The sequence below is a fragment of the Moschus berezovskii genome, chromosome 13 (genome assembly GCF_049115385.1).
Source record: "Moschus berezovskii isolate FMDL1 chromosome 13, NW_MosBer_1.0, whole genome shotgun sequence".
Taxonomy (NCBI): Eukaryota; Metazoa; Chordata; class Mammalia; order Artiodactyla; family Moschidae; genus Moschus; species Moschus berezovskii.
The window spans coordinates 87,963,252-88,035,340 of record NC_142472.1 but is presented as its reverse complement, the minus strand read 5'-3'; the positions used below and the strand labels follow the sequence as shown (position 1 = coordinate 88,035,340).

Genomic DNA, 72,089 nt, shown 5'->3' with positions numbered 1-72,089 from the left:
GCGTGGGTTTCAAAGTTTCCTGCCCCATCTCGGGAAACTCTTTGGGATTACCACTTTCAATGCGAATTGAAGCCCGATTCCTCTGCATTGACTCGAGAGCAATCATGACCTTCCCCTCGCAACTTGACTTCCCTGAGGCAACAGAGTGTCAAACTCAGTTCCCCATCGTAAGTTGAAAGGAAAGCCAAAAGTCCCCCCGCAACTCACCAAAAACTGCGAGATGCCCCCAAGAAGGTCACATGAGGCCCTTAACTTCCTTCAAAGCCTGAAGAGAAATCCCGAGTCTAGTTCTCACTGACATATGATAGCAGGCTTGAATTCCTATTTACAATTCAAGAGGCTCCCAGAATCAGTTCAGTTCAGTTCAGTCGCTCAGTCGTGTCCGACTCTCCGCGACCCCATGAATCACAGCACGCCAGGCCTCCCTGTCCATCACCAACTCCCGGAGTACACTCAAACTCATGTCCACAGAGTCAGTGATGCCATCCAGCCATCTCATTCTCCGTCGTCCCCTTCTCCTCCCGCCCCCAACCTTTCCCAGCATCAGAGTCTTTTCCAGTGAGTCAGCTCGTCTCATGAGGTGGCCAAAGTATTGGAGTTTCAGCTTTAGCATCAGTCCCTCCAATGAACATCCAGGATTGATCTCCTCTAGAATGGACTGGTTGGATCTCCTTGCAGTATAAGGGACTCTCAAGAGTCTTCTCCAACACCACAGTTCAAAAGCATCGATTCTTCGGCGATCAGCTTTCTTCACAGTCCAACTCTCACATCCATACATGACCACGGGAAAAACCATTGCCTTGACTAGACGGACCTTGGTCGGCAAAGTAATGTCTCTGCTTTTTAATATACTATCAAGGTTGGTCATAACTTTCCTTCCAAGGAGTAAGCGTCTTTTAATTTCATGGCTGCAATCAGCATCTGCAGTGATTTTGGAGCCCAAAAAAACAAAGTCTGACACTGTTTCCACTGTTTTTCCATCTATTTCCCATGAAGTGATGGGACCAGATGCCATGATCTTTGTTTTCTGAATGTTGAGCTTCAAGCCAACCTTTTCACTCTCCTCTTTCACTTTCATCAAGAGGCTTTTGAGTTCTTCTTCACTTTCTGCCATAAGGGTAGTGTCATCTGCATATCTGAGGTTATTGATATTTCTCCCAGCAATCTTGATTCCAGCTTGAATTCCTATTTACAATTCAAGAGGCTCCCAGAATAGCCCTCTTCAATTGAGAGAAACTTGAATTTCTTTCCACACCTCAAGAAGCGCTGTGTATTCCCAACCTCCTCACGATATGAGCATTCAAACCCTGCTTCAACTCAAGAGGATTCCTTTACTCTTCTCCCACCGCAAGAGGAGGCCGCTTTCTCCTATGAATCTCGAATGCACTCCCGTGGATCCTGCTGCAAGTATAAAGGACTCTGTGTTCCTCCTGCAATCGACATAGCTCCTGATGATCTAGCAAAGCACAAAGGGAACACCAACTACGACATCAAAACATGACGGGATAAATGACAACAATTCTGAGCCTGTTGAAAAAGCCTTATGAACAGCCTCATCACGACAGGAGGACTGATTCCCCTTTTTAAACTGGATAGGAAAGCAGAATTGCATGAATCAAATCGAGACGAAACGTGACTCCCCAGTAGAACCTTCATAGCAACCCCGAGATCCCTGTCGCCACTGGAGAGGAACACACAGTTTACCGACTCAACGCTAGATGCGGCCCTATTACTCTGATGCGCCTAGAGAGTAATCCCGACGTTTCCCTTCCAACACGATAGGACACCAAACTTCCATGGGGCAACACGAGAGAATTCCTGTGGTCCCCGTCACAACTCGAGAAGAACCCCAAACTTCCAGCCGCAACTCGAGAAAAACCACAAGATTACCCCTTCAATGACAGATGAGGAAATTTTTCGTTGCAGAGTCTCAGGAGGAATCCCACATTCCGCTTGAAATTCGAACGGGTACTAACACCCTTTATGCCACTCAAAAACTACCATTCCCACTGGAGAGGAGCACACAATTTTCCGACTCAACAGCAAAGGAGGTCCTATTCCCATTCCACTTCTTGAGAGTAATCCCGAAGTACCCCTTGGAACATGAAAGGAGACCTGAGTTCCCTGAAGCAACCGGAGCGAGTTCCCAGTTGCCCGTGGGAACTGGAGAGAGACACCAAGCTTCCATCTGCAAATCGAGAAAAACAAAATGTTTCTGCCCTCAAGGTGAAATGAGGAGCTTTTCCATTGCAGATTCTCAAGGGAAGTCCCACATTCCTGCTGGAAATTCGAGAAGTTTCTTAACATTCTTTATGTGACTCAAAAATTACACCAACATACCCTGCCCCAAGCGAGAGGAACAGCGAGTTTCCCGCCACAACTGACAAAGTGTCCCATTTTCCAGTCCCCTTTTCCACATGATAGACGAATCCACAACTTTGTCTGGAATGGAAACGGGACATTCCCGTCGCACAGTATGAGGAGGCTGGTACCATCCTGAAACTCAGCAGAATCACCGGGATTTCAAAAGACACTTGGAAAAAGTACCGATTTCCCCACCCACTCAAGATATTGTCTAATTCCCCTGCACAGATTCAAATGTATCCTCGAGTATCAACTCACTAGACGAGAGGAGACTTGACTCACCGAGCATTCTCAATACAATCTCCAGGTACAAATCCAACTTGACTGTGGCCTGACACCCCTTTTACAAATCGAGAAGAATGCGGAGTTCCATGTCTGAACACAAGACGAGGACTGACTCCCAGGTGAATTTGAAGAGCATCCCCGAGAACCCTGTTGCTACTGGAGAGGAATCCTGAGTGAAATGGACTCAAATCTAGATTCACACCTATTTCTCTACAGCGACTCCAAAGGAATCCCGAGGTTCCCCTCGCACATGGAAAGGCATTCTGACTTCCCATAGACAACATGGTAGGCACCCTGATATTCCCGTTGTTTCTCGAGAGGATCAGCACACTTCCAGCAGCAACTCGAGGAAAACCTCGAGGTTCCCCTTTCAAAGCAAGATGAGGCCCATTTTTTCCTGCAGCACATAGACAGAAGTCCAGACTTATTTCTCCAAATTAGATATGAGTTTTGAATTCCCTGAAGCAACTTAAGTGTCGCCCAGTGATACCCGTCCCGATGAAAAAAGAAAACCGAATTTCCTGCCACAATTTAAGAGAAGCCCCGTGCTCACATTTCAGCTGAAGATAATGGACCATTCCACTTTCAACTGAAGAGGAATCCTAACTTCCCTCCGCATCACTTGTCGAGTCCTGTCACATCAATTGACACTCGATGGCAACCCCGCGGATCCTGAAGCAAGGTCTAAGGACAACGAGTTCACACTTAACTAGTGATGGGTCATGTTGCACTTAAAGCAGCTCCCGTGGAACACCGAGTATCATCTCCCAACATGATCTGAGGCATTAATCCCCAGCTGAGACTCTCGAAAATCCCCAAATTTCTCGCTTGAAAAGACAGCAGACCTGACAAACGTTTTAAACTCGCGAAGAAACCAGAGTTCCACCCTCAAGAAAGACTAGGCCTGACTCCACAAGGGCAACTTCGTGGCAACTCCAAGATCCCTGTGGCCACTGGAGAGGAAGGCTGAGTTTACCCACTCCAGTCTAAATGAGGCCCTATGCCCTGCAGCGACTCGAAACGAATCCCGAATTCCACTTTCAACAGGAAAGCCTATCTAACTTCTCGGAAGCAAAACTAGCGAGTCCCAGTGGTTCCTGTCATAACTCGAGAAGACCTCGAAGCTTCAAGAAGCAAGTCGCGAAAAACCATTAAATGCTCCACTCCACGCAACACGATGCACCTTTCCACTGCAGCGTCTTTAGAGAGATCCCACATTCGCTCTTCAAACTTGAAAGAATACTCGGCATCCTATACGAAACTGAAGAAGTTAACTGAGATACCCGGGCCAACTCGAGAGGAGCAGCGTGGTTACTGCCACAGCTCAAGAGGAGACGCATTTTCTACTTCTCATTTCCATATGAGGTTCAATTCCCCTGCTTCGTCTGGAAATTAATCTCGATGTTCCCGTCGAATCTGTAGAGGAGGCTGATCTCCACTTGAAACTCGAGAGGACCCCGGGGAGTCGTGCCACAATTCAAAAAGACAACGATATCCTCATTTGCTCGACATAAGGACTGATTCCACTGTACCAATTCAAAGAGAACCCCCGGGATCAACTAAAAACACAGAGGGAGGCCTGACTTCCCAGGTGCATCATGGAGAAAAAGCCCCAGGACAGAAATGCAACTCGACATGAGGCCTCACACCTCTTTTATAACTCCAAAAGATAGCGGAGTTCCATGCCTCAGCAAGAGATGTGGCATGAGTCCCCTGTTGAAACTTCATAGGATCACTGAGTTCCTTGTCGGAACTGGAAAGGCAACATGAGGATAGCGCCTCAACTCCAGATGAGACCCTATTCCCCTGCACTGCCTCGAAAGGCATCCCAAAGTCTCCTCACCACTCAAAGGATTCCGGTCTCCCCAGAGACAACTTGAAAGTCTCCGTGAGTCCCCTGTTGCCACGAGAGGACCCGAAAATTTCCTGCCCCATCTCGAGAAACTCTTTGGGATTACCGCTTTCTTTCCTATTCTTTTCCTGTTCTCCCACCACAAGAGGAGACTGCTTTCTCCTATGAATCTTGAATGCACTGCCATGGATACCGCTGAATGTATAAAGGATTCTGAGTTCCTACTCCAATCGAGGTAGGTCCTGATGATCTAGCAGAGCTCCAAGGGAACACCGACTATGACATCACCACATGTCGAGATACATGACAACCATGCTGAGCCTGTAGGAAAAGCCTTATGAACCCCCTTATAATGACAGGAGGACTGATTCGCCTTTTACAACTTGATAGGAAAGCAGAATTCCATGCCTCTAATCGAGACGAAACCTGTCTCCCCAGTAGAATCATCATAGCAACGTTAAGATCCCTTTTGCCACTGGAGAGCAACACTCAGTTGACCGACTCAAAGCTGGATGAGGCCGTATTCCTCTGCTGCGAATAGACAGGAATCCCGAGGTTTCACTTTCAACAGGATAGGAGACCTGAATTCCCTGGGTCAACATGAGTGAGATCCTGAGTTCACAGTTGCAACTCGAGATGTACCCCAAGCATCCAGTCTCAACTCGAGAAAAAAAAAAAAAAATTCTCCCCTCAAAGTGAGATGAGAAAATTTTCTGCTGCAGAGCCCCAAGAGAAATTCCACATTCCCGCCTAAACATCGAACAGGTACTTGACACCCTTTATGCGACTCAAAAATTTCCCGACACAGCCGTCCCCATTGGAGAAGAGCACACAATTTTCGGGCTCAACACTAGATGAAGATCTATTCAAATTCCACGTCTCAAGAGTAATCCAGAAGTACCCCTTCCAACACGAAAGGAGACCTGACTTCCCTGAAGCAGCACAAGCGAGTTCCTATGTCCCCATCGCAAGTCGAGAGAGACCCCAAGTTTCCTGCCGCAACTCGAGAAAAACAATAAGATTCTGCCCTCAACGTGAGATGCCGAAATTTCCGTTACCGATTCGAAAGAAAAGTCGCACATTCCCACGAGAAAAATGACACGTTACTTAACATCCTTTATGTGACTCAAAAATTACACCGACCTATCCTGCTCCAATCGACAGGAACAGCGAATTTCCTGCCACAACTGACAAACTGCCCCGTTTTCCAGTCTTCTTTTCCAGATGACAGACGAATGCACTTTGTCTGGAGTGGAAACCGGACGTTCCCTTCGCACAGTAGAAGGAGGCTGGTACCATCTTGAAACTCAGCAGAATCCCCAGGATTTCAAAACACACTTGGAAAAGGTCCCGATTTCCCCACCCACTCGAGATATTGTCTAAATCTACTGCACAGATTCAAATGAATCCTCGAGTATCAACTCACTAGATGAGAGGAGACCTGACTCCCCAGGCATTCTAAATACAATCTCCAGGTACAAATTCAACTCGACTGTGGCCTAACACCCGTTTTACAAATGGAAAAGAAAGCGGAGTTCCATGTCTGAACACGAGACGAGGCCTGACTCCTAGGTGAATTTGGAGAGCAACCGCAAGAACCCTGTTGCTACTAGAGAGGAATGCTGAGTGAAATGGACTCGAATCTAGATGCAAGCCTATGGCTCTGCAGCGACTCCAAAGGAATCTCAAGGTTCCCCTTGCAAATGGAAAGGCGTTCGGACTTCCCAGAGATGTCACAGGAGGCTCCCTGATATTCCAGTTGTTACTCAAGAGGATCAGCACACTTCCAGCAGCAACTCGAGAAAAACCTCGAGGTTCCTTTTTCAAACCAGGATGAGGCCCTTTTTTCCTGCAGCACATGCAGAAGTCCAGAGTTCCTTCTCCAAGTTGGATATGAGTTTTGAATTCCTTGAAGCAACTTATGGGTCGCCCAGTGATGCCCGTCCCGATGAGAGGAGAAAAACGAATTTCCTGCCACAATTTAAGAGAAGCCCCACGGTCACACCTCAGCTGAAGATAAAGGGTCATTCCTCTTTCAACTGAAGAGGAATCCCAACTTCCCCTCGCACCACGTGTCTAGTCCTGTCACATCAATTGACACTCGATGGCAACCCCTTGGATCTGACAGCAAGGTCAAAGGTCTCCGAGTTCACACTCAGCTAGAGATGAGTCATGTTGCGCTTAAAGCAGCTCCCATGGAACACCGAGTATCACCTCCCAAAATGATCTGAGGCATGAATCCCCCGCTGAGACTCTTGTAAGCCCTGTGGTCACACCTCAGCTGAAGATAATGGGCCATTCCAATTTCAACTGAAGAGGAATCCCAAATTTCCCTCACACCACATGTCGTGTCCTGTCACAACTTTTGAAACTCGAAGGCAACGCATGGATCCTGCAGTAAGGTCAAAGGACTCCGAGTTCACAAGCCCCTAGAGATGTGTCATGTTGCGCTTAAAGCAGCTCCAGTGGAACACGGAATATCACCTCCCAACATGACCTGAGGCATGAATCTCCCGCTGAGCCTCTCAGAAAAAGCCCAAATATCCCCCTTGAAAAGACAACAGATCTGACAATCGTTTTAAACTCGGTTGGAAAGCAGGGTACAATCGTCAAAAAAGACTAGGCCTGACTCCCCACTGGAACCTTCACAACAACCCCAAGGTCCCTGTGGCCACTGGAGATGATCACTGAGTTTACCCACTCAAATCAAAATGTGGCCCTTCTGCCCTGCAGCAACTCGAAAGGAATCCCGAGGTTCCACTTTCAACAGGAAAGCAGACCCGACTTCTCTGAAGCAAAATTAGAGAGTCGGGTGGTTCCTGTCATAACTCAAGAAGACTTCCAAGCGTCAAGATGCAACTCGAGAAAAACCATGTAATTCTCAACTCCACGCGACAGGCCGCCACTTTCCAATGCAGCGTCTTAAGAGAAAGCCCACAATCCCTCTTCAACCTTGAAAGGGTACCCGGCTCCCTTTACGCACTCAAGCAGTTCAACATCATACCCGGCCAAACTGGAGAGGAGCAGCGAGGTTTCTGCCACAGCTCAAGAAGAGACCCGTTTTCGACTTGTCATTTCCAGGTGAGGTTCGACTCCCCTGCTTCTTCTGGAAATTTATCCCGATGTTCCCATCGAATCTGAAGAGGAGGCCGATCTCCCCTTGAAACTAGAGAGGACCCCGGGGAGTCGTGCCACAATTAAAAAAGAAACCTATTTCCCCATCAGCTCGACTTAAGGACTGATTCCACTCTACAGATTCAAACAGAATATCAGGGATCAAGTAACACCACAGAGGGAGGTCTGACTTCCCAGGTGCATCATGGAGAAAAAGCCCCAGGACAGAAATTCAACTCCACAGGAGGCCTCCCACTCCTTTTAAAACTCGAAAAGATAGGGGAGTTCCATGCCTCATCAAGAGACATGGCATGACTCCCCTGTTGAAATTTCATAGGATCACTGAATTCTTGTCAGAACTGGAGAGGCACATTGAGTTTAGCGCCTCCACTCCAGATGAGACCCCTTTTCCCCTGCCCTGACTCGAAAGGCATCCCAAAGTCTCCTCACAACTCAAAAGGATTTCGGACTCCCAGAGATAACTTCAGAGGCTCTTGAGGCCCCTGTTGCCACGTGAGGGATCCGAAATTTTCCTGCCTTAACTCGAAAAACACTTTGGGATTACAATTTTCAATGCGAATTGAAGCCCAATTTCTCTGCATTGACTCAAGAGCAATCACGACCTTCACCTCGGAACTTGACTTCCGTGAGGCAACAGAGTGTCAACCTGAGTTCCCCGTCGTACCTCGAAATGAAAGCCAAACTTCCCTCCCCAACTCGCCAAAAACCACGATATGCCCCAGGAAATGTCATAAGAGGCCCTTCTTTTCCTGCAGTGCTTGGAGAGCAATCCTGAGTTCTCTCTCAAAATACGATAGGAGGCTTGAATCCCTATTTACTATTCAAGGGGCTCCCAGAATACCCGTCTTCAGTTGACAGAAAATGCGAGATTCAGTCCACACATCTAGAAGTTCTCCATATTCCCAATCTCCTCACGTGCCTCATGAGCGTTCACACCCTGCTTCAACTCAAGGGGAATCCTTCTTCTTCTCCCACCACAAGAGGAGCCCTCTGTCTCCTGTTGAAACTCAAGTGCACTCCCGCGGATCCTGCTGCAAGGGTAAAGGACTCTGAATTCCCACTCCAATCGAGGTAGGTCCTGATGATCTAGCAAAGCTCCAAGTGAACACCGACTATGACATCACAACATGACAGGATACCTGACACCCATGCTGAACCTATAGAAAAAGCCCTAATGATATGCCTGACCTCGACAGGAGGACTGCATCCCCTTTTACAACCGGAAAGGAAAGCAAAATTCCATTCTTCAAATTGAGACGAAACCTGACTTCCCATTAGAACCTTCATAGTAACCATGAGATCACCGTCACCACTGGAGAGGAACACACAGTTGACCGACTCAACGCTGGATGGGCCCTATTTCTCTGTTGTGCCTTGAGAGGAATCCCGAGCTTTCCCTCCAAACATGATAGGAGGCCTGACTTCCCTGGGGCGACAAGTGCGAGTTCCTGAGGTCCCTGTCCTAACTCGAGAGAGACTACAAGCTACTCCCTGCAAATCGAGAAAAACCAAAGATTCACCGATCAATGCGAGATGAGGAAAGTTTCTGCTGCAAAGTCTCAAGAGAAATCCCACATTCCCACTTGAAACTCGTAGGGGTAATTGACACTATTTATGCGACTCAAAACTTCCCCGACATAAACGGCCCCACTGTGGAAGAGCACACAATTTACCTACACAATGCTAGATTCTGCCCAATTCCTTTGCTGTGCCACAGGAAGAATTCCGTGGTTCCTGTTCCAACAGGAAAGGAGACCAGGCTTCCTTGGTACAGCACCAGCGAGTTCCTAGGTCCCTGTCGCAACTTGAGAGAGACTACAAGCTACCCGCCACAACTGGAGAAAAACCAAAAGATTCCCCATCAATGCAAGATGAGGAAATTTTCGGCTTCAAAATCTCAAGAGAAATCCCACATTCCCGCTTGAAACTCTTAGGGGTACTTGACACCCTTTATGCGACTCAAAACTTCCCCGACATAACCAGACCCACTGAGAAAGAGCACACAATTTACCTACACAACGCTAGATTCGGCCCTATTCCTCTGCTGTGCCACGGGAGGAATGCCGTGGTTCCTGTTCCAACACAAAAGGAGACCAGACTTCACTGGGACAACACCAACGAGTTCCTGAGGTCCCCATCGCAACTCGAAAGGAACCCTAAGCTTCCCGCCGTAACTAGAAAAAAACCACAAGATTCCTTATCAATGCGAGATAAAGAAGTTTTCTGAGGCAGAGTCTCAAGAGAAATCCCACAATGCCGCTGGAAACTCGTAGGGGTACTTGACATCCTTTATGCGACTCAAAAAGTTTCCAGACTTAGCTGTCCCCACTGGAGAGGAGAACACAATATACAGACTCATTCTTACATGAGGCCCTATTCCCATTCCACGTCTCGAGAGTAATCTTGAAGCTCTCCATGCAACACGAAAGAGAACTGACTTCCCTGAAGCAACACTAGTGAGTTCCTGAGGTCCCCGTCGTAACTCAAGAGAGACTACATTCTTCCCGCCACAACTCGAGAAAAACCAAAAGATTCCCTCATCAATGGGAGATGAGGAACTTTTCTCCTGCAGAGTTTCTAGAGAAATCCCACATTCCAGCTTGAAACTCGAAAGGGTACTTAACACACTTTCTGCGACATAAAAAGCTCCCTAATTAAGATGTCCCCACAGAAGAGGAGCACACGATTAACGGACTCATCTCTAGATGAGGCCCAATTCCCATTCCATGCCTCGAGAGGTATCCCGAAATTCCTCTTCCAACACGAAAGGAGACCTGACTTTCCTGTGGAAACCCGAGCGAGTTCCTAAGTTCCCTGTCGCATTTCGAGAAGGACCCAAATCTTCCCGCTGCAACTCGAGGAAAACCACAAAATTATGCCCTCAATGCATGATGAGGAACATTTCCGTTGCAGATTCTCAATAGAAATCCCACATTCCAGCTTGCAACAAAACAGGTTATTTTACATCCTTTATGTGACTCAAATATTACACTGACATACTCCGCCCCAATCGAGAGGAACACCGAGTTTCTTGCCACAACTGACAAAGTGCCCCGTTATCAAGTCCTGTTTTCCAGATGACAGTCGATTCACCTGCTTTGACTTGAATGGAAGCTGGACGTTCCCATCGCAACATGGGAGGAGGCCGGGACCACCTTGAACCTAGGGCGGATCCGCAGGGTTTCAAAACACAATTGGAAAAGGAACCGAAGTCCCCACCCACTCGAGATATTGTCTGAGTCCACGGCACAGATTCAAATGTATCCTCGAGTATCAACTCACAAGGAGAATAGAGACCTGACCCTCCGAGAATTCTCGATACAATCTCCAGTTATAAATTCAACTTGACTGTGGTCTAACACCCCTTTTACAAATCAAGAAGAAAGTGGAGTTCCATGACTGAACACGAGAAGAGGCCTGAATCCCCAGGTGAATGTTGAGAGCAACTCCAAGATCCATATTCCCACTGGAGAGGAACACACAGTTGACAAAATCAACACTAGATATGGCTCTATTCGTCTGCTGGGCTTCGAGAGGAATCACGAGGTTCCCCTTCCAACACGATAGGAGAACGTACTTCCCTGGGGCAACACGAGTGATTTCCTGAGGTCCCCGTCACAACTCGAGAAGAACCCCAAGATTCCCGTCGCAAATCGAGAAAAGCCACAAGACTCCCCCATCAATGCGAGATGAGGAACATTTCTGCTGCAGAGTCTCAGGAGAAATCCCACCTTCCCGCTTGAAACTCGAACGGGTACTTGACACCATTTATGCAACTCAAAAAGTTCCCTGACATAGCAGTCCCCAGTGCTGAGGAGCACACAATTTACAGACTCAAACTTAGATGAGGCCCTATTCCCATTCCACCGTTCCAGAGTAATACGGAAGCTCTTGCAAAACGAAAGGAGACCTGACTTAGCTGAAGCAACACGAGCCAATTCCTGAGGTCCCCAGCGCAACTTGAGAGGGAACCCAAGCTTCCCGCTACAACTCGAGAAAAAAAAAAAAACAAGATTCTCCCCTCAATGTGAGATGAGAAATTTTTCCGCTGCAGAGTCTCAAGAGAAAACCCACATTTACGCTTGAAACTCTTACTTGACACCCTTTATGCGACTCAAAAAGTCCCATGATATAGCTGTCTGCACGGAGAGAAGAACACAATTTACAGACTCATTCGTCGATGAGGCGCTATTCTCATTCCACGCCTCCAGAGTAATCTAGAAGCGCTCTTGCAACACGAAAGGAGACCTGACTTCCCTGAAGCAACACGAGCGAGTTCCTGAGGTCCCCGACATACCTCGAGAAAGACCACATGCTTCCCGCCGCAACACGAGAAAAATCAAAAGATTCCCCATCAATGTGAGATGAGGAATATTTCTGCTGCAGACTCTCAAGAGAAACCCCACATTCCTGGTTTAAATTCGAACGGATACTTGTCACCCTTTCTGCGACACAAAAAGCTCCCTGATTAAGCCATCCCCACGGGAGAGGAGCACACAATTAACGGACTCATATCTAGATGAGGCCTAATTCCCATTCCACATCTCGAGAGGAATCCCTAAGTTCTCCTTCCAACAGGAAAGGAGACCTGACATTCCAGGTTCAATGGGAGCGAGTTCCTGATGTCCCCGTCGCAATTCGAGAGGGACCCCAATGTTCTCGCCGCAACTCAAGAAAAACCACAACATTCTGCCCTCAAGGCATGATGAGGAAATTTTCTGTTGCAGAGTCTCAAGAGAAATCCCACATTTCTGCTTGAAACTCGTACGGGTACTTGACACCGTGTATGCGACCCAAAAAGCTCCCTAACATAGCTGTCCCCAGTACTGAGGAGCACACAATTTCAGGATTCAAACTTAGATCATGCCCTATTCCCATTCCACGCCTCGAGAGTAACCCTGAAGCTCTCCTTGCAAAATGAAAGGAGACATGATTTCCCTGAAGACCATGAGTGAGTTCCTGACATCCCCGTCACAACTCAAGAAAAACTCCAAACTTCCAGCAGCAACTCCAGAAAAACCACAAGATTATCCCTTCAATGTTAGATGAGGAAATTTTTCGTTGCAGAGTCTCAAGAGAAATCCCACATTCCCGCTTGAAATTCGAACAGGTACTTGACACCCTTTTTCCGATTCAGAAACTACCCAACATATCCATCCCCACTGGAGAGGAGCACACAATTTTCAGACTCAACAGCAGAGGAGGCCCTATTCCCATTCCACGTCTCGAGAGTAATCCCGAAGTACCCCTTCCAACATGAAAGGAAACCTGAATTCCCTGAAGCAACACGAGCGAGTTCCTAGGTGCCCGTCACAACTGGAGAGAGACACCAAGCTTCCATCCGCAACCCAAGAAAAGCAATAAGTTTCTGCCCTAAAGGTGAGATGAGGAGCATTTCCGTTGCAGATTCTTAAGGGAAGTACCACATTCCCGCTGGAAACAAGAGAAGTTTCTAAACATCCTTTATATGACTCAAAAATTACATCAACATACCCAGCCCCAATCGAGAAGAACACTGATTTTCCTGCCATAACTGACAAAGTGACTGTTTTCCAGTCCTCTTTTCCAGATCACAGACGAATCCACTGCTTTGTCTGGAATGGAAACCGGACGTTCGCATCGCGCAGTATGAGGAGGCTGGGACCATCTTGAAATTCAGCAGAATCCCGGTATTTCAAAACATACTTGGAAAAGGTACCGATTTCCCCACCCACTCAAGATATTGTCTAATTCCCCTGCACAGATTCAAATGAATCCTCGAGGATCAACTCACTAGACAAGAGGAGATCTGACTCACCGAGCATTCTCAATACGATCTCCAGGTACAAATTCAACTTGACTGTGGCCTAACACCCCTTTTACAAATCGAGAAGAAAGCAGAGTTCCATGTCTGAACACAAGACGAGGCCTGACTCCCAGGTGAATTTGGAGAGCAACACTGAGAACCCTGTTGCTACTGGAGAGGAATCCTGAGTGAAACAAACTCGAATCTAGATTCAGATCTATTTCTCTGAAGAGACTCCAAAGGAATCCCGAGCTTCACCCAGCACATGGAAAGGCGTTCTGACTTCGCAGACACAACACCGGAGGCTCCCTGATATTCCCATTGTTACTAAAGAGGATCAGCACACTTCCAGCAATAACTCGAGGAAAACCTCGAGGTTCCTCTTTCAAAGCAAGATGAGGCCGACTTTTTCCTGCAGCACATAGACAGAAGTCCTGAGTTCCTTCTCCAAATTGGATATGAGTTTTGAATTTCTTGAAGCAACTTAAGGGTCACCCAAGTTACCCGACCCGATGAGAGAATAAAACCGAATTTCCTGCCACAATTTAAGAGAAGCCCCGTGGTCACACCTCAGCTGTAGTTAATGGGCCATTCTACTTTCAACTGAAGAGGAATTCCAACTTCCCCTCGCACCGTGTGTGGAGTCTTGTCCCAAAAATTGACACTCGATGGCAACCCCGTGGATTCTGCAGCAAGGTTAAAGATCTCCAAGTTCACACTCAACTAGAGATGAGTCATGTTTCACTTAAAGCAGCTCCCGTAGAACACCGAGTATCACCTCCCAACATGATCTGGGGCATGAATCCACTGCTGAGACACTCGAAAAAGCCCAAGTTCCCCACTTGAAAAGACAGCAGACCTGACAATCCTTGTAAACTCGCGTGGAAAGCAGAGTTCCATCCTCAAGAAAGACTAGGCCTGGCTCCTCAGTGGCAACTTCATAGCAACCCCTAGATCCCTGTGGCCACTGGAGAGGAATGATGACTTTACCCACTCCAGTCTAAAAGATGCCCTTATGCCCTGCAGCGACTCGAAAGGAATCCCGAGGTTCCAATTTCAACAGGAAAGCAGAACTGACTTCTCTGAAGCAAAATTAGTGAGTCCCGGTAGTTCTTGTCCTAACTAGAGAAGACCTCCAAGTTTCAAGACTCAACACGCGAAAAACCATTAAATGCTTCACTCCACACGACATGACGCCCCTTTCCAGTGCAGCGTCTTCAGAGAAATCCCACATTCGCTCTTCAAACTTGAAAGGATACCCGACACCCTATACGCAACTCACGAATTTAACCGTGATACCCGGACCAACTCGAGAGGAGTGGCGAGTTTCCTGCCACAGCTCAAGAAGAGACCTGTTTTGCACTTGTCATCTTCAGGTGAGGATCAATTCCTCTCCTTCGTCTGGAAATTAATCCCAATGTTCCTGACGAATCTGAAGAGGAGGCCCCTCTCCCCTTGAAACTTGAGAGCACCCAGGGACTCGCGGCACAATTCAGAAAGACACTGAAATAACCATTCGCTCGAAATAAGGACTGATTCCACTGTACTGATTCAAAGTGAACCACCGGGATCAACTAACACCACAGAGGGAGGACTGACTTCCCAGGTGCATCATGGAGAAAAAGCACCAGGACAGAAATGCAACTCGACATGAGGGCTCGCACCTCTTTTATAACTCCAAAAGATAGCGGAGTTCCATGCCTCAGCAAGAGAAGTGGCATGACTCCCCTGTTGAAACTTCATAGGATCACTGAGATCCTTGTCGGAACTGGAGAGGCACACTGAGGATAGCGCCTCAACTTCAGATGAAACCCAATTCCCCTGCACTGGCTCCAAAGTCATCCCAAAGTCACCTCACACATGAAAAGGTTCCGTTCTTCCCAGAGAAAGCCTGAGAAGATCCGTGAGGGCCCTGTTACCAAGCGAGGGATCTGAAAGTTTCCTCCCCCATCTCGAGACACTCTTTGGGATAACCCCATTCAATGCGTATTGAAGACCGATTCTTCTGCATTGACTCGAGTGCAATCACGACCTTCGCCTCGCAACTTGACTTCCCTGAGGCAACTGAGTGTCAATCTGAGTTCCCCGTCGTAAGTGAAAAGAAAGCCAAACTTCCCCCCGCAACTCACCAAAAACCACGAGTTGCACCAGGAACCTCACAGGAGGCCTTCTCTTCCCTCAGTGGCTGAAGAGCAATCTCGATTCGAGTTCTCTCTTGACATACATTAGGAGGCTTGAATTACAATTCAATTTACAATTAAAGGGGCTCCAAGAATACCCGTCTTCAATTGAGAGAAACTTGAGTTTCTTTCCACACCTCGAGAAGGGCTCCGTATTCCCAACCTCCTCACGATATGAGAGTTCAAACGCTGCGTCAATTCAAGAGGAATCCTTTCCTCTTCTCCCACCACTAGGGGAGGCCGCTTTCTCCTAGGAATCTCGAATGCACTCCCATGGATCCTGCTGCAAGTATAAAGGACTCTGAGTTCCTCCTCCAATCGAGGTAGGTCCTGATGATCTAGCAAAGCTCCAAGGGAACACCGACTATGACCTCACAACATGACAGGATACATGACAACCATGCTGAGCCTGTAGTAAAATCCTTATGAACCGTGTTATCATGACAGAAGGAATGATTCCCATTTTACAACTAGGTAGGAAAGCTGAATTCCGTGCTTCAAATCGAGACGAAACCTGACTCCCCAGTAGAACCTTTATAGCAACCCCGAGATCCCTTTCAACACTGGAGAGGAACACACAGTGGACCGACTCAAAGCTGGATGAGGCCGTATTCCTCTGCTCTCCTTGAGAGGAATCCCGAGGTTGTCCTTCCGACACGACAGGAGACCTGACTTCACTGGGTCAACACGAGTGAGTTCCTGAGTTCCACATCGCAACTTGAGAAGTACCCCAAGCTTCCAGCCGCAACTCGAGAAAAAACCACAAGATTCTCCCCTCAAAGTGAGATGAGAAAAATTTCCACTGCAGCGTCACAAGAGAAATCCCACATTCCCGCTTGAACCCCGAACGGGCACTTGACACCCTTTATGTGACTCAAAAACTACCCGACATAGCCGTCCCCACTGGAGAGGAGCAGAATATTTTCGGACTCAAAACTGGATGAGGCTCTATTCCCATTCCACGTCTCAAGAGTATTCCCGAAGAAACCCTTACAATATGAAAGGAGACCTAACTTCCCTGAAGTAACACTAGCGAGTTCATATGTCCCCATCGCAACTCGAGAGAGACCCCAAGTTTCCCGCCGCAACTCAAGGAAAACCGCAAGATTCTGCCCTCAAGGCGAGATGAGGAACATTTCCGTAGCAGATTCTCAAGTGAAGTCCCACATTCTCGAATGAAACAGGACACCTTACTTAACATCCTTTATGTGACTCAAAAATTACACTGACCTACCCCACCCCAATGGATAGGAACAGTGAGTTTCCCGCCACAAATGACAAAGTGCCGTGTTTTACAGTCTTCTTTTCCAGATGACATAAGAATCCACTGCTTTGTCTGGAATGAAAACTGGATGTTGCTGTCGCACAGTATGAGGAGGCTGGTACCATCTTGAAACTCAGCAGAATCCCCGGGATTGCAAAACATACATGGAAAAGATCCCTATTTCCCCACCCACTTGAGATATTGTCTAAATCCACTGCACAGATTCAAATGTATCCTCGAGTATCAACTCACTAGATGAGATTAGATCTGACTCCCGGAGCAATCTCAATAAATCTCCAAGTACAAATCCAACTCGACTGTGGCCTAACACCCCTTTCAAAAATAGAGAAGAAAGCGGAGTTCCATGTCTGAACACAAGATGAGGCCTGACTCCCAGGTGAATTAGGAATGCAAACTCGAGAACCCTGTTGCTACTGGAGAGGAATCCTGCGTGAAACAGACTCGAACCTAGATGCAGACCTATTTTTTTTGCAGCGATTCCAAAGGAATCCTGAGGTTCCCCTAGCAAATGGAAAGGCGTTCTAACTTCCCAGAGTCAACACTGGAGGTTCCCTGATATTCCCGTTGTTACTCGAGAGGATCAGCACACTTCCGGCAGCAACTCGAGAAAAACCTCGAGGTTCCTATTTCAAATCAGAATGAGGCACTTTTTTTCCTGCAGCACATAGACAAAAGTCCAGAGGTCATTCTCCAATTTGGATATCAGATTTCAATTCCTTGATGCAACTTAAGGGTCTCCCAGAGTTACCCGTCCTGATGAGAGAAGAAAACCATGTTTCCTGCCACAATTTAAGAGAAACCCGGTGGTCACAACTCAGCTGAAGACAATGGGCCATTCCACTTTCAACTGAAGATGAATCCCAACATCCCCTCGCACCACTTGTCGAGTCCTGTAACATCAATTGACACTCGATGGCAACCCCGTGGATACTGCAGCAAGGTCAAAGGATTCCTAGATCACACTCAACTAGAGATGAGTCATGTTGCGCTCTAAGGCAGCTGCCAAGGAATACCGAGTATCATCTACCAACATGATCTGAAGCTGAGACTCTAGAAAAAGCCCAAATTTCCCACTTGAAAAGACAGCAGACATGACAATCTTTTTAAAATCGGGCAGAAAGCAGAGTTTCATCCTCATCAAAGACTAGGCCTGCTACTCAGTGGCAACTTCATAGCAACCCCAAGATCCCTGTGGCCACTGGAGAGGAACGATGAGTTTACCCACTCCAGTCTAAATGAGGCCCTCATGCTCTGCAGCGACTCGAAAGGAATCCCGAGGTTCCACGTTCAACAGGAAAGCAGACCTGAAACCTCTAAAGCAAAATTAGCAAGTCCCAGTGGTTACTGCTGTAACTCGAGAAGACCTCCAAGCTTCAATACGCAACTCACGAAAAACCATTAAATGCTCCACACCAAGCGAACGACAACTCTTTCCAATGCAGCGTCTTCAGAGAAATCCCACATTCCCGCTTGAGACGCAAACGGGTTCTTGACACTCTTTATGCAACTCAAGACATTCCCTGACATAGCTGTCCCCACTTGAGAGAACACAATTTATGGACTCAACTTTAGATGAGGCCCTATTTCCATTCCAAGACTCGAGAGTAATCCATATGTTTCCCTACCAAAACGGAGGAGACCTGACATCCCAGGGACTACACGAGCTAGTTCCTCAGGTCTCTGTCGCAACTCGCTAAGGACCCCAAGCTTCCCGCCACAACTCGAGAAAAACCACAAGATACTGCAATCAAGGTGAGATGAGGAAAATTTCCCGTTCAGAGTCTCAAGAGATATCCCACATTACCACTTGAAACGCAAACGGGTACTTGACACCCTTTATGCGACTGAAGACATTCCCTGACATACCTGTCCCCACTTGAGAGGAGAACACAGTTTATGGACTCAACTTTAGATGAGGCCCTATTCCCATTCCACGCCTCGAGAGTAATCCCGATGTCCACCACCAAAACGAAAGGAGACCTGAATTCCAGGGACTACAGGAGTGAGTTCCTGAGGTCCTTGTAGCAACTTGATAAGGACCGCCAGCTTCCCGCTGCAACTCGTGAAAAACCACAAAGTTCTGCACTCAAGGTGAGATGAGGAAAATTTCCCCTGCAGATTCTCAAGAGAAATCCCGCATTCCCGCGTGAAACGCGAAAGGGTACTTGACACACTATATGCAACTCAGACATTCCCTGACAGAGCTGTCCCCACTTGAGAGGAGAACACAATTTATGGACTCAACTTTAAATGAGGCAATATTCCCATTCAATGCCTCGAGTGAAATCCCGAAATTCAGAGACCAAAACGAAAGGAGACCTGATTTCCCAAGGAGTACGCGAGTGAGTTCCTGAGGTCCCTGGCGCAAATTGAGAAGGACGCCAGTCTTCCCGCCGCAACTTGATAAAAACCACTAGATTCTGCACTCAGGGTGAGGTGAGGAAAATTTCCCCTGCAGTGTCTCAAGAGAAATCCAACATTGCCACTTTAAATGCGAACGGATACTTGACACCCATTATGCGAATCAAAACATTCATTCACAAACCTGTCCCCAGTTTTAGGAGGACACAATTTATGGACTCAGGTTTAGAAGAGGCCCTATTCCCATTCCACACCTCGAGAGAAATCCTGATGTTTCGCTACCAAAAAGAATGGAGAAGTGACTTCTCAGGGACTACACGAGCGAGTTCCTGAGGTCTGTGTCGCAACTCGAGAAGGACCCCAAGCCTCCAGCCTGAACTCGTGAAAAACCACAAGACACTTCACTCAAGGTTAGGTTAGGAAAATTTCCACTGCAGAATCTCAAGAGAAATCCCACATTCCCACTTGAAAAGCGAACGGGTTTTTGATACGTTTTATGCGACACAAGACATTCCCTGACATAGCTGTCCCCACTTGAAAGGAGAACACAATTTATGGACTCAAATTTAGATGAGGCCCTATTCGCATTCCATGACTCGAGAGTAATCCCAATGTTCCCCAACCAAAACGGAAGGAGACCTCACTTACCAGGTACTACTCTAGTGAGTTCCTGAGGTCTCTGTCGCAACTCGAGTAGGACCCCAAGATTCCCGCCACAACTTGTGTAAAACCACAAGATTCTGCACTCAAGGTGAGATGAGAAAATTTCCTGTGAAGTGTCTCAAGAGATACCCCATATTACCGCTTGAAACTCAACGGGTATTTGACACCCTTTATGCGACTCAAGACATTCCCTGACAAAGCTGTCGCCACTTGAGAGGAGAACACAGTTTATGGACTCAAGTTTAGATGAGGCCCTATTCCCATTCCACGCCTCGAGGGTAATGCCGATATTTCGCCACCAAAACGAAAGGAGACCTGACTTCCCAGGGACTACAGGAGTGACTTACTGGGGTCCTTGTAGCAAGTCGAGAAGGACCCCAAGCTTCCAGCCGCAACTCGAGAAAAACCATAAGATTCTCCACTCAAGGTGAGATGAGGAAAATTTCCCCTGCAGAGTCTCAAGAGAAATCCCACATTCCCACTTGAAACGCGAACGGGTACTTGACACACTTTATGTGACTCAAGACATTCCCTGACATAGCTGTCCCCACTTGAGAGGAGAACACAATTTATGGACTCAAATTTAGATGAGGCCATATTCCCATTCCACACAAAGAGTGAAATCCCGAAGTTCTGCTACCAAAATGCAAGGAGACCTGACTTCCCAGGGACTACACAAGCGAGTTCCTAGGTCCCTGTCGCAACTCGAGAAGGACACCAATCTTCCCACCACAACTCGATAAAAACCACTAGATTCTGCACTCAAGGTGAGGTGAGGAAAATTTCCCCTGCAGTGTCTCAAGAGAAATCCCACATTCCTGCTTGAAACGCGAACGGGTACTTGACACACTTTATGTGGCTCAAGACATTCCCTGACATAGCTGTCCCCACTTGAGAGGAAAACACAATTTATGGACTCAACTTTAGATGAGGGCCTATTCCCATTCCACAGCTCGAGAGGTATCTTGATGTTTCACTACCAAAAAGAATGGAGAATTGATTTCCCAGGGACTACACGAGCGAGTTCCTGAGGTCCGTGGCACAACTCCAAAAGGACCGCAAGCCTCCCGCCTGAACTCGAGAAAAACCACAAGATTATGCACTCAAGGTGAGATGATGAAAATTTCCCCTTCAGAGTCTCAAGAGAAATCCCAGATTCCCGCTTGAAACGTGAACGGGTTCTTGACACACTTATTGCGACTCAAGACATTCCTGGACATAGCTGTTGAACTTGAGAGGAGAACACAATTTATGGACTCAAATTTAGATGAGGTCCTATTTCCATTGCACGACTCTGGAGTAATCCCGATGTTCCCCTACCAAAACGGAAGGAGACCTTTCTTCCCAGGGACTACACAAGCGAGTTCCTGAGGTCTCTGTAGCAACTTGAGAAGGACCCTAAGCTTCCCGCTGTAACTCGAGAAAAATCACAAGATTCTGCACTCAAGGTGAGATGAGGAAAATGTTCCCTGCAGAGTCTCAAGAGAAATCCCACATTCCTGCTTGAAACGCGAACGGGTACTTGACACCCGTTATGCGACTCAAGACATTCCGTGACATAGCTGTGTCCACGTGAGAGGAGAACACAATTTATGGACTCAACTTCTTTTAAGGCCCTATTCCCATTCCATGCCTTGAGAGTAATCCCGATGTTCCCCTACCAAAAGGAAAGGAGACCTGAATTCACAGGGACTACAAGAGCGAGATCCTGAGGTCCATGTCGCAACTGGAGAAGGACCCCAAGCTTTCCGCCACAACTCGAGAAAAACCGCAAGATTCTGCAGTCAAGGTGAGTTGAGGAATATTTCCCCTGCAGAGTCTCAAGAGAAATTTCACAATCCCGCTTGAAATGTGAACGGTTACTTGACACCCTTTATGCGACTCAAGACATTTCCTGACATAGCTGTCCCCACTTGAGAGGAGAACACAATTTATGGACTCTACTTTTGATGAGACCCTATTCCCATTCCAAGCCTTGAGAGTAATCCCAATGTTCCCCTACCAAAATGAAAGGAGACCTGATTTCCCAGGAATTAAGCAGCGAGTTCCTGAGGTCCCTGTCGCAACTCGAGAAGGACCCCAAGCTTAATGTCGCAACTTGAGAAAAACTACAAGATTCTGCACTCAAGGTAAGATCTGGACAATTTCCCCTGCAGAGTCTCAAGAGAAATCCCACATTCCCACTTGAAACATGAACGGATACTTGACAGGCTTTATATGACTCAAGACATTCATTGACATAGCTGTCCCCACTTGAGAGGAGAACACAATTAATGTACTCATATTTAGATGAGACCCTATTCCGATTCCACGCCTCGAGAATAATCCCGATGTTACCCTACCAAAACTAAAGGAGAGCTGACTTCCCATGGACTACATGAGCGAATTCCTGAGGTCCCTTTCACAACTGGAGAAGGACCCCAAACTCCCCGCTGCAACTCGAGAAAAACCACAAGATTCTGCACTCAACGTGAGATGAGGAAAATTCCCCCTGCAGAGTCTCCAGAGACATCACACATTCCCGCTTGAAACGCGAACGGGTACTTGACACCAGTTAAGCGACTCAAGAAATCCCTGACATAGCTATCCCCACTTGATAGGAGAACTCAATTTATGGACTCAACTTTAGATGAGGCCCTATTTCCATTCCACGCCACGAGAGTATTCCCAATATTCCCTTGTGAAACGAAAGAACTGACTTCCCAGGGAATACACGAGCGAGTTCCTGAGGTCCCTGCCGCAACTCGAGAAGGACCCCAAGCTTCCCGCTGCAACTCGAGAGAAACCACAAGATTCTGCACTAAAGGGGAGATGAGGAAAATTTCCCGTACAGAGTCTCAAGAGAAATCCCACATTCCTGCTTGAAACGCGAACGGGAACTTGACACCTTTTATGCGACTCAAGACATTCCCTGACAGAGCTTTCCCCACTTGTGAGGAGAACACAATTTTTGGACTCAACTTTAGATGAGCCCCTATTCCCATTTCATGCCTCAAGAAAAATCCCGATGTTCCCCTACCAAACCGAAAGGAGACCTGACTTCCCAGGGACTACATGAGCGTGTTCCTAAGTTCCCTGTCGCAACTCGAGAAGGACACCAATCTTCCCGCCGCAACTTGAGAAAAACCACAAGATTCTGCACTCAAGGTGAGATGAGGAAAATTTTCCCTGCTGAGTCTCAAGAGAAATCCCACATTTCTGCTTGAAACGCGAATGGGTACTTGACACCCTTTATGCGACTCAAGACATTCCCTGACATACCTGTCCCCACTTGAGAGAAGAACACAATTTATGGACTCAACTTTAGATGAGGCCCTATTCCCTTTCCACGCCTCGAGAGTAATACCGATATTCCCCTAACAAACGAAAGGAGAGATGACTTCCCAGAGACTAAACTAGCGAGTTCCTGAGGTCCCTGTCGAAACTTGAGAAGGACCCCAAGCTTCCCGCTGCAACTCGAGAAGAATCACAAGATTCTGCACTCAAGGGGAGATGAGGAAAATTTCCCATTCAGAGTCTCAAGAGAAATCCCACATTCCCGCTTGAAACGTGAACGGGTACTTGACACCCTTTATGTGACTAAAGACATTACCCGACATAGCTGTCCCCACTTGAGAGGAGAACCAATTTATGGACTCAAATTTAGATGAGGCCCTTTTCCCATTCCACGCCTCGAGAATCATCCCAATATTCCCCTAGGAAAACCTAGGGGAAGGAGACCTGACTTCCCAGGGACTACACGAGCAAGTTCCTGACATCCTTGTCGCAACTCGAGAAGGACCGCAAATTCCCGCCGCAACTCGAGAAAAACCACAAGATTGTGCACTCAAGTTGAGATAAGGAAAATTTCCTCTGCAGCGTCTCAAGAGAAATCCCACATTCCCTCTTGAAAGGCGAACGGGTACTTGACACCCTTTAAGCAACTCAAGACATTCCCTGACATAGTGTCCCCACTTGAGAGGATAACACAATTTATGGACTCAACTTTAGATGAGGCACTATTCCCATTCCACGGTTCGAGAGTAATCCCGATGTTTCCCTACCAAAACGAAAGTAGACCTGACTTCTCAGGAACTACACGAGCGAGTTCCTGCTGTCCCTGTCGCAAATCGAGAACGACCTCATGCTTCCTACCGCAACGCTAGAAAAACCCCCAGATTCTCCCCTCAGTGCGAAATGAGGAACTTTTCCGCTGCAGAGTCTCAAGAGAAATCCCACATTCCTGCTTGAAATTGAATGGGTTCTTGAGACCCTTTATGCGTCTCAAAAACTACCCGACATAGCCCTCTCTACTGAAGAGGAGCACACAATTTTTGGACTCAACAAGAGAAGAGACACTATTCCCTTTCCATGTGTCGAGAGTAATCCCGAAATACCTCATCCAGCATGAAAGGAGACCTGACTTCGCTGGAGCAACAGGAGAGAGTTCCAAGGTCCCAGTCGCAACTCGAAAGACACCCCAAACTTCCCTCCACAACTCGAGAAAAACCACCTGATTCTGCCCTCAAGGTGAGATGAGGCACCTTTCCATTGCAGATTCCCAATAGAAGTCCCACATTCCCGCTGGAATCTTGAGAAGTTTTGAACATCCTTTATGTGACTCAAATGTTACACTGACATACCCAGCCCCAATCGAGAGGAACACCAAGTTTCCCGTCCCAACTGAAAAAGTGCCCTGTTTTCCAGTCCTGTTTTCCAGATGACAGTCGATTCCCCTGCTTTGTCCGGAATGGAATCCGGACATTCCCTTCACCCAGTATGAGGAGGCTGGTACCACCTTGAAACTCAGCAGAATCCCCGGGATTTCAAAACACACTTGGAAAAGGTCCCGATGTCCTCACTCACTTGAGTTATTGGCAGATTACACTGTACAGATTCAATATACTCGAGTATCAACTCACAAGACGAGTGGAGACCTGACTACCCGAGCATTCTCAATACATTCTCCAGGTGCAAATTCAACACGACTGTGGCCTAACACCCCTTTTACACCTCGAAAAGAAAGCAGAGTTCCATTTCTGAACATGAGCCGAGGCCTGACTCCCCAGGTGAATTTTTAGAGCAACCCCGAGAACTCTGTTGCTGCTGGAGAGGAATACTGAGTTAAATGGTCTCGAATCTAGATACAGACCTATTTCTGCAGCGACTCCAAAGGAATCCCGATGTGCCCCTTGCAAAAGGAAAGGTGTTCTGAATTCCCAGAGACAACATGGGAGCCTCCCTGTATTCCCGTCGTTACTCGAGAGCATCACCACACTTCCCGCAGCAACTCGAGAAAAACCTCGAGATTCCTCTTTCCAAGCAAGATGAGGCACTTTTTCCCTGTAGCACATAGGCAGACGTCTCGAGTTCCTTCTCCAAATTCGATTTGAGGTTTGAATTCCTTGATGCAACTTAAGGGTCCCCCAGAGATACCCGTCCTGATGAGAATAGAAAACCGAATTTCCTGCCACAATTTAAGAGAAGCCCCGTGATCACACCTCAGTTGAAGATAATGGGCCATTTTACTTTCAACTGAAGAGGAATCCCAACATTCCCTGGCACCACTTGTCGAGCCCTTTAACATCTATTGACACTGGAGGGCAAAGCCGTGGATCCTGCAGCAAGGTTGAAGGACTCCAAGTTCACAGTCAACTAGAGATGTGTCATGTTCTGCTTAAAGCAGCTCCAGTGCAACAGGGAATATCACCTACCAACATGATCTGAGGTATGAATCTCCCGCTGAGCCTATCGAAAAAGCCCAAATTTCCCGCTTGAAGAGACAGCTGACCTGGCAATACTTTTAAACTCGGGTGGAAAGCAGAGTTCCATCCTCAACAAAGACTAGTCCTGACTCTCCAGTAGAACCTTCATAGAAACACCAAGATCCTGTGGCCACTGGAGAAGAACACTAAGTTTACCCACTCAAGTACAAATGTGGCCCTAATGCCCTGCAGTGACTTGAAAGGAATCCCGAGGTTCCACTTTCAACAGGAAAGCAGACCCGACTTCTCTGAAGCAAAAATAGCCAGTCCAAGTGGTTCATGTCGTAACTCCAGAAGACCTCCAAGCTTCAAGATGCAACTCGAGAAAAACCATGAAATTCTCCACTCCACACGACAAGATGCCTTTTTCCGCTGCAGCATCTTAAGGGAAAGCACCCATTCCCTCTTCAAACTCAAAAGCATACTCAGAACCCTATACACAACTCAAGAAGTTAACGGAGACCTGGCCAAACTCGAGATGTGCAGCGAGGTTCCTGCACAGCTCCAGAAGAGACCCGTTTTCAACTTGTCATCTCCAGGTGAGGATCGATTCCCCTGCTTCGCCTGGAAATTAATCGCCATGTTCCCGTCGAACCTGAAGAGGAGGCCGATCTCCCCTTGTAACTCGTGAGGACCCAGGGGAGTCTTGCCACAATTCAAAAAGTCACCAATTTCCCCATATGTTCTACATAAGGACTGATTCTACTGTACTGATTCGAAAAGGACACTGGGATCAAATAACACGACAGAGGGAGCCCTGATTTCCCAGGTGCATCATAGAGAAAAAAGCCCCATGACAGAAATTCAACTCGACAGGAGGATTCCCATCCCTTTTACAACTCGAAAAGATAGCGGAGTTCCATGCCTCAACATGATATGAGGCATGACTCACCTGATGAAACTTCATAGGATCACTGAGATCCTTATCTGAACTGGAGAGGCAGCCTGAGGATAGCGCCTCAAATCCAGATGAGACCCTATTCCCCTGAACTGCCTCGAAAGGCATTCCAAAGGCGCGTCACACCTAAAAAGGATTCTTGACTTCCCAGAGAGAAATTGAGAGGCTCCTTTACGCCCCTGTTGCCACACGAGGGATCCGAAAGTTTCCTGCCACAAGTACAGAAACACTGTGTGATTAAATCTTTCAATGTGAATTGAAGCCCGATACCTCTGCATTGACTCGAGAGCAATCACGACCTTCCCCTCGCAACTTGACTTCCCTGAGGCAACAGAGTGTCAACCTGAGTTCCCCATCGTAACTCGAAATGAGAGCCAAACTTCCACCCGCACCTCGCCAAATACCATGAGATGCCCCAGGCAGCGTCACATGAGGCCCTTCTTTTCCTGCAGCACCTATAGTGTAATCCCGAGTTCTCTCTCAAAATATTATAGGAGGCTTGAATCCCTATTTACAATTCAAGGGACTCCCAGAATATCCGTTTTCAATCAAGAGAAATTCCGAGTTTCTGTCCACACCTCCAGAAAAGCACCGCATTCCCAACCTCCTAAAGATATGAGCGTTCAAACCCTTCTTGAACTCAAGAGGAATCATTTCTTCTTCTCCCACCACAAGAGGAGGCCTCTGTCTCCTATTGAAACACGAGTGCACTCCCTGGGATCCTTCTGCAAAGATAAAGGACTCTGAGTTCCCCCTCCAATCTAGCTAGGTCCTGATGATAGCTCAGCTCCAAGATAACACTGACTCTGACATCACAACATGATGGGATACCTGACAACCATGCTGATCCTATAGAAAAAGCTTTAATGAACTGCCTGATCATGACACGAAGACTGATTCCCCTTTTACAATTCGAAAGGAAAGCAGAATTCCATGACTCAAATCGAGACGAAACCTGACTCCCCAGTACAACCTTCATAGCAACCCCGAGATCCCTGTCGCCACTGGAGAGGAAAATACAATTGATCGACTCAAAGCTGGATGCGGCTGTATTCCTCTGCTGCGCTTTGAGAGGCATCCCGAGGTTTCCCTTCCAACACGATAGGAGACCTGACTTCCCTGGGGCTACACAAGCTAGTTACTGAGGTCCCCACTGCAACTCGAGAAGAACACCGAGCTTCCCGCCGCAACTTGAGAAAAATCACAAGATTCTCCCCTTAATGCGAGATGGGAAAATTTTCCACTGCAGAGTCTCAAAAGAAATCCCACATTCCCGCTTGAAACTCGACACATTACTTAACATCGTTTATGTGTCTGAGGAGGCCTTACAAATAGCTCTGAAAAGAAGAGAAGAGAAAAGCAAAGGAGAAAAGGAAAGATATAAGCATCTGAATGCAGAGGTTCAAAGAATAGCAAGGAGAGATAAGAAAGCCTTCCTCAGCACTCAATGCATATAAATAGAGGAAAACAACAGAATAGGAAAACAAGAGACCTTTTCAAGAAAATTAAAGATATCAAGGGAACATTTCATGCAAAGATGGGCTCGATAAAGGACAGAAATTGTATGGACCTAACAGAAGCAGAAGACATTAAGAAGAGGTGGCAAGAATACACAGATCTGTACAAAAAAGATCTTCACGATGAAGATAATCACGATGGCATGATCACTCAATTGGAGCCAGACATCTTGTAATGTGAAGTCAAGTGGGCTTTAGAGAGCATCACTACGAACAAAGCTAGTGGAAATGATGGAATTCCAATCGAGCTATTTCAAATCCTGAAAGATGATGCTGTGAAAGTGCTTCACTCAATATGCCAGCAAATGTGGAAAACTCAGCAGTGGCCACAGGACTGGAAAAAGTCAGTCTTCATTCCAATCCCAAAGAAAGGGAATGCCAGTCAATGCTCAAACTACCGCACAATTGCACTCATCTCACACGCTAGTAAACTCATGCTCAAAATTATCCAAGCCACGCTTCAACAATATGTGAACCATAAATTTCCAGATGTTCAAGTAGGTTTTAGAAAGGGCAGAGGCACCAGAGATCAAATTGCCAACATCCACTGGATCATGGAGAAGGCAAGAGAGTTCCAGAAAAACGTCTATTTCTCCATTATTGACTATGCCAAAGCCTTTGACTGTGTGGATCACAATAAACTGTGGAAAATTCTGAAAGAGATGGGAATAACAGACCATCTGACCGGCCTCTTGAGAAACCTGTATGCAGGTCAGGAAGCAACAGTTAGAACTGGACATGGAACGACAGACTGGTTCCAAATAGGAAAAGGAATACGTCAAGGTTGTATATTGTCACCCTGCTTATATAACTTATATGCAGGGTATCACCTCCCAACATGATCTGAGGCATGAATCCCCCGCTGAGACTCTCAAAGAAGACCAAATTTCCTGCTTGAACAGACAGCAGAGCTAACAATCCTTTTAAACTCAGGGGAAAGCAGAGTTCCATCCTCAACAAAGACTAGGCCTGACTCCCCAAGGAAACCTTCATAGCAAACCCAATATCCCTGTGGCCACTGGAGAGTAACACTGAGTTTACCCACTCAATCCTGACTGTGGCACTCATGCCCTGCAGCGACCCGAAGTGAATCCCAAAATTCCACTTTCAGCACAAAAGGAGACCTGATTTCCCTGAGGCAGAACTAGCAAGTCCCAGTGTTTCCCCTCATAATTTAAGAAGACCTCCAATCTTCAAGCGGCAACTCTAGGAAAATCATGAAATTCTCCACTCCACGCGAAAGGACACCCCTTTCCACTGCAGCGTCTTAAGAGAAATCCCACATTCCCTCTTCAAACTCAAAAGGATACTCGGCACCCTATACACAACTCAAGAAGTTCCTCGAGATACCCGGCCAAACTCGAGAGGAGCAGCGAGGTTCCTGCCACAGCTCAGGAAGAGACCCGTTTTCCACTCACTCATCATCTCGAGGTGAGGATCAATTCCCCTGCTTCGTCTGGAAATTAATCCCAATGTTCCCATCGACTCTGAAGAGGACGCCAATGTCCCCTTGAAACTCGAGCAACCCTGGCTAGTCGTTCTGCAATTCAAAAAGACACCGATTCCCCATCTGCTCGATATAAGGAATGATTCTACTGTACAGATTCAAAGAGAACTCCCGGGTTGAACTAGTACCACGAAGGGAGGCCAAACTTTCCAGGTGCATCATGGAGAAAAAGCCCCAGGAGAGAAATTCAACTCGACAGGAGGACTCCTACCCTTTTACAACTCGAAAAGATAGCGGAGTTCCATGCCTAAACAAGAGATGTGACATGACTCCCATTGTGAAACTTAATAGAAACACTGAGATCCATGTCAGAGTTGGAAAGGCACCCTGAGGTTAGTGCTTAAACACCAGATCAGACCCTATTCCACTGCACTGTCTCAAAAATTTTATCCCAAAGATCCTCACACCTCAAAAGTATTTCGGACTTCCCAGAGACAACTTGTGAGACTACATGAGGCCCTATTTGAAACATCAGGCATCCGGAAGATACCTCCCCCAACTCGAGAAACACTTTGGGATTACCCCTTTAAATGCGAATTGAAGCCCGATTCCTCTGCATTGACTCGAGAGCAATCACGAAAATCCCCTCCCAACTTGAATTCCCTGAGGCAAAACGAGTGTCTCCCTGAGATCCCCTGCATAACTCAAAGGAGAGCCAAACTTCCCTCTACAACTTTCCAAAACCACGAGAAGCCCCAGGCAAAGTCACATAAGGCACTTTATTTCCTGAAGTGCCTGGAGAGCAATCCCGAGTTCTCTCTCAAGATATCATAGGAGGTTTGAATCCCTATTTACAAATCAAAGGGATCCCAGAATACCCTTCTTCAATAGAGAGAAACCCCGAGTTTCCGTCCACAGGTCTAGAAGAGCTCCGTATTCCCCACCTCCTCATGATATAAGCGTTCTCACCCTACTTCAACTCCAGAGGAAAGCTTTCTTCCTCTCACACCACAAGAAGAGGCCTCTGTCTCCTATTGAAACTCGAGGGCACTTTTGCGGATCCTGCTGCAAGGATAAAGGACTCTCAGTTCCCCTTCCAATCGAGGTAGGTCCTGATGGCCTAGCAAAGCTCCAATGGAACACTGACTATCCCCTCACAACATGCTGGGAAAGATGACACCCATGCTGAGCCGACAGAAAAAGCCCTAATGAAGCGCCTGATCATGACACAAGGACTGACTCCCCTTTTACAACTCGACAGGAAAGCAGGTTTCCATGCCTGAAATCGAGACGAAGACTGAATCCCCAGTAGAACCTTCATGGCAACCCCAGGATGCCTGTTGCCAATGGAGAGGAACACACAGTTGACTGACTCAACGCTAGATGCAGCCCTATTCTCTGCTGCACCTCGAGAGATATCCCGAGGTTCCCATTTCAACCCAAAAGGAGACCTGAATTCCCTGGGGCAACACAAGCAAGTTCCTGAGGTCCCTGTTGCAGCTCGAGAGGAACCCGAAGCTCCCCGTTGCAACTTGATCAAAACCTCAAGATTTTGCCCTCAAGGCGAGATGAGGAACATTTCCGTTGCAGATTCTCAAGAGAAATCCCACATTCCCACCTGAAACTCGACAGGTTACTTAACATCCTTTAGGCAACTCAAAAATTACACCGACCTACCCAGTCCCAACCGAGAGGAACACCGAATTTCCTGCCAAAACTGACAAAGTGTCCCGTTTTCCAGTCCTCTTTTCCAGATGACAGTCGATTCCCCTGCTTTGTGTGGAATGGAATCCTGACGTTCCCGTCGCACAGTACGAAGAGGCCGGTACAACCTTGAAACTCGCATGGATCCCCAGGGTTTCAAAACACAATTGGATAAGGTACCGATGTCCCCACCCACTGGAGATATTTTCTGATTACACTGCACAGATTAAAATGTATCCTCGAGTATCAACTCCCAAGACGAGTTTAGACCTGACTTCCCGAGCATTCTCAATACAGTCTCCTGATACAAATGCAACTCGACTGTGGCCTAACAACCCTTTTACAACTCGAGCAGAGCGGAGTTCCATTTCTGAACACAAGACGAGTCCTGACTTCCCAGGTGAATTTTGAGAGCAACCCCGATAACTCTGTTGCTACTGGAGAGGAATCCTTAGTTAAACCGACGTGAATCTAGATGCATACCTATTTCCCTGCAGTGACTCCAAGGAATCCCGATGTTCCTCTTCCAAATGAAAAGGTGTTCAGACTTCCCAGAGACAACACGGGAGTCTCCCATATGTTCCCGTTGTTACTCAAGAGGATCACCACATTTCCCACCGCAACTCGAGCCAAACCTCGATATTACTCTTTCAAAGCTTGATGAGGCCCTTTTTTTTCCTACAGCACATAGAGAAGTCCCGAGTTCCTTCTCCAAATTCGATATGAGTCTTGAGTTACTTGATGCAACTTCAGGTCGCCCAGAGATACACGTCTCCAGAAGCCTCTCCTTGTGTGAAACTTTTCTGGAACTGGGCTCTCCTCATCCTATGGGCAAGGGTCTAGTGTGGAGCTGGGAAGCCAAATGGGGCTGGATGTGGACCGATGCAAAAAAAAAAAAAATACTAGCTTTTTTTTCAGGGAGAGAAGCCAACTCCTTTCCAGATCTCAGAGTGTGGCCTCCACCAAGGACCCAGGGGGGTACACAATCAGAAGTGAACTCCTAACCCCCCCCACAGCGGGGATGAAGTCTTCCTGCCAAGACCCTTCTCTCTGTTCCAGGTTCCAGTGTGATATAGTGCTGCTCCCAGAGTTCTCCATGTCTCCACCAGGCAAAGAGCTGCGGGGAGCTGGAGGTCTATTAAACCACAAAAGCCTGAGTGTCAGAATGACACAAGGACTAGGAGCACTGGAAACGAACTACACTGATGAAAATGACAGAAGCACAGATGAGGCAAGGGGTGGGACTGACTGCCTTTCAGGCCTTTACCGGAAATGTATCAGAAATATCTCCACACCAGCTTGAGAGAGCCCAAATGGTAGAACTATAATGGAAAATCAGGCTATGGATCTAGTCTCTACACTGCTGGTTCCAGAGACCTAAGTTTCAACCCATCGAACGTTTTGTGGGCAGCCAGACCTCAAAAGAAGAAACACAGACCTTGCCTTAGGAATTCACAGCCAGACTTAATGTTGGGGTTGCTGGGCATGATCAGTGGTCACTATGGACTCAGCCCCTCCTCCGCACTCCCATTGCCTGTACTCACAGAAACGTACATGGTTCACTACACAGAACGTTCTGCGGGTAATTGTGCATACTAAAAACTGGCCATGGTGACATGCGAGGAGAAGACACAGAAAAGGACACCTGCCTCTGGGATGCTCCGCAAATTACCAAAGACCTGAAGTCCTTGCTACTTGGGATTTTGGAAATGTTTCTTAATATGTAAATGGAGAAGGGAAGCCCATTGGGACAATTTGGTATCCACTGGGAAAGGAAAACACCACCAAAGCAATTAGAAACATACCAACACTTGAAAAACAAACCTTGACAAACTTTAGAACAATGTTTGATGAGGGAATATCGTTCATTTTTTCCTTGAAGTATTGCTGATTTTAATGATGTGTTAATTTAAGGTGTACAGCTAAGGGATTCTGTGATTTGGTGTCTCAGGTGCTTCCTTGGACAAACTTCACTCCCTTTGGCAGCCCGCTGGGCCATGTCCTCTACTAAGAACATGCAATAATCCTGAAAACACAGAGCAGTATGTGATGTTGCTCGTTGGTGTTTTTTGACAAAAATAATTATTCTAATATGACTCAAAAAAAAAAAACAAACAAACAACAACAACAAACCTATAGACTAGCAGAGGATCTCCAAACATATCTTGAAACAGGAGGGCTTGCTCCCTTGAATGTGGGTAACTGAAACAGGGCTTGGAAAGAGAAGAGGTTTGTCACGAATATTTTGTCTGCATAGAACAAAGCGGAGTGTAGAGAGGAGCAGGCACATCCCAGGACACTGAACACATGGGCACAGTGACTGGACTCTCAGCCCTGCTCTTGGGGCATCACACGGTCTCCACCCCTGACTCAGGGTGAGCAGCTCCCACATATCCTGGAGAGTATGGTCACATGACCTGAACCTGACCAATCGGTGTGCTCTGTCCTCTCTGGCCACCGTGATTGGCTCAGGAATGGGGCGGTGACCAATCAGGGCCCAGGGCTGGGCCTCGAGCTGGAATCGAGGATAAGAGGAGCTCTCCTTCGGCCAGCATGGGTGGGGCCGGGTGACATCAGGCTACAGCAGTGGGAGGGGCGTGAGGTCAGCCTGGGGTGGTTGGTGACCTTCCTGCTCCGATGAGGGCAGAGTACCGGCCTGAGGAGGAGGGCGCTGCAGAGACCAGGGTTTGAGAGCAATGGTTCCTGCTGTGGTCCCGGAGCCCCGCTTGAGACTGATGGACGCCGTCTGCCAATGAGTCCTCTGCTGCTTGTCTGTCAGCTTGTTTGAACCTCGCAGGGTTTTCTGTCCAGCTGTCTAAGTGGAGACCCTGGCAATTCAAGTTTGTGGGTTTTGGCTGGATTCAGGGAAAAATGCCAGATGACACTGGAGACTCCAGTTATTCTGGATTCAGGCGATATCTCTAAGGAATAGGTATTAATTCTTGGATAACCCAGATTAGTCTTCACAGGATTAAGATAGCGACGTGCTAAGGGAGCAATCGATGTCCTCATTCTAGAGCATGAAACTGGTGGCAGAGAAGGGGGAACAGTGGCTACAGCAAGAGGGTGTGTACCACGCAGAACCCCAGATCCTGCCATTTGAACTCAGGGAAGCACCTGGTGTGGCTTTTCTCTGTGACAGGAGCTAAGGCAGGCAGCCCAAACTGGTTACTGTGGGGACCTGACTTAGCAACTGCTATCTGTTGGCTTTGAGACTCACAAGAGCAGTTTGAATTGAGAGAGGAAGGGCACCTCCCTTTATCCACCCCACCACACACTCCGATTCCCACATACCCTGATCCCTTTCTGTAGATTTCTGAGGCAGTTCCAGAATCATGATCGTGTTGCCACATTTGCTGTCCACTTTTCATGGGCTGCCACCTGGAGCTGCCACAGGAGAGGCCAAGGGCCTTTGCACCCTTGGGGGCCCTACTCCCCACTTGCACACCACAGGCCTTTCCAAGTACTGTGGGGAACCCCACTCAGTTTGCAGCATGTTGTATCCATTGCTGTCCTTTCCATGCCTCCCTTGAAACTCAGCTTGTAAGCTCCTTTGTAGCAGTGTGTCCCACCTGGATGCTACCGGATGGTCAGAGCTGACAGTGAAACAGCAGTTCAGATCTGACAACTCAGAAGCTCTGTAAAAAAGGACCTCACTCTTCAGACTGTAGAGGCTGTTGTAGCCTCTGTTCTGGAACCAGTGCTTGGGACGTAGTGACTTAACAGGCGTTTTAATGCCTGGGGAGGGTTCTGGCTATAGTGGGAAGGGCTCGAGTCTCCTCAGGTTCTGAAGGCCCACTGTGTGCAGGTCCACAGTACACAGAGAGGAGAGGGTGGGGGCCTGCCCTGGTAGTGGTGACATCTCATGGATGAGCCAGACAGGCAGGCAGGGCACAATAGCACCTGAGCTGCTTTCCTGAGTGAATGGTGTGGGGGCAGAGGACGAGACCCAGGTCTATTACCTCGTGTGGTGCCCAGGGCATTTTTTAACCACCTAAGCACTTAGCATAGTGATGACTGTCACTGCTGTCTGCAAAGGGTTTCTACTGTTGTGTGTCTTCCTCTGAGCAGGCAAGCCGTCCCTAAACTGCACTGGCCATGTGCGCTGCTTCTCCTTGGAACTTCCGACGTATTCTCTTCTTTATAGAACACTGAGTTTCTACAGGATTTTGGGCCACAAGGATATTGGGTCATTCTCTAGCCTTCTGTCATGAGGAACGCTTTACTGGTTGTTAGAATGGTTTTTTTCTGCCAGCTCTCTTTCTTGGCTTATTTTTTGAGTTTGTTTGAGCCACAGGAAGAGCTCAGCATTCTCCTTCTGGCTCAGATGTCATACTTACAACAACAATGTTTGCCTGGAGATTATGACTATATTTGGCAAAAGGGCTTCATTTAGCCCATGATATTTTGAAAGTACCTACATTGTCCTTTCAGATACCTAAAGGTTACTTCAATGAAATAAAAACAAAAGAAAGCAAATGTAGCTTTACAATACTTGGGGAGTCAGGAAAAAACTACTTCTGTCACTTCTCTATACCCATTAATGGGGAAACCCAGAATATAGGAAGAAAGAAAGAAAGGAAATGATTGAAGTTTGTTCAGGGGTAGGGAGAGGGCAGAACATGGAGTGTTTGTAGTGAATACAGGATTTGTTGGGAGGTGGGGCAGGATATTGAAAGGTTTTGAAACTACAAAGTGATAATGGTAACACAGCATTTTGAACATCCTCTGTGTTCCCAAATTGCAACAATCATAATAAAATATATTCATAAAAACTTAAAAGAAAACAGTACAGAAAGCCATAAAAAATCTAAAACAAAAATAACAGAGTTAGAGAAAATCCAAATGAAGACACTCAAGGGAAAGGAACTCAATTTCCGGGTGTGGGACGAGAATTGGTGTGTGGAAGAGTTGATGGGTGGGGGAGACTTCATGGAATTGGATGGAAGCCCGTTGGTGTTCCTTGGTTTCCTATTTCCTTGACTTGAAGAGACCGATTTTCGCTTCCCCCCAACACATGTTCAGAAGCCCCTGACATGAAGGAGCCTATGGCCCACACTTATTTCCAGGAGTTTCATCACTTCAGGTTTTCCGTTGATGTGCTTCCTTTAATATGAGGTGATATGAGATCAAAGGCCAATGTCATTGTTCATATGTAACCATGTACATTTCCCACAGCCTTTCATTGCAGAGGCTCTTGTTCCCATTCATATCGCCTCCCCTCCTTTGGCGTCGAGGAATTGACCGTAGAAGCTTGGATTTATTTCTGGACTCTCAGTCCCATTCCATGGATCTGGTTCTACGTGTTTGATTTTTCCCCATACCATGCTGTCCTGATGATCTTAGTGTGATAGTCTAATTGGCTATCAGGCAGCCTGCTATGTCCATTTCAGGGCGTTGCGGCAGATTGCATTGACTCTTTTGAGTCCTTTGTGTTTCCATAGACATTTTGGAATTCTTTGGTTATAATGCCCTGAGAGCAGCTGTTGGTATTTTGAGAGGAAGAGCGTGGATGCTCTGGATTGCCCCACGGTGGGGGTCGGGGGGAGGGGGAAGTGACATCATCTTACCAGGAGGAATTCTTCTGATCCGTGAACACAGCTTATTTTCCATTGGATTGGTGGGTTTCACCTTCTTTCATCCATCTCTTGCAGTTCTCTGAGCAGAGGGGCTTCCTCCTGGGTTAGATGGACTACTAGCTATTGCCGTTCAGGGAATGTCACTGTCAGTGGGGTTGATCATTGCTTTCTCCTTCTAAGCGTTTGCTGTGAGTGTTAGAAATGCCAAGGATTTCTCTTCTCCTTCCTTACTGTCCATCTCTCTGAGCCTCCAAGTAGAACAGGGTCCTAGTCGAGGGTCCCACGGGTCTTGGGGAGTGCAGCGAGACCATGTTTCTCAGGGCCTCAGTGTTGCACATCATTCGGTGTCCTCTCCTTGTCCCTTCCATCGCCTGGTGTCCCTTCAGACCTCGCTTTCAAGCTCGTTTGTGTTCATGTCGTTTGTGTATAGGAGCCAAAGCTTGCCTAAGCTCTGTGTATGCAAACAGTTGTCTCCCAGCTTGGGATGTGTCATTGCATTTTTCAGACCTCCTTTCCCAGCGTCCAAATCTTCGATTTGACAAAGTTCACTGTGTTCCCTGGTTACTCTTTGTGTAGTGCCTTTCTGTATTGTGTGTGAAGACTCAGCTCATGTCTAATGTCTGCTCCATTTACTTCTTGATTTGTGAACTGCTTTGAATGGAACGTATGTCTAGAAATCATTTGAAGTGCATTTGTTGAGAGGTGTCAAGTTTCCATGGACATGCATGTCATCCCCGCTTGTTTCCAAATGCGTTGCTCCTAAACTCTTTTGGAGACCTTCTTGGAAAGATGGGTGTTTTTCAGCTTGCATTTCCACAGTTGAGTGGATTCAGCAGCTCTAGCAACAGGGATGTTGTGTCCAGTGAACGGGGAGTTGGGTGCGGCCTCCCTTTCAGCAACGATCTCAAGGTCGGGTTGACAGGGTGCTGATCTTCCATCTGTGAACCAGAGGCCACAGGCATCCTTGTGTGCCCTTGCTGTGTGAGCACCTGAAGCGAGTTTCATCTCCGCAGGTGACCAGCAGGGCTGTGGCATCGGAACGCCAGAGGTGAACTTATCAGAGGCCAGGAGCCACCGTGCCAGAAGTGGAGTGGGATCTACCCTGAGGGTGGGCACTGATCGTCAAGAGATGTAGCAGTCAGACTTTGATGTGTCTGGCACACTCTTCTACCAAGGGACGAGAGATATGTCTATGGGCTCTGCTAGGCCCTCAGCTGCCTTTTGTGGTCCCGAAGGCTGGTTGTCACATTCCTGAGCACCTAGCTCTGATATGATGACCACCGCCACCTGCACTGTGTTTCCCTTTGCCTGCGTGTCCATGCGAAGCGTCAGGCCCTCTCTGAGCTACACTAGCCATGTGCAGTGCCTTTCATGGACCTACACATGCTTCTTCTGTTTCCTTCCCAATTAATGATTTTCTCAAGAATGTGGGGGCCACAAGGATGGTGGGTCTTTCTTTGGACTTGTGTTCTGTGGAACACTTGTCCCTTTCATGGTGTGGATTTATCTTTCCATTTCTCCCGCCTTGTTTATTGTTGTGAGTTTGTTTGTGCCAGCAGAAGAACTCAGCATTTCCCTTGTGCCTGAGAGGTCCCACTTACAACAGCACTGCCTACCTAGAGATTCTGAGCACATTTGCCTAGAGGACTTCGTTTGGCAGATGAAATCTTGAAAGGACCTACACTGTCCTTTCAGATACCCAAAGGCTCTTTCAAATGACATAGAAACCAGAATTCTCCAGTTTGGTCTTCCAATATGTGGGGAGTCAGAACAATCTCCTGGAAAAGGGAAAAGCTACCCACTCCAGGATTCTGGCCTAGAGAATTCCATGGACTGTAGAATTCATGGGGATGCCAAGACTCTAACAATACTCAGAGACTATAACTTTCACCTTCAGTCACAGCAAAATCCAGTTTCCTATCATTTCAGTGATTGGCATTGATTGGGGACCCCAAAAGGATGGGAAGAAATGCAGAGAGAAGAAGACTCAATGTTGTCAGTCGGGGGAGAGAGGAACGGGGAGTGCTTGCCATGAATCCAGGCTTTGCTGGGAAGTGAGGGGGGGGATAGAATGAGGGTGTCTGAATGTAGACAGCGGTGTTGCTTACACAGCATTGTGAAGGCCCCCATATTCCCAAATGGCATCAAGGAAGGAAAACTTATTGACATACACTAAAGAACAAAATATACAGAAATACATAAAAGACATAAATGATGATAAGAAAGATGCCTAGGAGCCTGATGAAAATCAGCTCAGGGGAAGGGAAGTCAGTTTCATCTGGGTGGAGAGGAAGTGGATGGCGTCCACGAGGATCACACAGGAATTGAGGATGCAGAGCCAACCGCGCCCCTGAATGAGGTGTTTGCTGAATGGTCTCTGGGCTTCTGTCCAGAGCAGGGGCCTGTTCTCCCTATGGGGTGGGACCGTCATGGTGGGCATCTGAGTCCTTGGCAGGAGCCAGGGTAGGCTGCCCCTCTACAGGGAGACACTCAGGCCCTGACTCGGGTTCTGCCGCCAAAGCCCGAGTAGGTGCAAGTGCACATGGAGGTGGAGATTCGGGAAGGCGTGGTGGGATATCGGGGCCTGGGGCTGGGGTTCGTGCAGGCACAGAGATCTGATGTGCTGAGGATGCTGGCCAGTACCCGGCTGGCCCTGAATCTTTGGGAGGGGATGTCTCAGGTCTCGATCTCACCTCAGTGGATCCCTTGTCCTGCACTGGAGCTCCCACCTCCGTATGGACAAGTCTTGGACGTGGAGCCTGGCTGAATTTGACGGCCAGAGGTAGAGCTGGGACAGAAGAAAAGTTTGCCACAGGCCAATATTTTCAATGTGCCTAAGTGTCACAAAAGGTTCCTAGAGGTTTTCTAAAAAGGCCCAGCATCAGAGTCTTCTCTGCAGTCTCCAAGATGGGTGGTGTGAGGCCAACCTTTAGTCCAGGCCCAGCCCAAGCTCTGGGGGACTCTTCCCTGTGAGGCTCATCACTGCCTCCCCACACTCATATGCTGCATCACCGTGCTGGGGCTCTGTGCTCTGCCATGCTGGGCTCCAGGTCTTCCTGCTGCCTCCGAGGCAGGGCTTCTCGGAGCTCTGGATCAGAGCAAGCTGTGCTGAGCTCCGTGACAGCCAGAGACTGGGCCCCGGGGTTTGTGTTGGGTGGCGTCTGGGCAGCAGGCCTTACCCTCTTTCTCTTCTTCGCTATTTGCGCTGAGCCCTCCGTGGCCACGCTCACCTGGAAACTGCACTGGGCCTCCCGGACAGGGGGCTGGTGCTCTGAGCACTCCCTCTGGGAGTTGGATGGGGTGTGCCCCTCTGGGGCCACCAACGCTGGGATGCTTTGCAATGACAGTGACCATCAGCCAGACCTGCTTCAATATTGCTGAGCTGAGCCTGGCCAGGATAGCTGCTGCTCCTTCCAATCTGCCCTTCTGCTCCCAGAAAGAGCAGAGAGACGAGTGTCTGCTCAGATACCCAACGGGAGGACGGAGACCCCCTGAGGGCGTGAGGTCAGCCTAGGCAGCCGGCTATGCCCTGACACTCCCCATGCCACCCAGCCCACCATTCCCTGGGGTGTGTACACAGGCAGCCCACTGGCTCCTGACCCACATGTGGCTGGGCTTGCTTGAGGCAGACACACCCCGAGAAACAACCATCCACACACAGGGAAAGGCCTCAGGCTTTCCCGTGTGGGAAGGGAGAGGTGGCCAGACCTGGCCTGGGGCTCCCATATCACCTTTTTGTTCCTTCAGACAAAGGACCAGAGGCCTCTCAGGGGAGCCCTGATCCAGCATCGCCCGCGTTCCCACACACTCTGCCTGTGAGCTCATCTGAGCCCCTGGCCTCTGGGCAGGGGCAAACAGCAGAACATCTTGACAGCAAGCGATCTGCCCGGGGGCTCCTCTTCGCTGGAGAGGCCTGGATACCCGGGTTGCGGGTTCTGTTGTGTTCTGTTGCCAGGAAGTGACATCATTCCTGGGTTCGTGGCCGAGGTCACTTCCACAAAGCTCCGGAAGGGAAACTCTGGGTTTCTGGCTGTTGCCCCACGCCCTTAGGCCACGTGCAGGCACATTGCCACCCACACAGCCCACCCCACAGCCTTGGGGAGACCAGGGTGCAGCCAGGGCTTGAGCTCTGAGGTCACAGCTGCTTTCAGCCCAGGTTCCTTCTACGCCGAAGTGATGTGGACCTGGACAAGCTATTTTCCCCACAGGGTTTCCCCAGTCACTCCATTTGCAGAGTGGGTGTCACTCTCTCATCTCCTACCTAGTTCTGTTAGCCTACGAAAAGCTCCAGTGGCTGTTCAAACTTTGGACCGCAATCACATGGAGCTTGGACACTGAGATTTCCCAAAGGACGGATTCTACACAGGGCTGACCTAGCACAGAATGGGGCAGAATCAGGCCTGGATGGGCTCTGGGACCTGGATAAGGCAGTCCCCTTCCTGCCTATTTCTTGACACCCTCATTGGGAGGACCGGAAAGTCATATTCAGACATCGCCCCCTCTGATATCAACCTTCCTCGTCCTACTCAATGTCCCATTCAGCCTCGAGGGGTGGGGGAGGCTTCCCCAACAGTGGCTCCGCGTATCCTTGTCTTTGAGTCTCATCATCGTGGGTCAGTTTCCCCCTGGCAGGGGGAATAATCACTGCCATTTTTTCCAACCTCAAGAGAGATTCATGCAAATTCTGTGAAATCGACTCATTTCTTCTCTCCAATGTTCAGCCTGTCGCCCTCCTTCCGTCTCTTTCTTGACTTTTTCAAATTCAGTCTGTCTCTTCCTCTCTGTGTCTCTCCTGTGGATGCTATCATACCTGTGAATGCATGTACGCATGCATATTGTTGACCTAGGGTGAGCCCTTAGGATTTCGTTTTGAGTGAGGTAAAGGTTTGAGGTTGGAGTTGATGTTAGGGGATGTGATATGTCTGGGGTTTGTTTTTGGAGATGTACTGGTGTGAGTTCTCAGTCTCTTTTACGTAGGAACCCCTTCTCCGATATTCTGCTTGCAAATATGCTTTGTGTTCTGATTGTTACCACTTTGATTTGTGAATATTTAGCTTTTCTGTTGCCAAGCTGTAGAAGTGGACGGAAGCCTGTGGGTGTCCTCTGGTTTCATGTTTCCTTGAGTTGAAGAGATCCTGTTTTGCTCCCTCCCCCACACATATTGAGCAGTCCCTGATGTTAAGGAACCTGTGGCCCGTGCTTATTTCCAGGAGTTTCATCACTTCAGGCTTTGCGTTGATGTGTTTCACTGAATCTGAGGTGCTATGAGACCAAAAGCCAATGTGATTGTTCAGATGGAACCATCTCAAATTCCCACGGCCTTTTGTTGCAGAGGCTCTTGTTCCCATTCGTATCACCTCCCCTCCTTTGGCTTCGAGGAATTGACCGTAGAAACTTGGGTTTATTTCTGGACCCTCAATTCCATTCCATGGATCTTGTTTGGTGTGTTTGATTTCTACCCAGTACCATGTTGTCCTGATGATCCTAGTGGGATAGTCTAATTGGCTCTCAGGCAGCCTGCTATGTCCATTTCAGGGCTTTGAAGCAGATTGCATTGGCTCTTTTGACTCCTTTGTTTTTCCATAGATATTTTAGAAGTCTTTGGTTATAATGCCCTGAGAGGAGCCATTGGTATTTTGAGAGTATAAGCATGACCTTCTGGATTGCCCCACGGTGTGCGTCGGGAGAAGGGGAAATGACATCGTCTTACCAGGAGGAATTCTTCTGATCCATGAGAACAGCTTCTTTTCCATTGGATTGGTGGGCTTCACCTTCTCTCATCCATCTCTTGCAGTTCACTGAGAAGAGGGGCTTTCCTCCTCGGTTAGATGGACTCCTAGCTATTGCCTTTCAGGCAATATCACTGTCGGTGGGGTTGATCCTTGCCTTCACCTTCTAAGCGTTTGCTGTGAGTGTTAGAAACGCAAAGGATTTCACTTCCCCTTTGTCACTGTCGATCTCTCTGAGCCTCGAGGTAGAACAGGCCTAGCCCAGGGTCCCACGGGCCTCGGGCAGCACAGCTAGACTGTGTTTCTCAGTCCCTCAGTGCTGGACATCATTCGGTGTCCTCTGCATGTCTGTTCCTTCGCCTAGTGTCCCTTCAGACCTCTCTTTCAGGCTCGTTTGTGTTCATGTCATTTTTGTATTAGGAGCCAAATCCTGCCTAAGCTCTGTGTATGCAAACAGTTGTCTCCCAGCTTGGGATGTGTCGTTTGCACTTTTCAGATGGTCTTTCCCAGAGTCCAAATCTTGGATTTCACGAAGTACACAGTATTCCCTATTTACTCTTTGTGTAGTGCCTTTCTGTATTGCGTGTGAAGACTCAGAGCTCATGTCTAATGTCTACTCCATTTCCTTATGGATTTATGAACCGTTTTGCATGGAACGTATGTTCAGAATCATTTGAAGTGCATTTGTTGAGAGTTGTCAAGTTTCCTTGGACATGCATGTCATCTACTCTGGTTTCCAAATGCGTTGCTTCTAAACTCTTTTGGAGAACTTCTCGGAAAGATGGGTGTTTTTCAGCTTGCATTTCCACAGTTGAATGGATTCAGCAGCTCTAGCATCAGGGACGCTTTGTCCTGTGAAAGGGGATTCGGGTGCGGCCTCCCTTTCAGCACCGATCCAAAGGTTGGGTTGACAAGGTGCTGATCTCCCATCTGTGAGCCAGTGGCCACAGGTATTCTTGTGTGCCCTTGGCTGTGTGAGCAACTGAAGGGAGTTTCTTTTCCGCAGGCGCCCAGCAGGCCTGTGGCTTAGGACCGGCAGAGGTGAGCTCCTAAGAAGCCATGAGACACCGTGCCAGAAGTGGAGTGGGATCCACCCTGAGGGTGGGCACTGATCGTTAAGAGATGCTCCTGTCAGACTTTGATGTGTCCGGCACACTCTTCTACCAAGGAGCGAGAGATATGTCTATGGGCTCTTCTAGGACCTCCACTCCCTCTTGTGGTCCCAAAGGCTGGTTGTCACATTCCTAAGCACCTAGCTCTGAGATGATCACCACCGCCACCTGCACTGTGTTTCCCATTCCTGCGTGTCCATACGAAGCGTCAGGCCGTCTCTGAGCTACACTAGTCATGTGGATGACCTCTCATTGACCTGCACATGTTTCTTCTGTTTCCTTCCCTATCACTGAATTTCTCGAGCTTGTTGGGGTCACACGGATGGTGGGTCTTTCTCTGGCCTTGTGTTCTGAGGAACACTTGTCCCTTTGTTGGCGTGGGTTTTTCGTTCCATTCTCCTGCCTGGTTTTTTGTTGTGAGTTTGTTTGTGCCGGCGGAAAAACTCAGCATTTGCCTTGTGCCTGAGGTGTCCCAATTACAACAGCACTGCCTACCTTGTGATTCTGAGGACATTTGCCCAAAGGGCTTCATTTGGCAGATGAAATATGGAAAGGACCTACACTGTCCTTTCAGATACCCAGAGGCTCCTTCAAATGACATAGAAACCAGAAATCTAAAGTTTGGTCTTCCAGTATATGGGAAGTCAGAACCATACCTCAGAGAAGAAAAAAGCTACCCAATCCAGGATTCTGGCCTAGAGAATTCCATGGACTATAGAATTCATGGGGATGCCAAGACTCTAACAATACTCAGAGACTATCTTTCACCTTCAGTAGAGCAAAAACCAGTTTCCTATCATTTCAGTGATTGGCACTGTTTGGGGAAGCCGAAAGGATGGGAGGAAACGCAGAGAGAAGAAGACTCAAGTTGTCAGGTGGGAGAGAGAGGAATGGGGAGTGCCTGCCAAAAATCCAGGCTTTGCTAGGAAGTGTGTGGGGGGTGCGGATAGAATGAGTGTGTCCGAATGTAGACAGTGGTGATGCTTACACAGCATTGTGAAGGCCTCCATATTCCCAAATGGCATCAAGGAAGGAAACTTAATTGACACACACTTACGAGCAAAATATACAGAAAGCCATCAAAGACAAAATATGAGAAGAAAGATGCCTAGGAGCCTGATGAAAATCAGCCTAGGGGAAGGGAAATCAATCTCCCCTGGGTGGGGAGGGAGTGGACGGTGTCCACGGGGAATACACAGGGATGGAGGCTACAGAGCCAACCGCACCCCTGGACGAGGTGGTTGCCGAAAGGGCTCTGGGGCTCTGTCCAGAGAAGGGGCCTGTTCTCCCTGCAGGGGTGGGACAATCATGGTGGGAGTCTGAGTCCTTGGCAGGAGCCAGGGCAGGCTGCCCCTGCGCAGGTGGTCACTCTGGCCCTGACTCGGGTTCTGCCGCCAAAGCCCTAGCATGTGCAAGAGCACGTGGAGGTGGAGGTTCAGGAAGGTGGGGTGGGACATCGGGGCCTGGCACTGGGCGTCGTGCATGCACAGAGATCCGATGTGCTGAGGGTGCTGGCCAGTACCCGGCTGGCCCAATATCTTCGGAGGGGACGTCTCAGGTCTCGATCTCCTTTCAGTGGATCCCTGTGTCCTGCACCTGGAGCTCCCACCTCCATAGGGACAGATCTTGGACGTGGAGGCCGGCTGAGTTTGATGGCCAGAGCTAGAGCTGGGGTAGAAGAAAAGTTTGCCACAGGCCAGCCTTGCCATGTGCCAAATTGGGCACGAAAGCTTCCTAGAAATCCGCTAAGAAGGCCCAGCATCGGAGTCTTCTCTGAAGTCTCCATGATGTGTGGTGTGAGGCCAGGCTTTGGTCCAGGCCTAGCCCTAGCTCTGGGGGACTCCTCCCTGTGTGGCTCAACACCACCTCCCCATGCTCACATGCAGCAGCCCCAGGCGCCTCACGTCTGTGCTCTACCGTGCTGGCTCCAGAACCTCCTGCTGCCTCCGAGGCAGGGATTCTCGGATCTCTGGCCTAGAGCCAGCTGTGCTGAGCTCTGAGGCAGCATGAGACTGGGAACCCGGGTGTGTGCTGGGTGGCGTCTGGGCAGCAGGCCTTTCCCACATCCTCTTCATTGCCAGTTTGGCTGAGCCCTCCATGACCACGATCACCTGGAGGTGCACTGGCCCTCCCGGGCAGGCGGCTGGTGCTCTGAGCCCTCCCTCTGGGAGGTGGATGGGGTGTGCCCCTCAGGGGCCACCTCAGGTGGGACGCTCTGCAATAACAGTGACCATCAGCCAACCCTGCTTTGATATTTCTCAGCTGAGCCTGGCCAGGATGCCTGCTGCTTCTGCCCTTCTGCCCTTTTGTTCCCAATAAGAGCAGAGAGACAAGTGTCCGCTCAGATACCCACCCAGGAGGACGGAGACCACCCTGAGGTAGCGAGGGCACCCTGGGGAGCCGGATCTGCCCAGAACATCCACATGACACCCAGCCTGTCCTCCTCTGGAGTGTGGACACAAGCGGACTACGGGCTCCTGACCCACAAGTGGCTGGGCTTGCTTGACGTAGACACACCCCGAGAAACCCCCATCCACACACAGGGGAAGGCCTCAGGTTTCCCCGGGTGGGACGGGATAGTTGGCCGGACCCGGCCTGGGGCTCCCCTGTTAACTTTCTCTTCCTTCGGGCAAAGGGCCAGAGGCCTCTCGCGGGGGCCCTGAGCCAGTGTCGACCGCATTACCGCACACTCTGCCTGTGAGCTCACCTGAGGCCCCGGGCTCTGGCAGGGGCAAACAGCACAACATCTTGACATCAAGTGATCTGCCAGGGGGCTCTTCTCCGCTGTAGAGGCCTGGATACCCAGGTTGCGGGTTCTGTTGGCTTCTGTTGCCAGGAAGTGACATCATTTCCTGGGTTCATGGCCGAGGTCCCTTCCACAAAGCTCCCCAAGGGAACCTCTGCGTTTCTGGCTGTTGCCCCACGCCCTTAGGCCACGTGCAGGCACATTGCCACCCACACAGCCCACCCCTCAGCCTTGGGGAGACCTGGGTGCAGCCAGGGCCTGAGCTCTGAGTACACAGCTGCTTTCAGCCCAGGCTCCTTCTTCTCAGAAGTGATGTGGCCCTGGGCAAGCCATGTGCCCTGCAGGGTTTCCCCAGTCTCTCAATCTGCAGAGTGGGGGGTCACTCTCCCATCTCCTGCCTAGGTCTATCAGCCTACGAACAGCTACAGTGCCTGTTCAAACTTTGGGCCGCTATCACATGGAGGTTGGACATTGAGACTTCCCAAAGGAGGGATTCCACACAGGGCTGACCTAGCACAAAATGGGGGCAGAATCAGGCCTGAATGGGCTCTGGGACCTGGGAAAAGGTAGTCCCCTTCCTTCCTATTTCTTAACACCCGCATTGGGAGGACCAGAAGGTCATATTCAGATATCGCCCCCTCTGATATCAACCTTCCTAGTAATACTTAATGTCCCACTCCACCTCAAGGGGTGGGGGAGGTTGATCCAACAATGGCTCCCAGCATCCTTGTCTTTGAGTCTTATCATCGTGGGTCATTTTCCCCCTTGCAGGGGGAATAGGCACTTTCATTGTTTCCAAACTCAAGAGAGATTCATGCAAATTTTCTGAAATTGACTCATTTCTTCTCTCCATTGTTTAGTCTCTCGCCCTCCTTCTGTCTCTTTCTTGACCTTTCCAAATTCAGTCTGTCTCCTCCTCTCTATGTCTCTCCTGTGGATGCTCGCATGCCTGTGAATGCATGTACGCATGTATATTGTTGACCTAAAGTGAGGCTTTAGGGTTTCGTTTCGAGTGAGATAAAGGTTTGGGGTTGGAGTTGATGTTAGGGGAAGGGATAGGTCTGGGGTTTCTTCTGTGAGACGTACTGGTGTGAGTTCTCAGTATCTTCTACTTAGGAACCCCTTCTCAGATATTCTGATTGCAAATATGCTTTCGTGTTCAGTTTGTTACCATTTTGATTTGTGAATGCTTAGCTTTTCTCTTGAAAAGCTGTTCAAGTGGATGGAAGCCCGTGGGTGTCCTTTGGTTTCCTGTTTCCTTGACTTGAAGAGAACCAATTTTGCTTCCCCCCTACACACACTTGTTGAGATTTCCCTGACATTAAGCAGTCTGTGGCCCATGTTTATTTCCAGGAGTTTCATCACTTCAGGCTTTGCGTTGATATGTTTCACTGAATCTGAGGTGCTATGAGACCAAAAGCCAATGTGATTGTTCAGATGGAACCATCTCCAATTCCCACGGCCTTTCGTTTCAGAGGCTTTTGTTCCCATTCGTATCACTCCCCTCCTTTGGTGTCGAGGATTTGACCGTAGGAGCTTGGGTTTATTTCTGGATCCTCAATTCCATTCCATGGATTTGGTTCTGCGTGTTTGATTTCTTCCCAGTACCATGCTGTCCTGATGATCCTAGTGTGATAGTCTAATTAGCTATTAGGCAGCCTGCTATGTCCATTTCAGGGCTCTGTGGCAGATTGCATTGACTCTTTTGATTCCTTTGTGTTTCCATAGATATTTTATTCTTTGGTTACAATGCCCTGAGACCAGCTGTTGTTATTTTGAGAGGAAGAACATGGACCCTATGGATTTCCCCATGGTGGGGGTGGGGGGAGGGGGAAGTGACATAATCTTACCAGGAGGAATTCTTCTGATCCATGAGCACAGCTACTTTTCAATTTGATTGGTGGGCTTCACCTTCTTTCATCCATCTATTGCAGTTCTCTAAGTGGAGGGGCTTCCCTCCTGGGTTAGACGGACTCCTAGCTATTGCCTTTCAGGGAATGTCACTGTCGGTGGTGTAGATCCTTGCCTTCTCCTTCTAAGCCTTTGCTGTGAGTGTTAGAAATGCCAAGGATTTCTCTTCCCCTTGCTCACTGTCCATCTCTCTGAGCCTCCAGGTAGAAGAGGCCTAGTCCAGGGTCCAACGGGGCTCGGAGAGTGCAGGTAGACTGTGTTTCTCAGGCCCTCAGTGCTGGGCATCATTCGGTTTACTCTCCATGTCCCGTCCTTCTCCTGGTGTCCCTTCAGACCTCTCTATCAGGCTCGTTTGTGTTCATGTCATTTTTGTATTAGGAGCCAAATCCTGCCTAAGCTCTGTGTATGCAAACAGTTGTCTACAACTTGGGAGGTGTCGTTTGAACTTTTCAGATGGTCTTTCCCATTTTCCAAATCTTGGATTTGACACAGTTCACTGTGTTCCCTGATTACTCTTTCTGTAGTGCCTTTCTGTATTGTGTGTGAAAACTCAGAGTTCATGTCTAATGTCTGCTCCATTTTCTTCTGGATTTGTGAACCATTTTGCATGGAACGTATGTCTAGGAATCATTGAAATGCATTTGTTGAGAGGTGTCAAGTTTCCATGAACATGCCTGACATCCCCTCTGGTTTACAAATGCGTTGCTCCTAAACTCTTTTGGAGACCTTCTCGGAAAGTTAGGGGTTTTTCAGCTTGCATTTCCACAGTTGAATGGATTCAGCAGCTCTAGCAACAGGTACACTGTGTCCAGTGAGAGGGAAGTTGGGTGAGGCCACCCTTTCAGCACTGATCCCCAGGTCGGGTTGACAGGGCCCTGATCTTTCATCTGTGAGCCAGAGGCCACAGGCATCCCTCTGTGCCCTTGGCCTTGTGAGCAACTGAAGGGAGTTTCGTTTTGGAAGGCGCCCAGCAGGCCTGCGGCTTTGGACCACCAGAGGTGAGCATCTCAGAGGCCAGGAGCCACCGTGCCAAAAGTGAAGTGGGATCCACCCTGAGGGTGGGCACTGATCGTCAAGAGATGCTCCTGTGGCACTTTGATGGGTCCAGCACACTCTTCTCCCAGAGTGCGAGTGAGATGTCTATGGTCTCTGCTAGGCCCTCCACTCCCTCTTGTGGTCCCGAAGGCTGATTTTCACCATCCTGAGCACCTAGCTCTGAGATGATGACCACCGCCAACTGCACTGTGTTTCCCTTTGCCTGCGTGTACATGCGAAGCGTCAGGCCTTTTCTGAGCTATAGTAGTCAGGTGCATGGCCTCTCATTGCACTTGCACATGTTCCTTCTGTTTCCTTCACTGATTTTCTCGAGCTTGCGTGGGCCACACGGATGGTGCGTCTTTCTCTGGCCTTGTGTTCTGAGGAGCACTTGTCCCTAGGTTGTGTGGGTTTATCTTTCCTTTTCTCCTGCCTTCTTTATTGTTGTGAATTTGTTTGTGCCGGTGGAAGAAATCAGCATTTCCTTTGTGCCTGAGGTATCCCACTTACAACAGCACTGCTTACCTGGAAATTCTGAACACATTTGCCGAGAGGGCTTCTTTTCGCAGATGACAACTTGAAAGGACCTACACTGTTCTTTCAGATACCCAAAGGCTCCTTCAAATGACAAAGAAACCAGAATTCTCCAGCTTGGTCTTCCAATATGTGGGGAGTCAGAACAATCCCCTGGAGAAGAGAAAATCTACCCACTCCAGGATTCTGGCCTAGAGAATTCCATGGACTGTAGAATTCATGGGGATGCCAAGACTCTAACAATACTGAGACTAAAACTTTCACCTTCAGTCAGAGCAAAAACCAGTATCCTAACATTTTAGTGATTGGCATTGAATGGGGACTCCGAAAGGATGGAAGGAAATGCAGAGAGAAGAAGACTCAATACTTTCAGGCAGGGGAGAGAGGAACGTGGAGTGCTTGCAATGAATCCAGGCTTTGCTGGGAGTGGGGGCCGGGATAGAATGAGTGTGTCCAAATGAACACAGTGGTGATACTTACCCAGCATTGTGAAGGTCTCCATATTCCCAAATGGCATCAAGGAAGGTAATTTATTGACACACACTTACGAGCAAAATATTCAGAAAGCCATAAAAGACAAAAAGATGAGGAAAAAGTTACCTAAGAGCCTGATGAAAATCAGCTCAGGGGAAGGGAAGTCAATCTCCTCTGGGTGGAGAGGGAGTGGACGTTGTCCACGGGGAACATACAGGGATGGAGGCTATAGAGCCAACTGCGCACCTGGATGAGGTGTTTGCCTAAAGGGCTCTGGGCCTCTGGTCCAGAGCAGGGGCTTGTTCTCCAGGCAGTGGAGCGTCATTGTGGGCGTCTGAGTCCTTGAAAGGAGCCAGGACAGGCTGACACTGCACACATGGTCACTCAGGGCCTGACTCGGGTTCTGCCACCAAAGCCTGAGTAGGTGCAAGTACACGTGGAGGTAGAGGTTCTGGTAGGTGCAGTGGGACATCAGGGCCAGGGGTTTGGGCTCGTGCAGGCACAGAGATCCGATGTGATGAGTGTACTGGCCAGTACCCGGCTGGCCCCGTGTCTTTGGGAGGGGATGTCTAAGGTCTTGATCTCTCCTCAGTGAATCCCTGGGTCCTGGACCTGGAGCTCCCCCCTCCAAAGGGACATGTGTTGGATGTGGGAGGCCGGCTGAGTTTGACGGCCTGAGCTAGAGCTTGGGGAGAAAAAAAGTTTGTCACAGGCCAGCCTTGCCATGTGCCTAAGTGGGCACGAAAGCTTCCTAGAGATTCGCTAAGAAGGCCCAGCAACGGAGTCTTCTCTGCATTCTCCACGATGGGTGGTGTGAGACAAGCCTGTGGTCCAGGCCCAGCCCCAGCTCTGGGGGACTCCTCCCTGTGTGGCTCAGCACCGCCTCCCCACGTTCACACGCAGCAGCCCCAGGCGCCTCACTTCTGTGCTCTGCCGTGCTGGGCTCCAGGTCCTCCTGTTGCCTCCGAGGCAGGGCTTATCGGAGCTCTGGGTCAGAGCCAACTGTTCTGAGCTCCATGGCAGCCTGAGACTGTGCCCCGGGGTGTGTGCTGGTTGGAGTCTGGGCAGCAGGCCTTGCCCGCTTCCTCTTCATCGCCAGTTGGGCTGACCCCTCCGTGGCCATGCTCACTTGGAACCTGCACTGGGCCTCCTGGGCAGGGCCTAGTGCTCTGAGCCCACCCTCTGGGAGGTGGAAAGGGTGTGCCCCTCAGGGGCCACCTCAGGTGGGACGCTTTGCAATGACAGTGGCCATCAGCCAGCCCTACTTCGATATTTCTCAGCTGACCCTGGCCAGGATGCCTGCTGCTTCTGCCCGTCTGCCCTTCTGTTCCCAGAAAGGGCAGAGAGATGAGTGTCCACTCAGATAGCCACCCGGGAGGACTGAGAACCCCCTGAGGGCGTGAGGGCACCCTGGTCAGCCGGCTCTGCCCGGACTCTCCTCATGCCACCCAGCCTGCCCTCCCCAGGGGTGTGGACACAAGCGGACCACGGGCTCCTGACCCACAGGCAGCTTGGCTTGCTAGAGGCAGACAAACGCGAAAACCCCCTTCCACACACAGGGGAAGTCCTAAGCCTTCCCCGGGTGGGATGGGAGAGGTGGCCAAACCGGCCTGGGGCTCCCCTGTTAACTTTCTGTTACTTCGGGCAAAGGGCCAGAGGCCTCTCGGGGGGCCCTGAGCCAGCGTCGAAAGTGGTCCCACACACTCTGCCTGTGAGCTCATCTGAGGCCCAGGCCTCTGGGCAGGGGCAAAGTGCAGAACATGTTGACAGCAAGTGATCTAGCCGGGGGCTCCTCTCCACTGGGGAGGCCTGGATACCCGGGTTGCGGGTTTTGTTGGCTTCTGTTGGGTTCATGGGCGAGGTCCATTCCACAAAGCTCCCCAAGGGAACCTCTGGGTTTTTGGCTGTACCCCATACTCTCAGGCCACGTTCAGGCACAGTGACACCCACACATCCCACCCCACAGACTTGGGCAGACCTGGGTACAGCCAGGGTCCAAGCTCTGAGGACACAGCTGCTTTCCTCCCAGGCTCCTCCTTCTCAGAAGTGATGTGGCTCTGGGCAAGCCATGTGCCCCGCAGAGTTTCCCCAGTCTCTCCATCTGCAGAGTGGGGTTCACTCTCCCGTTGCTTGCCTTGGTCTGTCAGCCTGCAAACAGCAACAGTGCCTGTTCAAACTTTGGGCCTCTATCACATGGAGCTTGGACACTGAGACTTCCGAAAGGACGGATTCCACTCAGGGCTGACCTAGCACAGAATGGGGCAGAATCAAGCCTGAATGGGCTCTGGGACCTGGGAAAAGGCAGTCCCCTTCTTGCCTATTTCTTGACCCCCACATTGGGAGGGCGTCCCCTCTGATATCAACATTTCTCGTCCTACTCAAGTGTCCCACTCAGCCTCAAGGGGTGGGGGAGGCTGCCACAACAGCGTCTCCTGTATCCTTGTTTTTGAGTCTCATCATTGTGGGTCATTTTCCCCCTTGCTGGGGGAATAGGCACATTCATTGTTTTCAACCTCAAGAGAGATTCATGCAAATTCTGTGAAATTGACTCATTTCCTTTCTTCATTGTTTAGTCTCTTGCCCTCCTTCCATCTCTTTCTTGACATTATCAAATTCAGTCTGTCTCTTCCTCTCTGTGTCTCTCCTTTGGATTCTTGCATGCCTGTGAATGCATGTACGCGTGTATATTGTTGACCTAGGGTGAGCCTTTAGGATTTCATTTCGAGTCTAGCAAAGGTTTGGGGTTGGAGTTAGTGTTAGGGGAAGGGATAGGTTTGGTGTTTGTCCTCGGAGATGTAGTGGTGTGAGTTCTCAGTCTCTTTAACGTAGGAACCCCTTCTCTGATATTCTGCTTGCAAATATGCTTTCTGTTCAGTTTTTTACCATTTTGATTTGTGAATGCTTAGCTTTTCTGTTGCAAAGCTGTTCAACTAGACGGAAGCCCGTGTGTGTCCTTTGGTTTCGTGTTTCCTTGACTTGAAGAGAGCCAATTTTGCTTCCAGCCCCCACACATGTAGAGAAGTCCCTGACATTAAGGAGTCTGTGGCCCGTGCTTATTTCCAGGAGTTTCATCACTTCAGGCTTTGCGTTGATGTGTTTCACTGAATCTGAGGTGCTATGAAACCAATACCAATGTGATTGTTCAGATGGAAACATCTCCAATTCCAATGGCATTTCTTTGAAGAGGCTCTTATTCCCATTTGTAACGCCTCCCCTCCTTTGGCGTTGAGGAATTGACCGTAGAATCTTGGATTTGTTTCTGGACCCTCAATTCCATCCCAAGGATCTGGTTCTGAGTGTTTGATTTCTACCCAGTATCATGCTGTCCTGATGATCCTAGTGGGATAGTCTAATTGGCGATCAGGCAGCCTGCTATGTCCATTTCAGGTTTTTGCGGCAGATTGCAATAACTGTTTTGACTTCTTTGTGTTTCCATAGACATTTTGGAATTCTTTATTTATAATGCCCTGAGAGTAGCCATTGGTATTTTGAGAGGAAAAGCGTTGACCATCTGGAAGCCCCACGGTGGGGGTCAGGGTAGGGGGTCGTGACATCATCTTACCAGGAGGAATTCTTCTGATCCATGAGCACAGCTTCTTTTCCATTGGATTGGTGGGTATCACTTTCTTTCATCCATCTATTGCGGTTCTCTGAGAAGAGGGCCTTCCCTCCTGGGTTAGATGGACTACTAGCTATCGCCTTTCAGGGATTGTCACCGTCGGTGGGGTGGATCCTTGCCTTCTCCTTCTAAGCATTTGCTGTGAGTGTTAGAAATGCCAAGGATTTCTCTTCTCCCTCCTCACTGTCCATCTCTCTGAGCCTCCAGGTAGAACAGGCCTAGTCCAGCTTCTTAGAGGGCTCGGGGAGTGCAGCTAGACCATGTTTCTCAGGCCCTCAATGTTTGGCATCATTCGGTGTACTCTCCGTGTCCCTTCCTTCGCCTGGTTTCCCTTCAGACCTCTCCTTAAGGCTCGTTTGTGTTCATGTCAATTGTATATTAGGAGTCAAATCCTGCCTAAGCTCTGTGTATGCAATCATTTGTCTCCCAGCTTGGGATGTGTCATTTGCCCTTTATAGACGGTCTTTCCCAGAGTCCAAATCTTCGATTTGAGAAAGTTCACTATGTTCCCTGGTTATTCTTTGTGTAGTGCCTTTCTGTATGGTGTGTGAAGACTCAGAGCTCATGTCTAATATCTGGTACATGTCCTTCTGGTATGTGAACAGTTTTGCATGGAATGTATGTCTAGGAATCCTTTGAAGTGCATTTATTGAGAGGTGTCAAGTTTCCATGGACATGCATGCCATCCCCTCTGGTTTCCAAATGCATTGCATCTAAACTCTTTTGGAGACCTTCTCGGAAAGATGGATGTTTTTTAGCCTGCATTTCCACAAATGAATGGATTCAGCAGCTCTAGCAGCAGGGACCCTGTGTCCAGTGAAATTGGAGTCTGGTGCGGCCTCTCCTTCAAAACTTATCCACAGGTCGAGTTGACAGGGCCCTGATCTCCCATCTGTGAGCATGAGGCTACAGGCATCTTTGCGTGCCCTTGGCTGTGTGAGCAGCTGAAGGGAGTTTCATCTCCGCAGGCGCCCAGCAGGCCTGCGGCTTCGGACAGCCAGAAGTGAGCATCTCAGAGGCCAGGAGCAACCGTGTCAGAAGTTGAGTGGGATCCACCCTGAGGGTGGGCACTGATCGTCAAGAGATGCTCCTATGGCACTTTGATGGGTCCGGCACACTCTTCCTCCAGAGAGTGAGAGAGATATCTATGGGCTCTGCTAGGCCCTCCGCTCCCTCTTGTGGTCCCAAAGGCTGGTTGCCACCATCCTGGGCACCTAGCTCTGAGATGATGACCACCGCCAACTTCACTGTGTTTCCTTTTGCCCTTGTGTCCATGCGAAGCGTCAGGCCATCTCTGAGCTACACTAGCCATTTGCATGGCCTCTCATTGGACCTGCACATATTTCTTTTGTTTCTTTCCCGATCACTGATTTTCTCGAGCTTGTGGGGGCCACACTGATGGTGGATCTTTCTCTGGCCTTGTGTTCTGAGGAACACTTGTCCCTTTGTTGGTGTGGGTTTATCTTTCCTTTTCTCCTGTCTGCTTTATTGTTGTAATTTTGTTTGTGCCAGCGGAAGAACTCAGCATTTCCCTTGTGCCTGAGGTGTCCCAATTATCACAGCACCGCCTACCTGGACATTCTGAGCACATTTGCTGAGAGGGCTTCGTTTGGCAGATGACATCTTGAAAGGACCTACACCGTCCTTTCAGATACCCAAAGGCTCATTCAAATGACACAGTAACCAGAATTCTCCAGTTTAGTCTGCCAATATGTGGGGAGTCAGAACAATTCCCTGGAGAAGGGAAAATCTACCCACTCCAGGATTCTGGCCTAGAGAATTCCATGGATTGTAGAATTCATGGGGATGCGAAGACTCTAACAATACTGAGAGACTATAATTTTCACCTTCAATCAGAGCAAAATCCAGTTTCCTATCATTTCAGGGATTAGCATTGATTGGGGACCCCGAAAGGATGGGAAGAAATTCAGAGAAAAGATGACTCAATGATGTCAGGCGGGGTAGAGAGAAATGGGGAGTGTTGCCATGAATCCAGGCTTTGCTGGGAAGTTGGGGGATTTAGAATGAGGGTGTCCGAATGTAGACAGTGGTGATTCTTACACAGCATTGTGAAGGCCTCCATATTCCCAAATGGCATCAAGGAAGAAAACTTTTTTGACATACACTTTCGAGTAAAATATACAGAAAGCCATGAAAGACGTAAAAGATGAGAAGAAAGATGCCTAGAAGCCCGATGAAAATCAGCTCAGGGGAAGGGAAGTCAATCTTCCCTGGATGGGTAGGTAGTGGACGGCGTCCACAGAGAACACACAGGGATGGAGTCTGCAAAGCCAACAGCGCCCCTGGACGAGGTGTTTACCAAAAGGCCTCTGAGCCTCCGTCTAGAGAAGGGGCCTGTTTTCCTTGCAGGGGTGGGACAGTCATGGTGGGCCTCTGAGTCCTTGACAGAAGCCAGAGCAGGCTGCCCCTGCCCAGGTGTTCACTCAGGTCCTGACTCGGGTTCTGCCGCCAAAGCCCAAGCAGGTGCAAGTGCACGTGGAGGTGGAGGTTCTGGAAGGCGGGGTGGGACATCGGGTCCTGGGGATGGGGCTAGTGCAGGCACAGAGATCCGATGTGCTGAGGGTGCTTGCCAGTACCTGGCTGGTCCCGTGTCTTTGGGAGGAGACGTCTCAGGTCTCGATCCCCCCTCAGTGCATCCCTGGGTCCTGAAAATGGAGCTCGGTCTTGGATGTGGAGCCAGCTGAGTTTGACGGCCAGAGCTAGAGCTGGGGGAGAAGAAAAGTTTGCCACAGGCCAGCCTTGCCATGTGCCTAAGTGAGCACAAAAGCTTCCTAGAGATTCACTAATAAGTCCCAACAATGGAGTCTTCTCTGCAGTCTCCAAGATGGGTGGTGTGAGGCCAACCTTTGGTCCAGGCCAAGCCCCAGCTCTGGGGAACTCCTCCCTGTGTGCCTCAGCACCACCTCCCCACGCTCACATGCAGCAGCCCCAGCTGCCTCACCTCTGTGCTGTGCTGGGCTCCAGGTCCTCCTGCTGCCTCCGAGGCAGGGCTTCTCGGAGCTCTGGGTTAGAGCCGACTGTGCTGAGCTCCGTGGCAGCCTGAGACTGTGCCCCGGGGTTTATGCTGGGTTGCGTCTGGGCAACAGGCCTTGCCCGCTTCCTCTTCATCACCATTTGGGCTGAGCCCTCCGTGGCCATGCTCACCTAGAGCCTGCACTGGGCCTCCCGGGCTGGAGGCTGGTGCTCTGAGCCCTCCCTCTGGGAGATGGATGGAGTGTACCCCTCAGGGGCCACCTCGGGTGGGACGCTCTGCAATGACAGTGACCATCAGCCAGCCCTACTTCGATATTTCTCAGCTGAGCCTGGCCAGGATGCCTGCTGATTCTGCCCGTTTGCTCTTGTGCTCCCAGAAAGAGCAGAGAGACGAGTTTCCACTCAGATACCCATCTGGGAGGACGGAGACCACCCTTAGGGCGTGAGATCAGCCTGGGCAGCCGCCTCTGCCCTGACTCTCCCCATGCCACCCACCCTGCTCTTCCCTGTGGTGTGGACATATGTGGCCCACAGGCTCCTGACCCACATATGGCTGGGCTTGCTTGAGGTAGACACACCCCAAGAAACCCCCATCCACACTAGGGAAAGGCCTCAAGCTTCGTCAGTTGGGTCTGGAGAGGTGGCCGGACCCTTCCTGGGGCTCCCCTGCTACCTTTCTGTTCCTTCGGGCAAAGGGCCAGAGGCCTCTCGGGGGGGCCCTGAGCCATTGTCTCCCTCGTTTCCACACATTCTGCCTGTGAGTTCGCCTGATGCCCCGGTCTCTGGGCAGGGGCAAACAGCAGAACATCTTGACAACAAGAGATCTTGCCGGGGGCTCCTCTCCGCTGGGGAGGCCTGGATATCCGCGTTGCGGTTTCTGTTGGCTTCTGTTGCCAGGAAGTGACATCATTTCCTGGATTCCTGGCCGAGGTCCCTTCCACAAAGCTCCCCAAGGGAACCTTGTTATGCCCAAGCAGCGCAATCCCCAATAACCGCCTCAGGAGCCGTTTTCCAATGCAAGCGCATTAGATTCAGTTTATTCAAGCTCAAGCTCGGACCCTCACCATCACCGGTGCAGTGGATCCGGATAGGAGCCCCGATTCTCAAAATACAGAAGTTGATATAGTACATTGCGCACAAAAGAACTGCAAAAGTTAGTGACTATTACATCAGCCTGGAAGTTTTGGTGACTTTACCTAAAGAGCACTTGGTGCATTCTGATTGGACTCTTTAGGTTTACACAACCTGATGCCTTTCTGTTATTTTCTGATTAGCCCTGAGGAGGTAGTTTCTCCAGGTTGCTGGTCTTTCCAGGAATCCTCACTCATCCTTACTCAACAAACAATTCCAGGGATCTTTACACAGCATTACTAAAAAAGGAATTCTAGGAATCTTTATTAAAAACAACCTTATCTTAAGTGGAGTAACTTTGGTTCTACAAGCAGCAAGCGGCAAGCAAAGTACAGAAGCAAAAATGCATTGTAGGAGCATTAATTTCTACATTAGGTTGTACATTCCCCCCTTCTCAAATCCCTGAGAAGACCCAATCATGGGTCTATATTTAGTTTTATCTCGTCCCCCATATGGGAAGGTGAGTCCCCTGTTTTAAGTGCTGATTATTGGGACCTTAAGAGCATTAATTGGATGGTATCAAAGTGGTTTTTTACAAAAGCACCAGTCTATTTAATATGCAAGGTCCAAAAGTGAGGAGCAGAAGCATGATGATTAAAGGTCCCATCAGGGTAGATATCAGAGTAGCATACCAAGGGGAAGAGTTAAACCAAGATTCAAACCAATTCTGAGACTGTTTTCTTTCTTTTTTAGGAGAATAGGGCTGAAACCCAGTCTGGACCTGGCGCTTCAGGGAGACTTGTAGCCAGCTAGCCAGTTGCCCAGTTTTATAAAAAAAAATAAGGTTGTAGTTACTAGCTTCCAGGAGACATTGTTTTGAGAATGGTTGCATGTAAGCCCGACACGACTCAGAAAACTCAAGTGTTTAGCAGTACAGCATCTAATCTGAAATTACACGCATAATATCATTTTTCAGGATATCTGGGAATTAGTTATATCCCAGGATGTCTGAACCATAGCTACTCTATTTTGACTTTTAATTGTAAAAAAAAAAAAAAAATTAATAGCCAAAGCAGATGTCACCATTAATGACGTCAGTGTTTTTCTAGGTATGAGAAGATGCAAGAGTTGGAATTCATAATACCTTTTTCTGAAAAGATCTAACTATCTGAAGGCTTGTTCTGCCAGTTTATTTTTCAGAGCACAGAGTGCCTCATTCCTGATTTTCACCCTGAAATTCTTTCGGGGGGTGTTGAAGGCCAGCAGCTTGCAATGGTCATGATGTAATCTTTGTAGAGGCAGCTGGCAAGTAACAACTTCCAGTCAGCAGGGTCCCTTCATAGCCACATATCTGACCATGTGACACCATTTCATGGCCATTGTGTCCCGCTGTGCTGGGAAGGCTCATTCCCAGGTCTAGGGAAGTGATGGGTCAGTCAGTGTGCTAAAATTGGACCAGGCCTTGCAAGTAGCAAAAGTCTATGGACCACTGTCTTATTAGCCTTCTGGTCCAGGAAAATATTCCCTCTTGTTGCTTTCTCTCATACCCAGAGTCACATTATTACAATTATTGATATATCACAGGCTCAGTGAAACAAGTGACATAGAAAATAATATAGCCATAGCTAGCAGTTATTAGTAAAATAAGAATTATAAGTCAAGAACTTTTATTTGATAAAACCTGGTATACCCCAAGTCACCTGACTTCATTTGTTAAATGACTATAGCCTGGTGTTAATCTCCTGGTTGTACATTATGGAGCATCTGGCTTTTATCTGAAGATTGGTTACTGAGATAAGCTTTAGAAACTAACCTAGAGTGTCCTTTTTAATAACTTAATTAACTCTTTTATCAGTATCACGTAACAAGGAACTGTAGTCTTAGTAAACACTAGACCTTAATTAACAAAACTAGAAACTTAATTTAACAATTTACAAAACTTAATATTCCGTGATTTTTCATTATGGAGGCATTAAACCTGTAGCCAGGAAGGCTTTAACCCATCAAATAAAAAATAAGGTTTGTCAGGGATCTGGGAAAAGCCAAGCAGCCATCTTGGATTTCCCATAGCCCTGACTCTGATTTCCTGCTATTGTTTTTAATTTTCCAAATTAAAAGCAGACTGTTGCCATGCTTTAAGGACATTAGGATGGCACAAGTCTATCAGAGTTTTTGTATAAGCATAATGAGCTTTTACATGTCTACAAACCCGACAATTGCATTAATTTCTAAAACTAGCATAGGATTAGGCCTATCATAGAAAAGCATTTGATCTATATGCAGAGGTCTAAGAAGTCAAGAAAATATTATAAATGATAATACGAATCAGGTCCAGCATCTTGGGCAAGCTGTCCACCTCTGATGTCGTCGTCCTCTCATCCTGGTGTAGTGAACTTTCTCCTGATAATAAAGTCCTTCCATCCAGGTTGGGGACAGTCCCTTAAATTATGTCTTTTTCTAGTCCTGGCTGCAGGTCATGAGGCATCTGATCTTCATCAAAAGACAGATCACTGAGACAAACTTCAGAAACAAACCTAGGGTGTTCTTTGAGAACTCAACCAAATCCTATATTAATATCACATAACAGCAAAGATCCATTCAGGAAATGAGTTTTAGTAGATACAGACTTCCGTTAACAAACTGGGATTCAACATTCATTGAAACATCTTTTTTTTTTTTCCCTAAAATTACTCTCATTTTTATCAAATACAACCAAATTAAGACTTGTTTACAAAATAGATCTGTTCTCAATAAATTTGACCTGATTATTTATATAACCATAGACTTTTATTTCTTTCTATTTTTTTTTTCTTTGATGAAACTTATGGAGTCTCAAACTTAACTTTAAAATAAAACCTTTCAGGGTTAGGAAAGTCATCCCAAAGGCTGACTTTATTACAGATTTCGCCTAACAGATCTGAGTGAATTCCTCCCTTTCTTAAGGTCTCCAAAACTGAGATTTTTGTACCTGTCAGTGAGATAACCTTTCTAATTTATCTGATAAAGTTACTAGAAGCCTAAGAGTTTCCAGTCTCTGAAGGGGTCAGATAAAAATGTTAAATGCTTCAATTTGTTTCTTAAATACCATTTTACCAAATTACTGTTAAGTCATAATTAGTTTGAGGGGAAGGTTTCCTAAGATCTGGAAAACACAGATTGAAACCAGTAATTTTTCAGAAAACATAAAAGTTATAAGCATATTTGCCAGGTCATTCGGTCCTTTTGTTTACATTTGTACAGTCATCAGGTTTCTTACTAGAATCTTAATTTCTTACCCAGTTCAGAAACTTGTATTTATCCAAAAGTCCTTTTTATAAATCTTCTGGAAGAAGAAGCATTTTCACAAGAACCTTGGTTAGTGCTGTGATAACACTTTAAGATAGTAATCAGAATTATGGCAACATTTTACCTGAATATATCAGAATTTATATATAAATTGTTTCTAGGATATCTGTATTAGTAACATTTACCATATAATATACCCGAGACTTATTATTCACTTGACAATACTTCCCATGTAATTTAACATGGAAGTTGAACCCAATTAGTATAGCATCTCCCTTTGGGATGCTTCAGGGGCCCTCTGAAGCACCCCAAAGTTAGCTAGAAGCCAAAAGTGCTTCATCAGAATGACTTAGGAAGTTTTGTCAACAAACATCAGAAAGGTTTAGAGCACTCAATCAGATGGAACTATAGGTCACTGTGAAACCATAACTATTCATTCAGCCATAGTAACAATATAGGATTTCAGAGGCAAAAATAGAACAGACCATTTAAGACGCAAATAAACTTAAATCTATCGTCAAATGCAGTTTAACATCTCAAGAAAACGTTTATTTATACACAAAATTCTTCCCTTGGGGTCCACTTTCCATAAAACCTTTTTATCACTTTTTGTACCCATTTGTTCTCCCATTCTGGAACAGCGAACTGTAAGTCAAACCTACTACCTTTTTCCTTCATAAAATGTAGCTTCATTCTTCATACCTTCTTTACTGAACACACACATTTTACTTCCCTTAAGCAACCAAGAATTAACCTTTATATTAGCATTCTATAGATTGGTGAACATAAATATCAGTGATAACTTAAAAAAAAAATTTAGAGAACCTCTCAGGATGGCATCAAATATTCTACATTTATAGTCTCAAATCTTTTCTGGAATTTATTATTTAACTTAGAATTATTTGATTTGTAAGCGCTTACCTTTCTTTAAGCCAATTAAATAGAGCTCATTTACAAATTAACTTAAAAAATATTACTCAGAGACAAAGACATACCAAGACATATTTAGACTGACACAGTGCAAGTTTTTAGTCATGAATTAGATATTACAATATAAAAGTTACTAGTTTATAAAAACAGTTGGAATAAATAAAACTTTTAAAGATTTTTTATTCCCATTTTTTTCAGTCTCAGGGGCCAGAGATGGTCTAGATCAGTGTTCCTGAGAACAGAGCCAGAGCCCTGGTCTCAAGGCACAGGGAAAGAAAATCAAATTCTAACAAAGTGGTGGCAGGTCTAAAGCAAATGGTAGCCAGGTTGAACTCTGTCCCATTTTCAGAAAATCAGTCAAATCAGTCAGAGGTTGGTAAATCAACACAGAGAGCACAGTCAGCCACAGAGACAAACAAAATGACAGAAAGAACAGCCCTCCCGACGTCTGGAGGCCAAACTGAAAACAGGACGACGGTCTGTGACTGACTCACGGGAGTGACCCGTGCCCGTCCTTCGAAGCAAGGGGCACTCCGTCCCCTACCTCAAGGGGCATTCCGTCCCCACAGACAGTGTCAGGGACGTCTCCTCTAGACCCCCAACAGTGATCTTCCAGCGCGTCCACTTAGATCATGTACTGGTTTCAGAACCAAGGCCTTTTAAGAATGTAAGAGCAGAGGAAACAAAGCAGAGAATGTCTTACCGGTTTGGCGACCCTTCGGATTGGTGTCCTGGAGGGGTTAAGGGGGATCCTGGGAAATGTTAGGGTCCAGAATTGCCCTTCCCTCAAAGAAACAGAGGACACTCAAGATAACGAAGTTGCCCTTCCCTCAAAGGAACAGAGGCTGGGACCAGGCAGAGAGCTGTTTCAGTCCCTCCAGTCAAGGACCTGTTTCAGTACTCCCCTCTAGGAGGTGGCCAAACATCCTGCCCTGACTTTTGTGCCAAACTCGGTATCGGAGGCTGTCTATCTCTTTGAGGAGGGGTCTTGGGATCCCGACGAGCCCCCAAATATTATGCCCAAGCCGTGCAATCCCCAATAACCTTTGCAGGAGCCGTTTACCTATGCAAGCGCGAAAGGGTCGGTTTATTCAAGCTCGAGCAAGGACCCCCACCATCACCGGCGTTCTACATTAGGGTCTACAACCTCTGGGTTTCTGGCTGTTCCCCCACGCCCTTAGGCCACGTGCAGGCACAGTGACACCCACAGATCCCACCCCACAGCCTTGAGGAGACCTGGGTGCATCCAGGGCCTGAGCTCTGAGGACACAGCTGCTTTCAGCCCAGCCTCCATCATATCAGAAGTGATGTGGCCCTAGGCAAGCCATGTGCTCCGCAGGGTTTCCCCAGTCACTCAATCTGCAAAGTGGGGGTCACTATTCCGTCTCCTGCCTAGGTCTGTCTGCCTACGAAGAGCTGCAGTGCCTGTTCAAACTTTGGGCCACTACCACGCGGAGCTTGGACACTGAGACTTCACAGAGGACGGATTCCATACAGGGCTGACCTAGCACAGAATGTGGCAGAATCAGGCCTGGATGGGCTCTGGGACCTGGATAAGGCAGTCCCCTTCCTGCCTATTTCTTGGCCCCCGCATTTTAGGGCTGGAAGGTCATGTTCAGACATCGCCCCCTCTGATACCAACCTTCCTCGTCCTCCTCAAGTGTCCCACTCAGCCTCGAGGGGTGAGGAAAGCTGCCCCAAAAGTGGCTTCCCGCATTCTTGTCTTTGAGTCTCATCATTGTGGGTCATTTTCCCCCTTGCAGGGGGAATAAGCACTGTCATTGTTTACAATCTCAACAGAGATTCATGCAAATTCTGTGAAATCGACTCATTTACTCTCTCCATTGTTCAGTCTCTTGCCCTCCTTCCATCTCTATCTTGACCTTTCCAAATTCGGTCAGTCTCCTCCCCTCTGTGTCTCTCCGGTGGATGCTCCCATGCCTGTGAATGCATGTATACATGTATATTGTTGACCTAGGGTGAGGCTTTAGGGTTTCGTTTCGAGTGAGGAAAAGGTTTGGGGTTGGAGTTGGTGTTAGGGGAAAGGATAGGTCTGGTGTTTGTTTTGGGAGACGTAGTGGTGTGAGTTCTCAGTCTCTTTTACGTAGGAACCCCTTCTCCGATTTTCTGCTTGCAAATCTGCTTTGTGTTCAGTTTGTTACCATTTTGATTTGTGAATGCTTAGCTTTTCTGTTGCAAAACTTTTCAAGGGGAGGGAAGCCCGTGGGTGTCCTTTGGTTTCCTGTTTCCTTGACTTGAAGAGACCCAATTTTGCTTCCCCCCACTGCACACACATGAGAAGTCCCTGACATTAAGGAGCCTATGGCCCGGGTTTATTTCCAGGAGTTTCATCACTTCAGGCTTTGCGTTGATGTGTTTCACTGAATCTGAGGTGCTATGAGACCAAAAGCCAATGTGATTGTTCAGATGGAGCCATCTCCAATTCCCATGGCCTTTCGTTGCAGAGGCTCTTGTTCCCATTTGTATCGCCTAACCACCTTTGGCATCGAGGAATTGACTGTAGAATCTTGGGTTTATTTCTGGACCCTCAATTCCATTCCAAAGATCTGGTTCTGCGTGTTTGATTTCTTCCCTGTACCGTGCTGTCCTGATGATCCTAGTATGATAGTCTAATTGGCTATCAGGCAGCATTCGATGTCCATTTCAGGGCTTTGTGGCAGATTGCATTGACTCTTTGTCTCCTTTGTGTTTCCATAGACATTGTGGAATTCTTTGGTTATAATGCCCTGAGAGCAGCCATTGGTATTTTGAGAGGAATAGCGTGGACGCTCTGGATTGCCCCATGGTGGGGGTCGGGGGAGGGGGAAGTGACATCATCTTACCAGGAGGAATTCTTCTGATCCGTGAGCACAGCTTCTTTTCCATTGGATTGGTGGTTTCACTTTCTTTCATCCATCTCTTGCAGTTCTCTGAGAAGAGGGGCTTCCCTCCTGGGATAGATGGACCCCTAGCTATTGCCTTTCAGGGAATGTCACTGTCGCTGGGTTTGATCCTTGCCTTCTCCTTCTAAGCGTTTGCTGTGAGTGTTAGAAATGCCAAGGATTTCTCCTCCCATTCATCACTGTCCATCTCTCAGAGCCTCCAGGTAGAACAGGCCTAATCCAGGGTCACACGTATCTTGGGGATTGCAGCTGGACCATGTTTCTCAGGGCCTCAATGCTGGGAATCATTCAGTGTCCTCTCCATATCCCTTCCTTCGCCCGGTGTCCCTTCAGACCTCTCCTTCAGGCTTGTTTGTGTTCGTGTCATTTGGGTATTAGGAGCCAAATCCTGCCTAACCTCTGTGTATGCAAACAGTTGTCTCCAGCTTGGGATGTGTCGTTTGCATTTTTCAGACGGTCTTTCCCAGAGTCCAAATCTTGGATTTGACAAAGTTCATTGTGTTCCCTGGTTATTCTTTATGTAGTGCCTTTCTGTACTGTGTGTGAAGACTCAGAGCTCATGTCTAATGTCTGCTCCATTTCCTTATGGATTTGTGAACTGCTTTGAATGGAACGTATGTCTAGGAATCATTTGAAGTGTATTTGTTGAGAGGAGTCAAGTTTTCAGGGGCATGCATGTCATCCGCTCTGCTTCCCAAATGCGTTGCTCCTAAACTATTTGGAGACCTTCTTGAAAAGATGGGTTTTCTCAGCTTGCATTTCCACAGTTGAATGGATTCAGCAGCTATAGCAGCAGGGACACTGTGTCCAGTGAAAGGGGAGTCAGGTGCGGCCTCCCTTTCAGCACTGATCACCAGGTGGGGTTGACAGGGTGCTGATCTTCCATCTGTGAGTCAGAGGCCACAGGCATCCTTGTGTGCCCTTGGCTGTGTGAACAGCTGAAGGGAGTTTCTTCTCCACAGGCGCCCAGCAGGCCTGCGGCTTCGGACCACCAGAGGTGAACATTTCAGAGTCCAAGAGAAACTGTGCCAGAAGTGGAGTGGGATCTACCCTGAGGTTGGGCACTGTTCGTCAAGACATGCTCCTGTGGATCTTTGATGGGTCCAGCATACTCTTCTCCCAGAGAGCGAGAGAGATATCTATGGGCTCTGTTAGGCCCTCTGCTCTCTCTTGTGGTCCCGAAGGCTGGTTGTCACCATCCTGAGCACCTAGCTCTGAAATGATGATCACCGCCACCTGCACTGTGTTTCCCTTTGCCCGCGTGTCCATGTGAAGCATCAGGCCGCCTCTGAGCTACACTAGCCATGTGCATTGCCTCTCATTGTACCTGCACATGTTTCTTCTGTTTCCTTCCCGATCACTGATTTTCTCGAGTTTTTGGGGGCCACATGGGTGGTGGGTTTTTCTCTGGCCTTGTGTTCTGAGGAACACTTGTCCCTCTGTTGATGTGGGTTTATCTTTCCATTTCTCCTGCCTGGTTTATTGTTGTGAGTTTGTTTTTGCTGGCAGAGGAATTCAGCATTTCCCTTGTGCCTGAGGTGTCCCACTTACAACAGCACTCCCTACCTGTAGATTCTGAGCACATTTGCCTAGAGGGCTTCGTTTAGCAGATGACATCGTGAAAGGACCTATACTGTCCTTTCAGATACCCAAAGGCTCCTTCAAATGACAAAGAAACCAGAATTCTCCAGTTTGGTCTTCCAATATGTGGGGAGTCAGAACAATCCCCTGGAGAAGGGAAAATCTACCCACTTTAGGATTATGGCCTAGAGAATTCCATGGACTGTAGAATTCTTGGGGATGCCAAGACTCTAACAACACTGAGACTATAACTTTCACCTTCAGTCAGAGCAAAATCAAGTTTCCTATCATTTCAGTGATTGGCATTGATAGGGACCCCGAAAGAATGGGAGAAAATGCAGAGAGAAGAAGACTCAATGTTGTCAGGCGTGGGAGAGAGGAACGGGGAGTGCTTGCCATGAATCTAGGCTTTGATGGGAATTAGGGGCTGGGGTATAGAATGATGTTGTCCGAATGTAGACAGTGATGATGCTTACACAGCATTGTGAAGGCCTCCAACTTGCATCAGGGAAGGAAACTTGATTGACACACACTTACGAGTAAAATATACAGAAAGACATAAAAGATGAGGAGAAAGATGGCTAGGAGCCTGATGAAAATAAGCTCAGAGGAAGGGAAGTCAATCTCCCCTGGGTGGGGAGGAAGTGGACGGTGTCCACGGGGAACACACAGGGACGGAGGTTGCAGAGCCAACCGTGCTCCTGGATGAGGTGTTTGCCAAAAGGGCTCTGAGCCTCTGTCCACAGCAGGGGCCTGTTCTCCCTGCAGGGGTGGGACAGTCATGGTGGGCGTCTGAGTCCTTGGCAGGAGCCAGGACATTCTGCCACTGAATAGGTGGTCACTCAAGCCCTGACTCGGGTTCTGCCGCCAAAGCCCTAGCAGGTGCAAGTGCACGTGGAGGTGGAGGTTCTGGAAGGTGGGGTGGGATATTGGGGCCCGGGGCTGGGGGTTGTGCAGGCACAGAGATCCGATGTGCTGTGGGTGCTGGCCAGTCCCCTGCTGGCCCCGTGTCTTTAGGAGGGGATGTCTCAGGTCTCGATCTCCCCTCAGTGGATCCCTGTGTCCTGCACCTGGAGCTCTAACCTCCATATGCACAGGTCTTGGATGTGGAGTCCAGCTGAGATTGATGGCCAGAGCTAGAGCTGGGAGATAAGAAAAGTTTGCCACAGGCCCGCCTTGCCATGTGCCTAAGTGCACACTAAAGCTTCCTAGAGATTCGCTAAGAAGGCCCAGCATGGGAGTCTTCTCTGAAATCTCCATGATGGGTGGTGTGAGGCCAGCCTGTGGTCCCGGCCCAGACCCAGCTCTGGGGGACTCCTCCCTGTGTGGCTCAGCACTGCCTCCCCATGCTCACACGCAGCAGCCCCAGGCGCCTCACCTCTGTGCTCTGCCGTGCTGGGCTCCAGGTCCTCCTGCTGCCTCCGAAGCAGGGCTTCTCAGAGCTCTGGGTCAGAGCCGGCTGTGCTGAGCTCTGTGGCAGCTTGAGACTGGGCCCCGGGGTGTTTGCTGGGTGGAGTCTGGGCAGCAGGCCTTGCCGGCTTCCTCTTCATCGCCAGTTGGGCTGAGCCTTCCGTGGCCACGCTCACCTGGAGCCTGTACTGGGCCTCCCAGTCAGGGGGCTGGTGCTCTGAGCCCTCCCTCTGGAAGGTAGAAGGGGTGTGCCCCTAAGGGCACACGGGTGGGACGCTCTGCAAAGAGAATGGCCATCAGCCAGCCCTGCTTCGATATTTCTGAGCTGAGCCTGGCCAGGATGGCTGTTGCTTCTGCCCGTCTGCCAATCTGCTCCCAGAAATAGCAGAGAGACGAGTGTCTTCTCAGATACCCACCAGGAAGGATGGAGACCCCCCTGAGGGAGTGAGGTCAGCCTGGGCAGCCGGCTCTGCCTAGACTCTCCCGATGCCACCCTGGCTGCTCTCCCCTGTGGTGTGGACACAAGTGGCCCACCGACTCCTGACCCATATAAGGCTGGGCTTGCTTGAGACAGACACACCCGGAGAAATCCCCGTCCTCACACAGGGAAAGGCCTCAAGCTTCCCTGGGTGGGACGGGAGGTTTCCAGACCTGATCTGGGGCTCCCCTGTTACCTTTCTGTTCCTGCGGGCAAAGGGCCAGAGGCCTCTCAGGGTGGCTCTGAGCCAGCATCGATGGCCTTCCCACACACTCTGCCTGTGAGCTCGCCTGAGGCACTGGCCTCTGGGTAGGGGCAAACAGCAGAACATCTTGAAAGCAAGCGATCTGGCCGGGGACTCCACTACGCTGGGGAGGCCTGGATACCCGGATTGTGGGTTCTGTTGGCTTCTGTTGCGTTCTGTTGCCAGGAAGTGACATCATTTCCTGGGTTCTTGGACGAGGTCCCTTCCACAAAGCTCCCCAAGGGAACCTCTCTGTTTCTGGCTGTTGCCCATTTTCTTAGGCCACGTGCAGGCACATTGCCACCCACACAGCCCACCCCACAGCCTTGGGGAGACCTGGGTGCAGCCAGGGCCTGAGCTCTGAGGACACAGCTGCTTTCAGCCCAGGATCCTTCTTCTCAGAAGTGATGTGGCTCTGGGCAAGCCATGTGCCCCGCAGGGTTTCCCCAGTCTCACCATCTGCAGAGTGGGGGTCACTCTCGCGTCTCCTGCTTAGGTCTGTCAGCGTATGAATAGCTACAGTGCCTGTTCAAACTTTGGGCCTCTATCACATGGAGCTTGGACACTGAGACTTCCCAAAGGACGGATTCCACACAGGGTTAACCTAGCACAGAATGGGGAAGAATCAAGCCTGAATGGGCTCTGGGATCTGGGAAAAGGCAGTCCCCTTCCTGCCTATTTCTTGGCCCCCGCATTGGGAGGACCAGAAGGTCATATTCAGACACTGCCCCCTCCGATATCAACCTTCCTCATCCTCCTCAAGTGTCCCACTCAGCCTCGAGGGGTTGTGGAGGCTGCCCCAACAGTGGCTCCCCACATCCTTGTCTTTGAGTCTCATCATTGTGGGTCATCCGAATAGGCACTGTCATTGTTTACAACCTCAAGAGAGATTCATGCAAATTCTGTGAAATTGACTCATTTCCTATCTCCATTGTTCAGTCTCTTGCACTCCTTTTGTCTCTTTCTTGACTTTTCCAAATTCAGTCTGTCTCTTCCTCTCTGTGTCTCTCCTATGGATGCTCGCATGCCTGTGAATGCATGCACGCATTTATATTGTTGACCTAGCGTGAGGCTTTCGGGTTTCGTTTCGAGTGAGGTAGAGGTTTGGGGTTGGAGTTGGTGTTAGGGTAAGGGATGTGTCTGGGGTTTTTTCTGGGAGATGTAGTGGTGTGAGTTCTCCGTCTCTTTTACATAGGAACCCCTTCTCAGATGTTCTGCTTGCAAATATGCTGTGTTCAGTTTGTTATCATTTTGATTCATGAATGCTTAGCTTTTCTGTTGCAAAGCTGTTCAAGTGGAGGGAAGCCCGTGGGTGTCCTTTGGTTTCCTGTTTCCTTGACTTGATGAGACCCAATGTTGCTTCCAGCCCCCCACATGTAGAGAAGTCCCTGTCATTAAGAAGCCTGTGGCCCATGCTTATTTCCAGGAGTTTCATCACTTCAGGCTTTGCGTTGATGTGTTTCACTGAATCTGAGGTGCTATGAGACCAAAACCAATGTGATTGTTCAGATGGAACCATCTACAATTCCCACGGCATTTCGTTGCAAAGGCTCTTATTCCCATTTGTATTGCCTCCCCTCCTTTGGTGTCGAGGAATTGACCGTAGAATCTTGGGTTTGTTTCTGGACCCTCAATTCCATTCCAAGGATCTGGTTCTGCGTGTTTGATTTCTACTCAGTACCATGCTGTCCTGATGATCCTAGTGTGATAGTCTAATTGGCTATCAGGCAGCCTGCTATGTCCATTTCAGGGCGTTGCGGCAGATTGCATTGACTCTTTTGACTCCTTTGTGTTTCCATAGACATTTTGGAATTCTTTGGTTATAATGCCCTGAGAGCAGCTGTTGGTATTTTGAGAGGAAGAGCGTTGACCATCTGGATTGCCATATGGTGGGGGTCGAGGGGAGGGGGAAGTGATATCATCTTACCAGGAGGAATTCTTCTGATCCATGAGCACAGCTTCTTTTCCATTGGATTGGTGGGCATCACCTTCTTTCATCCATCTCAGGCACTTCTCTGAGAAGAGGGGCTTCCCTCCTGGGTTTAGATGGACTCCTAGCTATTGCCTTTCAGGGAATGTCACTGTCGGTGGCGTGGATCCTTGCCTTCTCCTTCTAAGCCATTGCTGTGGGTGTTAGAAATGCCAAGGGTTTCTCTTCCCCTTCCTCACTGTCCATCCCTCTGAGCCTCTAGGTAGAAGAGGCCTAGTCCAGGGTCCCACGGACTTCGGAAAGTGCAGCTAGACCATCTTTCTCAGGCTCTCAGTGTTGGGAATCTTTCGGTATACTCTCCGTGTCCCTTCCTTCACCTGGTGTCCCTTCAGACCTCTCCTTCAGGCTCATTTGTGTTAATGTCATTTGTGTATTAGGAGCCAAATCCTGCCTAAGCTCTGTGTATGAAAACATTTGTCTCCCAGCTTGGGATGTGTCATTTACCCTTTTTCAGACGGTCTTTCCCAGAGTTCAAATCTTGGATTTGACAAAGTTTACTGTGTTCCCTGGTTATTCTTTGTGTAGTGCCTTTCTGTATTGTGTGTGAAGACTCGAGCTCATGTCTAATGTCTGCTCCATTTCCTTCTGGTACGTGAACCATTTTGCATGGAACATATATCTAGGAAGCATTTGAAGTGCATTTGTTGAGATGTGTCAAGTTTCCACAAACATGCATGTCATCTGCTCTGCTTCCCAAATGCGTTGCTCCTAAACTCTTTTGGAGACCTTCTTGGAAAAATGGGTGTTTCTCAGCTTGCATTTCCTCAGTTGAATGGATCCAGCAGCTATAGCAGCAGGGACACTGTGTCCAGTGAAAGGGGAGTCGGGTGCGGCCTCCCTTTCAGCACTGATTCCCAGGTCAGGTTGACAGGGCGCTGATCTCCCATCTGTGAGCCAGAGGCCACAGGCATCCTTGTGTGCCCTTGGCTGTGTGAGCATCTGAAGGGAGTTTCTTCTCCACAGGCGCCCAGCAGGCCTGCGGCTTCGGACCACCAGAGGTGATCATTTCAGAGGCCAGGAGCAACCGTGTCAGAAGTAGAGTGGGATCCACCCTGAGGGTGGGCACTGATTGTCAAGACATGCTCCTGTGGGACTTTGATGGGTCCGGCATACTCTTCTCCCAGAGAGCGAGAGAGATTTTATGGGCTCTGCTAGGCCGTCTGCTCCCTCTTGTGGTCTCAAAGGCTGGTTGTCACCATCCTGAGCACCTAGCTCTGAGATGATGATCACCGCCACCTGCACTG

General features: G+C 48.6%; 2 pseudogenes; both read right to left on the bottom strand.

Moving 5' to 3' along the window:
• Positions 1-39,052: 39,052 nt before the first annotated feature.
• LOC148775884 (uncharacterized) lies at positions 39,053-40,665 on the bottom strand (annotated as a pseudogene).
• Positions 40,666-45,553: 4,888 nt separating this feature from the next.
• On the bottom strand, positions 45,554-68,942 carry LOC148775883 (uncharacterized; annotated as a pseudogene).
• Between the last annotated feature and the right edge of the window lie 3,147 nt (positions 68,943-72,089).